This window comes from Phasianus colchicus, chromosome 38 (genome assembly GCF_987193195.1).
Source record: "Phasianus colchicus chromosome 38, bPhaCol1.hap1.1, whole genome shotgun sequence".
Taxonomy (NCBI): domain Eukaryota; kingdom Metazoa; phylum Chordata; class Aves; order Galliformes; family Phasianidae; genus Phasianus; species Phasianus colchicus.
The window spans coordinates 196,472-255,188 of record NC_143473.1 but is presented as its reverse complement, the minus strand read 5'-3'; the positions used below and the strand labels follow the sequence as shown (position 1 = coordinate 255,188).

Here is a 58,717-nt window from a genome sequence, read left to right as displayed (position 1 = left end):
CTGTAAAATCTCCTTTTCTGACTGAGAAAGTCAGATTCTCATTAAAAAATGAATTAACAAAATTTGCAAAGCTACATTTGTCAAGGTTAATAAAAAGTTTAACAAGATTTAAAAGATAATAATATATATATTTTTGTTTTTATTCTACACAGAGAGTGATTTCTAAATAAAACAAACAAACAACAACAAATCACAGAAACACACAGTAAGAACCTCTCTTCTTTCCTTCCTCCCTCTACCTCCTTCATGCAAAACTACTTTTCAGGAAAAGCTGGAAATATTTGTGTAAACTAAACAAGACAGCTAGCTTACTGATCTCATTAACTCTTTATTATAATTATTGCCAGAAAGGTTCTTTCTGTGGGTAATGTAGTTTTTCTTTAAGCCAAACTGAGAATAAGACCACGACAGCTCACCTGTTTGTAAAACAGGTACCACTGCCTCATCAGTTCAGTAAACTGCCTTTTTTACAGGCCGCTTCCATTTTTATAGTAAGTTCTTTAAGCTGCTTTATGTTTTCATCTCATATTAGAAGAATAACTTTGGGGATGTTGTGAGTCACAATAACTTCTCTCAAATACAGTACTCCATAGGACAGTAATGTATGTAGTAAGAATGAAGGAAGGTAAGAAAATATGCCTGCAATTCCTTTCTAAATACTTGTTTTGAACACATGTTCAGTGGAGTTTTCAAAAGTACTCAGTTCGAGGTTTGTAACTCGCTTTCCAAAGAGTACAATTATGATTAGTGTCATGTATTTTTCAGAAGTTACTAGAGCAGATTTATAGAACAGATAGTATGTATTTTAATGGGCCAACTAATTACACCACAAAAATAGGTAAGCTTGCAGCACAGGATCTTTCTTCAGGAAAAGCATCAGCAATTAAAGCTGAATTTAGGTCTTTGAAAGGTCTTTGAAAGTGATTTTGTTTTTACCAATATTCTTCAGCTACATTACTACACATATAAATACTTTAAATATATCCAGTAGAATTTTATTTGCGTTAAGAAAAAAAAAAGAAAGAAAAAAATGAAGTGAGAATTGAAGTTGTTTTAAATTTGGAGACAAAGTTAGGGAAACTTAATATTCAAATTCAGTTTTAAAATCTATATTTATAATATAATGAAATCAACAAAAAACAAATGCAAAACTGAATTATAAATTCAAAACTGAATTTCATTAACATTCAGCTAAAGAATATTAATTAAGTAAAGCTGACAAAAATAGCTTTGGTTTTCTGTAGAATAGATTTGCAATACCATTCTATGAATAAAACAAATAAATCATAAAACCTTATTTTGAGGCTTTGATCATCTTTTACAACAACAAAAAAATAAATAAAAAGAAATTGTCATAATTTCAAAATTATCTTTGAAATAAGAAATTTCAAAACTGAAAAGTAATGTTATTAAGTGAAGAAAAATCCTCTTCAACCAAAATTAATTTATCCAGGTGGATTAGTCTCTGTACAGATTAACAGTTTATTCATGCACAATCGTAAAAATTGTTTTGATGTATGCTTTATCTACGGTGATGTACACCTGGTGCAATGCAGGGAATAGCAGCATGACATTTATTATCCAGTTCAACAAAGAAGGACTGCTTTTTTCATTACTTATCCATTTATGTTTCTTGAATGCTACATTTTGCCAGTGACACTGTAGCAAGGGTAGACACAAGATGGCGATAATTTATGAGTCTAATCTAGGATTCTACCTTTATTTTGATACAGTAATAGTGAAAACACTACAAAGATTCTGTTCCATGGCTTTACAGCTCTATAAATGACTCTTGTTATTTCAAACAGAGCTTGCATGTAAAAACACATGTACATAAAAGTGCATTATTATGAAATATGGAAATGACCATAGACAGAAAATGTCTGTGGAAAACACAATTATATCTTCTTTGAGAATTCCAAGGTGAGTTAAACACAGAACTGACTAGGCCAGATAGAAAGAAGAAAAGTAATTTAGTAAGTTAAGAAAAGCTTCTGAGACACTTCTGCTCTCATTGTATCAGCTCAAAAGCATTTAAATCCAAAATGCAAAGAATGATCACTGCATTTACATCAATTTTCTATTTCAATTTCCATCAACAAATAATTATTCTATTTTCTTTTTAAAAATGGTTTATTAGTAACAAGTCTCCTGCACAGTCTTGTGTGGAAAATATGATTGGATATCTTTGTATCTTTCTGCATGTTAGTCTTCTCAACTCTTTGGAGCTTACTGGGCCAATTTCAATTGCATTTGATGAAAAAGGAGATATAAATATTCCATGTTTTCGTAAAGTTTCAAAAAAGAAAAATTCATTATTAGGAAAAAATATGCATCTTACTACATTCTACTAACAGGTTTCTGATATGACTAAATACAGCTCCTTTCTATGCTAAAATATTTCCAAGCATTTTGAAATAGAAACTTGGGTCACATTGTTCTCTATTGATTCCCTGGGGGCTTTCTTTAGGTCCCACATCTGTTTTTGTCTACTTAAAACATACCGTAACCACGTGTACATAATTAGATCTATTTCACCTATTTCATCCACTACATTCAAAAAAATAACGATGAAAGCTGTACTTGTAGCCTTTCACCCTAAAACATTTTAAATCGAAACCATGATTCACCACTGTAACACTTTTTACTTTTAGAACATAATATGCTAACTCTTTATAATGTGTGTTACCTATGCTACACTTCAAAGGACCTTGATCTCATTTGCAGGAGATCAAGTTTTTATTACTTCAATAGTAGTCTCAATAACTTTAAGAGATAAATCTGACTTCTGTTCAAAAATGGCTCTTATATATCTCAGTTCTTCACACTGATGCACGGAAAAAAAAAATCAGTTCGAAGACAGAATTTGAAGAACTGTACAAAATGATATCCTGATATCAGGATTACATGTTCAAACAGTGTTTCAACCTTGTGTATTGATGTTTGTGGTTTTCTTAAGACGCAAAACAAAGAAAAGCAACAATACAAACATGACCACTCTTTCTAGTAAAAACTTAAATTTAACTGAATGCAAGTTGAAAAAAAGCACTTTTTTTTTTCCTCTTCTAGGAGTATCACAGTCAATTATCTTTGTTAATATAGTTGCAGTAATGAAGCATTAAGTTAACATCCAATCTCCCTCCTTGTACATTTCAAGTCCAAGAACGAATTGCCTTTGTTATCCTTCTGCAAAATTGTTGTTCATACCATTTTATGCACAGAAAAGTTATCAATTTATTTGTACATTTGCTAGGGAAATTAACTACTTCCAGTCAGTTAATCCTTGGCTAAATTTACAAAACAACTATTTGAAGTAGGACATCTGAGAATGCACGTGTGTATAAGCTGTTAATTTGTTCCACCACAAACCTCTCTCTACCCCTAAACTTCATACTCATTAAGTGGACATAGGGATGGATATTTTAGTTTTACTCTAGAGGGTATCACAGTTTCCTAAAGATGGCAGCTCAGAAAAGGTAGCAAAGAACTCATGTTTCTCCAGATTCTGAAATTGAACATAATATTCCATAAATGTTCAAAATATCTCACAAGCAAGTATCCCACTCCTTTCTGGTGTACATACGAAATGTGAAAGATAAGAAACTTTCAATTATTCGCAAAGATAGCAGATACTTTTACAGAACTGAATAATGAATAGATTTCAACCTTTGTGCTGAATCATGCAGATTTTGTCAAGATGACACCAAATTAGGAAAAATGTCAGATTTTTAAAACATAAAATATACACCAAGTATATTAAAATAACATTAGATTGTGAAGTCAACACTGAAAGGTTAGAAATAATGTTTCCTGCAGAGTCTTTATGAATTCCTAGATAACATTATGGCACTGATTTACTTCCATAAACACACACTGTTTATTCCCTAGAAAGTCATACTATAGCGAAATGATAATTATTTGTCTTAGTATCCTAAACAACTGAGGCTGCAGTACCTTGAGATGCTTTTTGTTTGTTTCTTTGCTTTCCATTTTGAAACACATTCAATAATAAAAATGAATGAGATTGATTTGAAAGCATTTGTTGATGAGAAACTATCCTTGTCTTTTGTAATTTTTTTTAGGATTAAAGAACCAGTATTCACACTAGCACTGAGTTTGTGAAAATACAACCTTTCAGCCTTTGCAGACCTTGAATAAAGTTACTTCTTTGCTGCCATGATAAAACAATAGCATAATTAGTAACATTTTTATTAACATATTTGGGAGTAGTCATTAATGTGCTCTTTAACTAAGCAAATTTTAACTCAGACAATTCAGGTCAGAGGGCAGACCCAGAGATAACTTCGAGCTTCAAAATGAGTAAGACTGATAACATTAAAATAGTTCCTTTATTTGCATGACAATCTGAAACATGCATATTACCCAACCCTGCATGCTGCCAAATGGTAACATATAGGATATGCCATACAGTACAACTACTGAATTCTCTTTGCAACTGCTTCACATCTCCCATTTGATGCTCAACAAATAAGCCGCAAATACATATTTATTGGCATTTAATTTCCTATATCCTATATCTTTGGTACTGTTAGACAGTTTTGACTCAATCTTTCAGTGCCCCAGTTAAACATATGAAATAGGGACTAAGAATCTATTATAGGATTTTATAGGGTTGCAAAAATAAAATTAATTTAAAAAAAAACTTTTTAAGCACTTACTCATGTATTCACATCGGTCAATTAGAAATCTATGCTTTTATAGTCAGTGAAGCAAAGTGGGAGACACTAACTAAACTAAAACACTTTACTTCTTATGCAGCAAAACATCACTTTTTTTCCAGATTGCAATGTAACTGGGAATTAAAAAAGGGAGAATAAAATCACCTTAGTTCTGAGAGTTACCAAATGACTCATCCACATTAAATTAAATAAGAATAAAGAAAGTCTGAAATGGTTACAAGAGAATAAAAACTGTTTGTCTCCCAAGGAGTTGTGCGATTTTATTCGTTAATACACCAAAAATGCTAGATCTCAAATGAAAGAGATGGGAAGAAAACTAGCAATTGCTGAAATCATCACATCAGAAGCTCTCCTCTCACTGCTGCTGGGCTACAGAGCTCAACAGTATCAGGAACTCTAGCCTTGTGAAGGGTAAGCACAGTAAGAGCCATGGTTTCCTTTCCTCTCTGGAACTGATATACTTAGCTATTTTCACTCACTTGCATACTTTTTAAATAACCATTAAAATTTTTTCAGAACAGCATGTATTCTTTGTACACCAGTCTGGTCTCAAAGTCTAGTGTCTTCCAGCTGACTCCACTACTCTATTGGTTTACTCTCATGAAACCCAAGAATTTGATTATGTTACTAGCAAGCACACTAGTGAGAGTTAAATGGAAACTGAGCACTGCCATTCCACATCTCTTCAATTTAGTTTATCTAATTCTCTGATTCTGAGATTATGCAATGGTCAGTAGGGACATAGGAAGTAAAAAAGTGCACACATTTGATATTTTATTTAGGTATATATTAATGTAAAGGATTTTATTTGTCCTTGATAGAAAATCTTCAATTTATAACTATGAATCAAAATTGCAATCCTTGCTCTTTTCATATTCTTTCCTTTCTGATGGGAAAATACTGACGGTAAGCTTTTTAGGATCAACTATCCTCAGTTACGACTGGTTTTCATTTGTATGTGAAATTTCCAAGGACTACTTTTCAGATTATTGCAATTCTGTCTAGACTATCTGAGTGCAAGGAATAATCCTTAAATGAAAAATGTGCCATACGTGAAACAGTTTGTTTCAGAAATATAGCTGTAAGTCAAACTGAAGAAAAAAAGTAATGGAGAATAAATTATGGCTATTGTGTATTAAATGCTTGAAGTTGGAAGTTAATATTGCATACTAATAAAACAATAGATCATAAATAAAATATAAATATAAATATATAAATAAAATAAAATAATAAGGTATTTTCCTTATAAGAGTTTTTTTAAGAGTACAATTAACATTGAGATTACAGTAAGTTGCAAAGTAGTTATTCATAATCATAGGAAATCTAATAAGTACTGGTATCTGACTTAGGGCAATCCTGTATAAATATGCAGGCTGGAGGATAAGAAGTTGAAGAGCAGCCCCACAGAAAGCAGTCTGTGCATTCTGGTTGATGGTGAGCTGAATCTGAGTCAGCAGTGTGCTATGGCAGCCAAAAGGGCCAACTGTACTCTAGGGTGCATCAGATGAAGGTAAGGATTGTGCCACTCACCTCTGTGCTGGTGCAGCCACAAACTGAGCTCTGTGTGTTCTGGATGAGAAAATGTAAGAATTACATAAAACCATTAGGGATCATCCTAAGTAGGGCTGTGAGGATGATGAACTGTCCAGAGGGCAAGGCACATGAGGAGTTTCACGTATGTGTCCAACAAGTGAGTTTAACACTGTTGTTGACACCCCCCACACACTCCTCCCCCATGGTGCCTCAGTACAACGGGTATGAGGTCCTGGGTGAGGAAGGCCTGTCTGAGGGTGGGAACAGCCTGCTTAGTCTAGACGTGCTAACTAAACCAATCGAGGAAAAGCCTTCCACCAACACAAAGACTACTTAATTGAAGAAGAAGATATGAATATCAGTTGTAAGTGATTCCTTCCCACAGAGAACTGAAGGTCCGATATGCCGAGCAGACCCTCCTTTTAGAGAAATCTGCTTTTCTTCCTACATGGTACTGGGTTTGTGGGCACCGTATGGGGCTCAACTTTCTCGAAGAGGAAGAAGAATGCTCTGGGAAAAGCTAACTGTGCTCACTGGGACGGCTTTAAACTAGGTGTGAAGGGGGACAAGGAGGATAGTGAGCCTTCCCCCTGGTGGAAGGCATAAAAATATTAGTGGGACAGGGTGCTGGCAGGGGCCATAATGGACCTCCTGCCTTGAGAGGTATTGGCAACACTGCAGAACATACAAAATTCTATGATAATAAGGCAGTAACTGCTGGAGCAACAGGAGAAGGGAATGGGGAAATTCAGGAGAAATACCTAAAAGGAATGAAGGAGTTATTCTTTAAAGAAGTGACAAGAGCAGCTGCTAAGGTAATTAATGACTTTTTTGCCACAGCCTTTTCTGATGAGCGCTCAGCACACAGCCCTCAAAATACTGGTTCACAGTAAGGGGATTAGAGAAGAAACATCCTTCCCACTGTAAACAAAGATCAGGTTCAGGATCACCTGAGGAATCTGAACATCCACAAGACTATGAGTCCTGATGAGATGCATCCCAGAGTCCTGACGGAATTGGCTGATGTAGTTGCCAAGCATCAAACATATTAGAAAAGCCATGACAGTCAACTGAATGCCCTGATGACTGGGAAAAAGACAACATCAAACCAATTTTTAAGAAAGTAAAAAGGACAACACCAGAAACTAGCAACCTGTCAGTATCTCTCGTGTGCCAGAGAAGGTTGTGGAACAGATCCTTCCAGAAGATATGCTAGGGCACATGGAAGACAGAGAGGTGACACGGGAGAACCAGCATGGCTTCACCAAGGGCAAATCCCGCTTGACCAACCTACTGGCCTTCTATGATAGTGTCCCTGTGTCAATGGATAAGGGAAGAGTCATTAATGTCTGTGTGGACTTCAGTAAGACTTTTGACATGGTACCCCACAACTTCCTTCCCTCCAAATTGGAAAGATATGGATTTGATGGGTGGACAATTTGACGGACGAAGAACTGGCTGCAGGATCGAGTCCAAAGAGTGATGGCCAATGCCTCAATGTCTGGATGGATATAAGTGATGAATGGTGTCCCTCAGAGGCTGGTGCTAGTTTTCTACTAGAGAAAGCCAGTCTGGTTTCTTTTGAGGAGACAATATTCAACAAAGAGCTGAAAATACTTCTGCAGCTTTTTCCGTTTATGTTCACTTGGGTAATTTATTTGCACAGAAGAATAGCAAGAAGTATGAATCACTCTCTTTAAGGGACAAACCAGTAATTTTAAACTCCTGTATGGTAACTACACTGAAGAATTATTTCAGCAGCAATATCACCAATATTGCATACTAATTTACAGTTCCTTACTTATGAATACATGAACTGAAATTATTCTCACAGCTAATCCAGTTCTTATGAAAAAAAGCCAAATCAGTGTAAATTTCTTTTCAGAAAGCCAAAGGTGACCCCTCCAAAAAGAAGCTGATGAAAAATGATGAGAAATCTGCTTCAGGTAGAAGCATGGGGAATAAACAAACTGCACCAAGTGATAAAGCCTGAAAAACTTCATCAAGCAAAATAGAAGCAATCCAGGAAATTTGGAAAAACAACCACAACAACAACAAACAAAAATAAAACAAAACAAACTTAAGAACTCGAGAAAACAGAGGGTAAAGATGAGAAGAGTGATAATGGTCCTAATCAAGAAACAACTAAAAAAGAAAACCTGAAGAAAAGAAAAGCATAAGTGGTAAAAGATTGAGTTGTAGTTTTAGATTAAACAAAAGGAAATCAAGGCCACACTAGGACAGTTAGAAGGGAAAGGTTTAATAAACCACAGATGTAGAGGAACAAAGAGTGTATTATTCAAGATAAAGTGTAGTTTAGAGAATACATGAGTAGAGAGGATATCTTGTCTTTTGGAAAGATGAAGGAAAAGAGATTGCAAGAACACATGGTTCTGCTGGAGAGAATACAGTGAGCTCTTGAACTCTGAAAGAATACAGAAATTGCTGAAAGGGAGTGTCATGAGAGAGAATGTGTACAAATAATGTATGAGCAAGAAGAATGCTTGCAAAGAGAAAGGGAACAATTAGAAATAGAAAGGTAAAATCTAGAGGGAAAGGATGGAATGAGAGCATTTTGAAAGAGAGCAAGTTCTTATTGAACAGGAACATCAAAAAGAAGCAGAGTGAATTGCTTATGAAAGGAAGGCACTTCATGGACAACAACTTCATTATGAACAGGGAAAGAGGAATGCTTTGAAACATCCACAAAATACATATCAAAGAAGAGATTATCTTTACTGGAATGAACGTAGCTCATTCTGATTCTAGTTCCAGAACATCTAACAGTCTTTAGAAATCTCTCACTTCGCTTCAATGATATAACAGTAAATGATTAAATCATTTTCTTTGTAAGGAAAAGATGTATTTAAATCACTCTATCAAAATCTTGTCATTCTTCTCTATTGCTCTTTTCTTTTTCTGGTTATTAAATGATATTTACATCTTAATCTATTTTGCTAAGATACAGAAGTCCTCCTATTTCAGATGCTAAGATCTATTCAGGGGCATTTGACCTAAAAGACTTTCTGAATTTTGGAGTACTTTGTTTCATATAAACATGAATAGAACTAGAGGGAAATCACAGAGGAATAGTATCTCTTCCAAAGGAACAAAAACCTCCTGAAATAATAAAGCTTCAAAAGAAACAGAAGCATGAAATCAGATTATTTACTTTAAAACAAACAAACAAATAAACCTACCTTCCATTATCTTATGTTCATTATATTGTTTTCTTTCTTTTTCTTAAGCTACTTAAGACCAGGTGTTTAGAACTGTCTTCATTTTCCTAGGAAGGAGAACAGCTTTCACATTCAAGTGGAAGGACATATAAGCATGTTTGAAGACAGTCACAGATTGTAATTCTGCCTCTGAGGATCAATCAGTAGTACTTTTTTGATGCGTATGAAAGGAATATTTGAAATAAATATATTCAAGGCACTCTTTCTGATATGAATTTTCCATCTGCTTGTGGGTTTTAATATAACTTTTTGCATTCAGAGCTCTTTTAATCTCTGAGTTCTAGAAAGGATCCACATGCATTTCATTGATGTTTCCCATTGCTATACTACGTTTAGATCCTTTTGCTCATATCCTGAACCCTACAGTAGAAGATTCCTAACCCATGATCTTCTATTGAGAAGTTCTTAAGGAAGTTATTTTTGGAGCATGGACTTTTCCTAGTACAACTAGGAGTAATGAAAGGCAAATTGACTAGAGGTTTCCTACGTCAAAACCATCATTGGTAACTTCATCAACCTTATGAACTCTTGACTTCAGTGACTCTAAAATAGTTTGGAATAGTTATATTTGTTCTCTTCCCTTGTGACATGTTCAGAGAGTACTGCAGCTACAGCTAGAAAGTTAGGCATTTATTAATATTAAATAGCAACAGTAGTAATTTTCCTTCTTTTTTGCTAAGCTTTACCTGCTAATTCCTGACTTGTTTAATTATATATATTTTTTTCCTTCTCTAAATATCACTACTCAGCACCATAAAAAATAAGTAAATAAAATAAAATAAAATAAAATAAAATAAAATAAAATAAAATAAAATAAAATAAAATAAAATAAAATAAAGAAGAAAAGCAATAGTCAGAAATTGATTTTATATAGATTTTTAGAAACCTTTCCAGAAACATTTCCAAATCTTTCCCAGTCATCAGGGCATTCAGTTGACTGTCATGGCTTTTCTAATATGTTTGATGCTTGGCAACTACATCAGCCAATTCCGTCAGGACTCTGGGATGCATCTCATCAGGACTCATAGTCTTGTGGATGTTCAGATTCCTCAGGTGATCCTGAACCTGATCTTTGTTTACAGTGGGAAGGATGTTTCTTCTCCAATCCCCTCACTGTGAACCAGTATTTTGAGGGCTGTGTGCTGTGCTGTGCACTCATCAGAACAGGCTGAGGTAAAAATTTTTTGAGTACCTCAGCCTTCTCCTTATCTGCTGTTACCATCTTGCCTGTGTCACTCTTTCGGGGGGGTACACCCTCTTGGACTCACCTTTTCTGGTTGAGATACCCGTAGAAGATTCATTTCAAATACATATTTTTATTTTTATTTTATTTTTATTTTTTGTGATTTATTTATTAAATTTATTGCTCCATGGCATTTATTCAGATTTAGCAAGGCCATCCAATGATTTCATGTAAAGCCAAACATTCTGAGAATTGTGCTTTCTTTTCAAATGAAGAAAAACCACTTAGATGTACATGTAAAATTTGAGAGAACTAATCAGCAATACCACTTGTAGGTGAGGAAACAGTCTGATTAAAGCAGGGGAGCACACTGAAGAGATGTGAGACTAGGCACTTTAAAAATTTAGAATACAAATTTTTGCCAAATATTTAGTTAATAAAAAACCTCAGCACTGGGCGTGGAGTCTGGACATCCTCACTTCTAAACTTGTCTTAGCCACAGAACCTCTCTCTTTTGCCACTTCAAGCTTTACATTTTCTTGCTTTGCATTTCAAATGTTAAAATAATCAATATTTAAAATATAGTTTATATGATGGATCTGATCCCTAAAAATTGATTTCAAATAATCAATAAAAACCAAATAGAACTTTGTCTCAGGCTTTGGAAATACATACAATGATAACATGGCTATCTAGATGCACAGAAACAGAACTGAGGGAAAAAAAGATATTACAAAACAACATTCTCTTTTTTAAAATGTTTTAACTAAAACTAAAATGTTTTAAGTAAACTATTCACTTAATTTGCAGAATTTTTAGACTGGCTTATTTAAAGCACTGCAGGTTTTGTGGGGAATATATTCTGTCATAACACTGTAGCTCATAGTTTCCTAAATTTGCAAATTAAGTGAAAACCTGATGGCATAGAGATTACTTACAGATTGTGATCGTGGTCAAAACGGATTTAGCTTGGGGAAAAGTAATTTGTTTCCAAACAAATAACATGAGATGGAGAGAAACAAACACAGAGGGCATAGAGCCTATGTTACTGCCTGCTTTTCAGGCCTACGCCACCCCTCCATTTCTGACCCTTCTAACTGTCTCAGAGCTGATCGTCTCTGCTGACCTTTCCTCCTCACACCTTTCCCTGCTCCAGCACAGGCTCTCCAGAACAGCACAATGAACTCTGCTGGATGCACCTCCTCCCCGAGCTACTTGCAGGGTTGTTTCTCACTCTTTTCCTCTTAATGCCAGGCAGCATTTTGGATTTCCAAGCTTTCTTCATCCCAAGGCACTTGCCCATGGTTGAGGGGCCTGACTGCCCCCTGTGGTGGGGTCAATGGAGCCAGCTGAAACAGCTGTGTCTGGCACAAAGCAGCTACACCTCACTTCTCACAGCACTGTGGCAATCTGTGCTTGCTGCTTCCTCAGCACCTGAATTTGGTACACTCACTCAAAAGTATACTTGCTTTTCTAGGGCGTACATTATTCCCTCACCTAAAATCTAAGAAATGACTGTACTATGTTGTTATGTTGTTGCTAGCTTCTCCCCCACTCCAGCTCTCTCTCTCTCTTTTTTAAAAAAAACAAAAACTAATAGATGGAAAACAATTCCTAAAAGATTCAAGTTTATTTATTTGCAACAGAATTTTCCTAAACTTAATTTTACACTGTATTACAAATCTTAGAATATTTAACATTTAGTCAATTGGTAACTAGTTATTTACAAGTCATTTGTTAATTTATGCAGCATGAGGTATCTGATTTATCTGCTTCTGGTATGTCTTTCTTCTTATTATTAATTTCGGCAGTCAGGATTTTTTAAAAAAGGAAGTGGTGATATTTTGAGTCTAGCTTTGCTTTGTATCAGGCTGCTAGTTGTATCAATGAGTTGAGATGATAGCCTTTATGGACTGAATAAAGGAAAATTTAGATACCAACAGAGTGCATCTCTGCTATTAATGGTTTCATGTTTTCTTACTGGTGTAGAAGCAGGCAACGGAAATTTTAATACACAAAGTTAAAGGCCCAATGTTTGTTTTACATCACCTACTTGCTAGTTAAAAGGATCTATAACAGCACAGAGGAGTGTGGTTTTCTTGCTATTCAAAGACCCAAATTCCCCAGGAAAGGATTGGTAAAAAATGGTGAATCTTGTGTATATTTTTCCATATATATAAAATGAATATTTCCCTTTTCCAGTAAGAACAGCTATTCTTATTATAACTAGCTTAATATTATAACTAGCTTAGTAATATGATCTTCACTATTAATACATAGCTATTCTTCAGTGAAGTTTATCCATTCTGTTAGAATTAGTGTAAGAAAAACTAAAATAGAGCTTGAGAGTACTTTGAAACCATGTTTACAAATGTTCAGAATACCTGCAGGAAACATCTTTACAGCGGTTTGATAAAACTTTGCAAATACATGTAATGCAATGGTACAAGCACTGGAGCCAGGAATGGTGGTTGGAAGTTTTCATTTTGTTGCTCGCATACTGTTTGAATTTAGACCTAACAACTCAATGTCTATGAAACTCATTCTGTCTGTAAAAAGGAGATAATATCCATTATACCCTCAGAAGTCTGTTCTCAGTACAAATTTTTGTACTGATCCTTTAAAAATAAAAACAATAGATGCACTGTTTTTACATCTCTCTTAAAATATAAAATATAAATAATTACTATTTATTTATTTATTAAAAGAGAGACTCACTGTCCAAATGAGAGCATTATGATAATCTAGTAAGAAGTTTAGTAGACACAGAACAGACTCCTATGAAACAGTTCAGTTAATGAGTTCTCAGTCAGGGTCATAGTGAAACATTTAGAAGGTTATTCACTCTTAATTTCAAAACTTATAGTAATGGAAGACAGAATTGACAAACACCCTACGGAAGATCATCCAATAGTTAATAATGTTTACTCTTTAAAATAGGCTTTATTTTCACCTAGGCTATATCTGTTTTGATCCTCTAGGAATTGGATCTCATTGTGCCTTTTGCTTTGTATTAAGGAATAGTTCAATGTTATGCATGTCATCTCCTTTGCAAGTTCCTGGCAAATTATGATGAAACGGATACACTTGCAGAACATCAAAGTAATCACGTAATTAAGCCAAACTGGTGGTTTGTCTGGAACAGCTTGCAAAATGACAATGTGATCTAATTTGCAATATCTGTATAGGTTTGGTTTTAAACGTGCTGGCATATTTTTTAATTAGATCTTCTTCCTCTGTCACTGGTGTAAAAAATCAGACTTAAATAACAGTGTGGGTTTCTATTCTGTTTTTGTTTCCAATTATCAGTCTCATTACTTATTATCTAGCTGGGATTGTATATTGTACAATAACAGAAAACTTCCTCACAGTCTTTGTACTTCATATAAAATCAGCTGTAACTTAATTCACAATGACATAAACAATGTGATAACACCATAGCTTATGCTTCCATTTAAAATTTATCATTTCTGTTTTTGTAAAATAACATCAGTTCGTATAATTTGTGTACAATTCAGTCTGATTGCTTAGAATAACTTGTTACAAATGTTAAATAGCTGTCATGCTAATACATCATAAGACATGATGAATATGTAGTTTTTAGGAAGAGTGCCACAAGAGCTCAATCCATCTTTGAAGAGACACATTTTTTATAAGGAACCTATTTCATACTCATACATAAAGCACAGTTGTTTAGCTTTGTTTATCTTTGCAGAAGCTTGCTTATGAATAGAAATAACACATTTTATAGAAGAGAGAAAGAAAGGTAGAAAGAAAGTAGCAGTAGCACATCCTTCTTTTCATAAATTCTCTTAGAAAGTTAACTGAGTTTCACTGAAGGGAATGAATCAATGGTCCTTTATAAAGAAAAAATCAATTAGAAAGTCATTACATAAACGTTAGCATTCAAAAAATAAAATTATATATTAAAGCCAATTAGACTGTATGTCAGAACTACGGTGAATTGCACTTGCACTGATGTATGCAAAATCATTAGCAACCTCCATGTCCAAGAAATGTAGAGAGTGACAAAGAACATGTTTATAGACAACTGAATTTTCTTTTGCAAGCTATCTCAAGCAGCAGATGACTTCTCTGGGCTTTTTAAGAGGTTTACTTTGTCTATCTCAAGTGTTACTGTTGTTACTGAAATTAGAACACTTGAGGCAACACATAAGACAACAGCCACTCCTGTGGCATCCAGGAGGGCTATAGGAAGAACAGGAATCCCAGTAGAGTCTTTCTCCCAATAGCTTGCTGTAGTCCTGGTGTGATTTGTGTTTAATGCCACACTGGAGAGGCAGATGGTGTTAAACATTGAGAAGGAGCACTACTGAGCATCTCACAGAAGAGCTGAAGTCCCCTCCTGTGGATGCAATGGGACAGTCAATCTTATTTATTTCCTTAATGACAGCAAATAGGCTAGCTAACTTTTCGTGTTTGGGTCTGCATCACAGAAGATTAATGTATCTCTCCCTGATGGGTTTGTTCTGAGCAATCAGAAGCAGAAGAAATCTCTCCCTGTAAGTCAGATGCTGTAGCTTGCAAAATTAAACATTCCGATACAGGTTGTCACATCATACAACCACTGCAAGGGATGGGGCATTTCAACTGTATCACAGTTTCAGGATTTTTGTAATTGGTATTTCACATCTTAACATCAAGTAGTGCACTGGGAGTTAAAGAGTTAATGCTCCAGTTCTGTGGATTGTTGATATTTCTAGGTATAGCTGTCTCAGAAGACAACTATATAGCCCAGAGAACTTTACGTTTTTATTTTCTGTTTGGATGGGAAAACAAAACTGTTTGCAAATCATGAGACATCTCCTTTTTCCTTTCCGCTCATCTCTACAGCGTGTGTGCTCCCTAGCCATCTCACCTTCAGCGTTAGAGTAAGGCCTTTGTTTTTTGGACACTCTCATTTTATTTGATTTCTTAGCTTCCATTTCGATTATATTATATTATATTGTGTTATCTTGCATTTCAATATCTCATTTAGTAAATCAACTTTTCTCCTCAGATCATTGTTGTTTCATTTTTAGGCCCATCTCTCTACCCTTTACCCTCTCTACCCCTTTTCCCCTTCCCCCTTTCCCAAGGTGTCGGTCTGTGGGTCCCCCTGACCCATTAGTCATGGAACCAGGCTGAACTGGCCTGTAAACCATTGACATACTGCATCTACCATTAGAGGTTCAATCCTAAACACAGTAGATAGAGAGAAAAGGAGACACAGAAGTCTGAATTCATTACATATGTTTCTGAACACATATTCAACATAATACACATTTTAGTTAGATATAACTGAAATGCAAATGGCATGCATTTCATTTCAGAAATGAGATGCATTTCTGAGCTGAGGTAAAAACTATGTTTAGTTAGAAAAGCTGAATTAGGGTACTTAGTGCCAGAGATGCTTAAGTAACAAAGACATCCCTATAGCTCTGTAGATGTGAAGGAGGTATGAGATGAGACAACAACTGCTGGACAGACAAAATGCCTGAGTGTGCCTCAGCTGGTGAAAGATACCTAAATTCAGAAACATAATTTGTCCTAGGTTCCTAAAACACTTCAGTATGAGATGTATACTGTCCTAACACTATCCATTTATCTTCTAGCAATATGTACTTAGATTAGACAAGTTTGTATAAAAGTCTAATCAAATGTTCTGATAATGGTTATTTTTATATTTGAATTCAGGTATAATGGACCATAGGGTCATAAAGAGTAGATGGTGCATATACAAATTCATATCCACTTCATAATTTATAACAATTAGTAATTTTGATGACAGAATACTAGTTCTTGGGAACAAACATACCAAAAACTACACCCATTTGGTCTAGAATAGCAAACAATCACCAAAGTCAAATAACACAACTCAAAACACTTAGTACTCCACTAATAATTTCAAAATCTAGCACAAAGGACTTTATTTTAAAGACTTAATCTGGATATATGAACAATAAACAGAAAAATAGAAGAAAAAAAAAAAAACATGAAAAAAAAATGAAAGCAAATAATAAAGAAAGATTGTTAAAGAAAAAATGGTTATGACTGCTACTGGAGTACTGTGTTCAGGGAATCCAGAACAACCACATATTATATTCTTATTGTCCCTCATTTAATCGTTGCTAGCAAAACCTATGCTTTAAATAAAATGCTTTTATACTAACTTTTCATACATTAAATTTGATTTCTAAATCAAAATATACCCAAGTCAGGTTTCAGTGTAAGATATTTATAAAGTAGCCAGTATTAAATAAATTGTTTGAATATTTATTTTACAACTTGAAAGTCTATTTTGCAACTGTAGCTCATTTTCTTTGGCTCTACTTCAAAAAAAAAAAAAAAATAAAATCCTTTTGTGTCTCACATGTCTTAAATCATCTTAAGACATCTTAAGTCACTGCATGTGTTTAGGAGCTGGTTGATCACATCTGAGAAGTGCTTGTAAAAGGAAGCAACGTTGTAGTATCTTTTATTCCAACAAGTTAATCAGTAAATCCGCTCTGCTTTCATTGCGCATCATCTGTAAACTGAAAAGCTGAAGGCTGACTTGCATATTTGCTAATGCACTAATGCAGTAAATGATAAGAATATGTAAGTGGTTGATTCTAATCACAGCCTTGTGAAGCTATATTGCAGAAAGCAGAATTAAATCCATAGGGCTACCCTGGACATCTGTTGTGTGGAGCTCTGACTTTGCAATTCCTATTGACAGCTACATCAAACATCCGAGTGCTTGAAATATTTGAGTGAGTGACCAGAACTCTTTAGGCTCAAATGAGATGCTGCATTACTGCATTAATAATCAGAGGAATGTTCATCAGTTCAGACATCTACAAGTTAGACACTATATTTCTATCTAAACTCTGAATTTTAAATAGACATGTTTTCTTAGAATGTAAGAATATTTTACCATTGTGTGCATTGACACAGCTAATCATAGCAGCTAATCATAAATGAGCAGATTTGTAGAAAGATTCAAGCATTAAGCGTTATCTGGAGTATTATGTTCAGGTCTGGGGCCCCCAATACAAGAAGGAAAGGGAGTTGTTAAGGTCCAGAGGAGAGCCACAGAGATGATAGAGGGATGGAGCACCTCCCCTACAAAGACAGGCTAAGGGACATGGACTTGTTCAGCCTGGTTAAAAGAAGGCTACGGGGTGACCTCTTGGCAGCATGTGACATGGAGTATGGAGAGATCAACTTTTCACAGTCTCAGCAAAGATATATTATGCTTCAAATTATGATAGATTCAAAGAAAAACAGAGATTATGCATGGAAAAGGGATGACAATCTGTTAAGCTTATTACTAAAATGCTATCAATACTGAAGGCTTTTGTGGGGTTAAGAATGTAAACTGGGAAATAATATGTAAGAGCCATTTAAAGTTCAATAAATATGCAGTAGAACCACATGACTCAGGAAGTTTTTGAGCCAAAACTAATTCAAAAGTAGAAGAACACGGTCTGGAAGCAACATACCTATTTTTATTTTTTTTATATATACACTTCTTACCAGATCCCAAAGAGATGGCCTTTTCTTACATTTATATATGTATAGAAAAAATAAAAATATGGCCTTTTCCCTCTCAAGCATCTGTTTTCTCACCAATACCTGGCATTTTCTCCCAGAAATACCAGCTTTCTCACGGATACATGACCTTCTCCCCCCCACATCAGACATTTTCTCCCAGAAATATGTCATTTGAGCACAGAGATCAAGTCTCCCCGAAAAAGCACTTTTCTGAGAAATACCTGACATTTTCTCTGCAAAATACTACTTGACACTCCTCCAGTGGACATTTTCTCCCGTGTTTACCATATTTTCTCCCCGAGACCACTTGGCACACCAAAAATACCGCAGTTGCTCTCCTCTACAAGACAGTCTTTCCCACCGTTTCCCACTTTTCTCCCTCATTTATCTCATTTGCTCCCTGAAGTTCCAGCTTTCTCCTCCTTCGATGACATTTTCTCCCAGAAATTCCCGTTTTTCACCCAGAGGATGGCATCTTCTTCCAAAAAGAACACCTTAGCTCCCAGAAATACCAGCTTTCTCCAATCCAATGAGATTAGCTCCCAGAAATACTGCTTTTTGCCCAAACACATGATCTATTCCACCACAACTATCATGTTTTAATCCTCAAGAATACATTCTCTACCAGACCTATGCCATTTCCCCCCACAAATACCACCCTTCTCCCAAATACGTGGCATTTCCTCCCACAAGTACTACTCGGCCATCCAAAAGAGGACATTTCCTCCCCAAAGAAGGAGACTTGCTCCCTGAAAAAACAGCCTTCTCCCCAAACAGATGAAGTTTTCTACCAGAAAAACAGCTTTTCTTAGATATGCTTCACGCTTCATCCACAAAATACTATATGACAATGCCAAAGGTGACTTTTTCCAACAAAAATACGATCTTTTCTCCCACAAATATCACCATTCTCCCAAACAGATGACATTTTCTACCACAAGTACTACTTCACACTCCACAGGATGAGACTTACCATCATACTTTTCTAGACTTCATATCACAGTTTCCTCCCAAATTAGATTTCCTTCCAGACATACCAGCATTCCCCGAAACAGAGGACATTTTCCCCCGGAAATACCATCATACCATCTTTTCTCCCAGAAATACCAGCTTTCTTACAAATACTTCACATTTCCTCCCATTTACACTACTTCACACTCCTAACAATCCTACGGCCGTTTCATCTCCCAAATGTGTTTCTGCCAGAAATACCAGTTGTCTCTTAAATATATGAAGCTTTCTTCTTATACAATCCTCAAGACGACATTTTCTCCAAACAGAGGACATTTTCTCTCAGAAATACCAGGACTCGTATGAATATTTCAATTTCCTCCCGAATATACAACATTACACTCCTCAAGAGGACAGTTTCTTCCAGAAATGTGGCATTTTATCACACCTAGACCATTTTTATCCCCAATAGAACTCATTTTCCCCCACAAATACCACTACTCCAAGAAATAGCTCCCATTCTCTACCAAAAATGCTGCTTTACTCTCCTCAAGATCACACTTACCCCATCAAGATGGCAGTGTCACAGAAATACCAGCTTCTGCCCCCCAAAATAGGACATTTTCTCCCCAAAACCAAAAAGAATATACCACTTCTCTTAGAAACACCTCCCATTTCATCCCAGGAATACTACTTGACACTCCTCAAGATCACACTTACTCCCATCACAATGGCCTTTTCTCCCACATACACCAGGTTTCTCCAAAATACACCACATTTACTCCTACATAGACCAGGTTTCTCCCAAAGATGGCATACATTCACCCAGAAATTCCTGCGTATGCTTCAAAATACGGACTTTTTCCCAAAAAAAAAACAGCTTTCTGACAAACACATGTCATTTTCCAACCAAGTCTGCTACTATCTCCCAGAAACAGCCGGTTTCCGAGAAATACCTGACGTTTGCTCTCCCAAATACTACTTGACACTCCTCCAGAGGACATTGTCTCCCCTATTTACCACGTTTTCTCCCCAAGAGACCACTTGGCACACCAAAAAGACCGCCGTTGCTCTCCAGTACAAGATATTCTTTCCCACCGATTCCCACTTTTCTCCCTCAACGATGTCATTTCCTCCCAGAAATGCCACTTTTCCCTTGGAAATTTCACCTTCTCTTCCAAAAAGAGGAGATTTGCTCCCAGAAATACCCCTTCTCTTACAACTGCCACACGCTTTCTCCCCAAAAAGCCTCCATGACAATGCCAAATGGGACACTTGCAGCCAAGAAGAGGACACCCTCTCTCAGAAAGACCACTTTTCTCCCCAAGAGAGGAGATTTTCTCCCAATTGGATGACATTTGCTGTAAGAAAGACCTGTTTTCTTCCCTCAAGAGGACACTGTCTTTCCCACTGAGGACATTTTCTCCCAGAAGTACCGCTACTCTTAGAAACACCTCCATTTCCTCCCAAATCTACTCCATGACACGCCTCAGGATGACACTTACTCCCCGATTTGGGGCATTTTCTCCCAGAAATACCACTTCTCTCCCAAAGGGATGGCCTTTTCCCTCTCTAGCATCTGTTTCCTCACCAATACCTGGCATTTTCTCCAAGAAACACCAGCTTTCTCACACATACGTGACCTTCTCCCCCCCACATCAGATGTTCTCTCCCAGAAATATGGCATTTGATCACAGATATACTCTTTCCAGGGAATACCAGGTTTCATAAAAATACCTCATAATTTCTCCATGAAGTTGGTTAGCAAGATGACACTTTCACCCTAAATAGGAGATTTTCGCTCAGAAATGCATGCTTCCCCCTCACTGAACGGCATCTTCTCCCCAAATTAGGACATTATCTCCCCGAAATACCACATTTCTCCAATCCAATGACATTATCTCTACGGAGAGTTTGCAGTTGCTGCCCGTTAAATCGCGTTTCTCCCTGAATACCACTTTCAGACTTCAACAGCGATCTCGTCTTTCTCTCTCGGATGCCGAGAAAGACAGACATCAGCCGGATGCTTTTCTTGGACGAGCGGCTTCTTCTGCGCACATCGCAAAGGAGCGGTTCTGACTTCTTGTGTCCATGCATTCTGCACTACGCTTTTCTCCATCATTCTTATGTCTGTCCCTTGATTCCTAGCAACATTTCGTTTTTCTCGGTTTTTCCGATGCTACACTTCAGCATTCTGTGACGAACAGAGTAGAAGGGAAAAGCCCCTCTAATAAGGCAGCTAGAAGTTCCAGGAGAGACACACGTGCTGCTTTCAGGGAGGACGTTACAGAAAGTTGAGAGATGTGGATTCTTTCCTACGGAGAAAAAAACCCCGGTTTTCAGGAAATGCAGTATTCTGAAATCGCACGTTCTCTGCATAGCAATTTCGATATTTCGCTCTCCTGGGTCGAAAGCAGCACTGTCGCTGAACCACTACGGAGAGTTTGCAGTTGCTGGCCAAGAAATCGCGGTTCTCCCCGAATGCCGCTTTCTGTCTTCAGCAGCGGTCTCGTCTCTCTCGCATGCCGAGAAAGGGCGACTTCAGCCGGATGCTTTTCATCAAGAAGCGGTTTCTTCTGCGCACATCGCAAAGGAGCGGTTCTGACTTCTCCTTGTGTCCATGCATTCTGCACTACGCTTCTCCCTCATTCTTATGCCTTTCCTTTTATTCCCAGCGACACTTTGTTTCTGTGTATTTATCCGATGCTACACTTCAGCATGGATTGATGGCAGCTTTCAACTCCTCCTTTGGAGTGTCTGAATGTGAAGCCTCCAACGGGGGAATTTCCACTCCCCTCTCTCTCCCCGGCAGCCCGCAGTTTCCCTTCGGGGACCCAGCAGGCAACATCTGCCTCTAGCGGCCCTTCCAGCGTTCCCTTTTGTGCGCTTAGCGCCGGGCTGACGGCTCACCTGGGGTCGTGCAAACCCCTCCCGAGGCTTTTCTTCAGGCTGTCCCGGCAGCTGCAGGTGCCTTTAGCGCACACCAGCTCCGGCACTGGGCTGTGCGGAGGAAATAATTTTGCTCATGTGTGCAGCTGGGTTACCAGCACAAAGGAAAGAGATGCGGCTGTGATCACGGCAAAGTTCAGAGGAACATCCCCTGCAGAAAGATGTGTAGAGTTTAAACATTGCCAAGTGAAACTTGGAGCCCACTTCTGCCCCACAGAAAATGCAATAGAAAAGGAAGCAGTCTTCTCCGGACACAAACCCCCGGTTACCCCGAGGGCGGTTCCTTCTGGATGATCTTAAAGTCAGTAGATCTACATAAGTGAACAGCAGAGCTGGCCCTCGTAAAGTAGAGAGCTTAACCATGCTCAGGAGCGCACGCTTCCTGCCCCCTGCCAGCAGCGGTGGGAGGGCAGCGGGGAGCGGCACCGGGCGGGGCGGAACCGGCGCTGCTGTAGCCCAGGCGGGAGCCCGGTCCCGGCTCCAGCTCCTGCCCAGCACGGCAGGTTTGCTGGGCCAGACGGGCTGCAACGAGGGGAGCAGCGGTTCCCAGGCGTGTTGCAGCCCGGCTTGGGCTCCGAGAGGCACAGGAAGGGGTTGGAGCTGGGACAGTGAGGAAGTGAGCAGAGGAGCTCAGCGTGCTCTGCTGCCCGGTTGGCTCTCTGTAACACAGCCCAGCTGGGAGTGCGTTTCTCCCTCTGGGCCACGGCAGACACGAGATGATCCCGCTCCACAGCTCTGCATGCATGGATTGATGGCAGCTTTCAACTCCTCCTTTGGAGTGTCTGAATGTGAAGCCTCCAACGGGGGAATTTCCACTCACCTCTCTCTCCCCGGCAGCCCGCAGTTTCCCTTCGGGGACCCAGCAGGCAACATCTGCCTCTAGCGGCCCTTCCAGCGTTCCCTTCTGTGCGCTTAGCGCCGGGCTGACGGCTCACCTGGGGTCGTGCAAACCCCTCCCGAGGCTTTTCTTCAGGCTGTCCCGGCAGCTGCAGGTGCCTTTAGCGCACACCAGCTCCGGCACTGGGCTGTGTAATAGACGCTGAAAAGCCGACAGCCTGCGGGCTGACTGGAGCACACGTTGTGAACGCGGCCGAGCAGCACGTCAGTAAAGCGCAGCCCGGGCTGCCCGGTGCAAAGGGCGCACGCTGCTGAGAACGCCCCCTGGAAGTGAGCGCAGGGTGCGTGCTGAGCTGGATGGGGAGCAGCGCCCCCTGGTGGGGGACGAGGGAAATGCAGCCGCCGAGGCATTCTTGGTGCAACGAGGGACCGGGGCTTGTTCAGCTTGGAGAAGAGAAGGCTCCGGGAGACCTCCCAGGCCTTGAAGGAAACGTTTAAACTGGAGGGGGAACAGATGTTTACGAGGGTGGATAATGACAGGATAATGGGGAATGGTTTTAAATTGAGACAGGGGAGATTTAGTTTAGATATCAGGGGGACGTTTTGCATTCAGACGGTGGTGAGGCATTTTAAAAGGTAGCCCATAGAGGACGTGGATGCCCCATCCTTTGGGGCATTCGAGGCCAGGCTGGACGTGGCTCAGGGCAGCCTGGTCTGGTGGACGGTGTCCCTGCACATGGCAGGGGGTTGAAACTAGATGGTCATTGTGGTCCTTTTCAACCCAGGCTATGCTATGATTCTGTGATTACCTTTAGATCTTTGATGTAACGCATGACCTTAGAGAAGCTCACGGATTTCCAAACTAACCTTGCGTCTCTTACAGAAGATCTGTGTCAGCAAGGTGTCTTGACGTCAAGCTAAGAAGGAAGCTGTGTGCCCAGTGTCATTCAGGCAGTGTGGTTTCTCCCTGGGAAGGGACACAAAGGGGAGCTGTTGAACAGGCACTGTGTCAGAACCTCTGCTTTCCCCCCCATCCCCCACACTCTGCCCCTAGACTTCCTTTACTATAGAAGCTCCCCACAACTCCCCAGTTTCCCCATTCCACCTCTCCCTCCATCACCAGATCCTCTTTACACCCCACAGCAGTCCCACTCACTCACACCTTCCCCCCCTAGATTCCACACAACCCCCCTTTCCAGCCCAAAAAAGCCACACTGACCCCTTTCTCGCCCCACCCACACCCTCCTTTATCCCCTCTTACCCCCCCCTTGGAATCATGCAGAAGGATCTGCATGAGACATCCTAGAGAGGTTTGGGGGCTCCAGGGGGCTCTTCTGGACTCAATCAGAAGAGTCTGGAGATATCCCAGCGGGACCTTGGGGTGTCCAGGGAGTCCCCATGTTGGTCCTGTGGCACCATGGAAGGATCTGGAAGTTCCCACTATGGGCCCAAGAGCTCTGAGGAGTCCCTGGGCTGATTGGGAAATGGCCCAGCAGGGTCTGGTAGGGTCCAGGGAGTTCTCATGTGGGTCTGAGTGGTCCTGGAGTCATCCAGAAGGGTCTGGGGATGTCCCAGAGGAGTCCTGGGGTGTCCAGTGGGTGCTCATGTGAATCTGGGGGGTCTGGCCATCCGTCTCATCATCTGCTGTAACGTGACCACAGCACTTTCATCAGTGGTTTGGACTCACAGCGACAAGATGCACTTTGTCAACTGTGTCACCAAGGAATCATAAGAATTGGAATCGTTGGGACTGGTTAATATGGACTGCTGTTTGTACTCTAAAGAACCCATCCTTGTTCAGTGTATTAATTTTAGTTTAGCTACTTTTAGGATTGTTTTTGAACCGTGCTTCTTTTTCTCTTAATAGCGAAGGGGGAGATGTGGGATAAAGAAAGTCATTATCTTGCTAATGAGTAAAGAAGCTTAGCAGTAACTTGAGCCAGATGTAAACACACACGAGGCTCCTGCTTCCTACATGTAAGTTGCTGTTGCACGGGTATAAAAGGTTGTAAGCATCTTCAGTAAAGGTCCTTCATCGTTCCTTCTGCACCAGCAAGGGAGTCTGAGCCTCTCTCTCCGCACCAGCAAGGGAGCTCGGAGCCCTCTTGCCAACAAAGAGGAGAGGAGAGAAGGAGAGGAGAGAAAAGATTGAGCAGAACAAAGGAAAAAGGGAAGAGAGGAGCTTGTAAGGGGGAGAAGTGTGATGAACAAGAGGGGAGAAGAAAGAGGGCAGAACAGAAGAGAGGATACAGGTAAGAAGAGCAGATCTAAAAAGATCCTTTTTCGGAGCAGGACACCATCACTCTGATCAGAGTGCTGTCATCTGTTCCCAAGCCTTAGAAAGGAAAGCAGCCCCGTGCAGCTAACACAGAACCTGCTGGAGAATCACCCACAGACACAAAGGTCTCAGTGCCCAGTCTTGTGCAGGAGCATTTACCTGCTCTTAATTACAGCAATTTTGCATTAATGGAGCGATCCATTAGCAGCTAGTGTGGAGAAGAGGAGGCTCAGGGCAGACCTTATTGCTCTCTATAACTACCTGAAGTGAGGTTGTAGTGAGCTGGGGGTTAGCCTCTTCTCTCATGTAACTGGTGACAGAACTAGAGGGAATGGCTTCAAGCTGCACCAGGGGAGATTTACGCTGGACGTTAGGAAATACTACTTCTCTCAAAGAGTGGTCAGGCAGTGGAATGGGCTGCCCACGGAGGTGGTGGAGTCACCGACCCTGGAGGTATTCAAGGAACTTTTGGATTTCGTGTTGAGGGATATGGTTTAGTGAGAACTATTGGTAATAGGTGGACGGTTGGACTGGATGATCTTACAGGTCTTCTCTAACCTTGGTGTTTCTGTGATCTTCCCAGTCCCCAGTCCTGCCCTGTGCTGGTGCTCTGCAACAAACAGCAGTCCAACACACTGTGTCCCTGCAGAATCACAGAATCGCTCACGTTGGAAAAGACCTTCAAGAGCATCGCGTCCAACCACGACCTGACCAAAGTACCCCAACTCTAACAACCCTCCTCTAAATCATGTCCTGGAGCACCACATCCAAACTTCCTCTTCCCAGCCCCGCTCAGCTCCTCGCGGGCTGCAGACGCTGCTGAGGCTCTCGCACTCCACGGCCGTCATCTTCTTCTCGTGCTGCCGGACCGCTCTCTGCAGGGCTGCGCTGAGTTCCTGCCGCTGCAGCCAGAACTGCTGCTCCTGTGCTGACGGATGGAGGAGCTTCATGCCGGCACCCACAGCACGTGGTCCCCGGGCTGCCGGTGGCACGGCAGGATGCTCCCCTCCCTGCCTCCCATCGCCCCTCGGCTCTGGCATCCTCCTATAATCTGCCTAAGGATTCCAAGACCCTGCAGAGGGCTCCGGTCAGGCCGATTGACGGCTGATGCCAACGGCACGAGGTTCAACACCACCACACGCCGGGTCCCGCACGTTGGTCACAACGACCCCAGGCATCGCTGCGGGCTTGGGGCAGAGCGGCCGGAAGGCCGCGTGGAGGAAAAGGATCCGGAGCTGCGGGCCGACGCTCGGCTGAACGCGAGCCAGCAGCGCGCCTTGCGCAGGCGGCCGAGAAGCCGGCCGAGCAGCAGCAGCAGCAGCAGCAGCTGATCGCCCCGCGCTCAGCCCCGCCCCGCACAGCGCCGGCCTCGGGCCGGCACCGCTTGCCCCGGGCGGGAGCGCGGCCGTCGGCGCCCAGCGAGGAGCCCGAGAAGGCGATCCGCGTGGGGCTGAACTAACCGAACTGCCGCGACCGCCGCCTGCAGCGGGACGCCAAGGTGCCCCGGAGCCGCCCGTATCCAGCGGGTTCCCCACGCCATCGCCGGGCCCCGCCGCCCGCCCGGACGCCCCGCTCCCCCCCCTGCGCCCGGGCAGCCGCCAGCCCGCGCTTGCCGCTCTCCAGCAAGGCCCGCACGGAGCGGGGCAGGGCGTGGCGGCGCGGGCGCGGGCTCGCTGCGGTCCCCCACGTCCCCGCCCTCCTCCTCCCGCAACCGCAGCCGGGGCCCGGCCGCCCCGGAGCCCTGGAAGCGGAGCGGCGCCGCGGGCAGCTGAGCCGGGGCCGGGCGGGACGCGCGCGAGGATGACGCAATGACGGCGCGACGGCGCGACGGAAAGGACCCCGCGCGGAGCGCCCGCCCCATCCGGCGGACCGACCAATGGGAGAGCGAAGGAGGCGGGGCCGAGCGCTGGCTCTCCGCCAATGGCGGCCGCGGCCGCGGGGCTCCGTGCGGGGAACGTGGCGGTGCCTCCGCGCCGCCTTCCCCCGACCGCCCGCTCCACCGCCCCGGGTCCCCGCCGCCCCGGGTCCCCGCCGCCCCGGGTCCCCGCATCCGCCTGCCCCGTGCCTCGGGGACGCCGGGCGGTCGGGGGAAGGCGGCGCGGGGCACCGCCGCCGGCCCCATCCGTCCCCCGTCGGAACCGAGCCGTCCGCCGTCGTTGCGCCGCCGGGCTGCGAGAAGCGGCGGCTGACCGCGAGCGGCGGGACCCGCCGGCGTCCGGGAGCGGCTCCTGGCTGAGCCGGGCAGCCCCGAAAGAGAGGGAGAGATCGCGCGGATCGAGGCGCGTTCGAGTCCGGCACGGAGTCAGCGAGAGCCTTCGGCTGCTGCCCCGCAGCTGCAGTCCCCAGGTGCCGTTTTCCATCTGCCCGTCTGTCTGTCCCCGCGCGCAGCTCCCGGAGCTGCGTGAAGCCGACGTGGAGCCGCTTCGAGTTGGCCCCGAGGAGGGAAGCCGCGAGGGGGGATGATTGTCAGGGTGGGAGCTGGTTGGGAACGCGGTCATTCCTCTGTTTACTGCTCTGTGTGTTCAACGATTAAATGTTTAGCGTTCGTTTTTCAGCGCTTCTGTGTGCAGTCGTATCTGCAGCTCCAAAGACCCCCCCATCCCTGTGCCCACCGCTGGGTGAGGACAGGGCAGCTCAAATGGCCGTGTCGTAGGACTGCACCCACCAGCGCCTTTCCTTCCCCCGCATCCCCTCCCCTCCTCAGCACCGCGTGGGAAATGGCTGGGGTGGGATTCTGGCAGAGCTGGGGCGGCTCAGCCTGCAGAAGAGGAGGCTCGGGGGATCCCGGGCACGGCCATCAGTCCCCGCAGGGAGGTGCGGAGAGGACGGAGCCAGGCTGTGCCCGGCGGTGCCCAGCAGCAGTGCCGGAGGCTCACGCTGCAGCACAGCAGGTTTCCCTGCGTGCCAGCGCTGAGCCCCCAGCTCTGGTCAGTGCCGTTGGACATTTTTGCCAATGATCACGATGCAGGAGATGAGCGCATCCTCGCGAAATGCACCAGGCACCGAAAATGCACCCCATCCTAAGGCACGAGGTGCTGCTGGCACTCCTGAGGTTTGTAAGGGGCAGCGGGGGCTGTGGTCGGGGTGTCTCGAAGGGACTTTGAGGTGCTGTGGGTTCAGAATTGTATTTTTTCCTCGTTTCACACAGACGGTGGCAGTTCGGCTCAGTACCTCAAGGTGGCAGCAGGACCCCCAACAACAACGGAAACGTCGGCTCCCCAAAGCCCCGTGTATGGCTGTGAGAATGATGGAGGGCATAAGAAACGTAGAACATGCACGGGGCTTATGACGTACCGTGACACGGGGATGACATACTCATGTGTCCTTTCCATATCCTTTCAGCAGTTGGGTTAAAGCCTCCTGAGATCATACGAATGGTAAATCCCGCTTGACAAACGTGATGTCATTCTCTGACAAGGTGACCCGCTTAGTGGATGAAGGTGAGGCTGTTGATTTGGTCTACCTGGACTTCAGTAAATCCTTTGACACTGTCCCCCACAACATCCTCGTGGAGAAGCTAGGTGCCCATGGTTTGGATGGGCGTACGCTCTGCTGGGTGAAACACTGTCTGGATGGCCGGGCCCAAAGAGTTGTGGTCAATGGAGCTGAACTCAGCTGGCGGCCAGTCACGAGTGGTGTCCCCCATGGCTCAGTGCTGGGACCACTTGTATTTAACGTCTTTATCAATAATCTTGATGAGGGGATTGAGTTCATCCTCAGTAAGTTTGCAGATGACACCAAGCTGGGAGGGAGTGTTGATCTGCTGGAGGGGAGAAAGGCACTGCAGAGGGACCTGGACAGATTGGTCAGTGGGCTGAGGCAAACTATGAGATTCAATAGGGCTGAGTGTCGGGTCCTGGGGGCTGGTCTCTTCTCACCAGTGACAGGACGAGGGGAATGGCCTCAAGTTGTGCCAGGTTGGGTATCAGGAAAAACGTCTATACAGAGAGGGGGTGGTTAAGCACTGCAACTTAGAGAGAGGGAAGTGGTGCAGGACCACAGCAAGGGCCTTGCACAAGTCCAGGGAGATGACATCAATTGCCCTCCTGTTGTCCATCAGTGCCGACACTGCATCACAGAAGGCACCAGGTGGATCAGGCACAATCTGCCCTTGGTGCAGCCATGCTGGCTGTCCTGGATCACTTCTTCATCTCTCAGCTGCCTTAACACATCATCTGGGAAGATCTGCTCCATGATCTCAAATACCTACGAGGTCGCTATGACTTGTGCACTGCGCAGGTGTAGTGTGGAAACTTCTTGCTCTGAAGAGAAGCCAGTGTAAATGTATTCTGGGAGAATTAAGCAGAATGTGGCACAGCCAGCAGAGTTAAGAAATAGCTCTTTTGTTCACTATTGCACGAGCAATCTGGAAAGCCTCAGCTGGCGGCAGCAGTGGTTGTCCAGGTGTGGGATGTGGTCCCCGCACCCTACGCCAGGGGGACGGCTGCCATCTGCTGGAGGATGGGAGCAGGGATGGTCACAGTGCCCAGCGGGGCTTGGGGCGACTCGATCTCTTCTGCGTGGCCAGGGGGATGTAGGCTGGGCTGGGGGGCCACAGGGGCTGCGCTGGGGACAGCGGAGCTGGGGTGCTCTCTGGTCTGAGGGGAAGGATGTGCTGGGGCTCCACAGCACCTAGGCTGGATGTCTTAACACATGTGGAGGCCGCTGGGGCCGAGCCCACCTGTTCTCTGCTTTGTCTGGGGCCGGCTCGTTGTCCAGATGCCATGAACCCTTGCGGGCAGCACACTGGGCTTTGGCAGATTCCATGAGGTGCCTGCAGAGAGAGGAACTGCTGAGGGCACGGGAGAGCCTCCCACTCTCCTTCCTCCCAGCACCACACAGAGTGGTGCTGGAATAAAGAGCGTGGTGGGATGGAGGTGGTGGAGCAGCTCACTGGTGTTTCTGCCTCTGCTGCTGGATACAAATGCAGTACAGAATCCTTACAAGGAGCACAGCAACAAACAAAGCAAACAAAGCAGAGTGCCTTTGGAGGAGAACATGGAGACATCTTCCACAGGGACGCTGTGCGCTTCTGCATGTTCTTCATGAGCTGCGTGTTCTTCAGCACCCGCAACCTGAAGGAACAATGGTGGTCACTGCTGCGCCTTGTGCCTGACTGGCAATCTCATCAGAGCTCTGACACTGCCATGAAATGTTGTGTTTCATTTCTGTGGCCTCCTGGAACAACGCTTCCCTGGGATGCAGGGACTGTGGGAGGAAGATTGCTGCTGCTTCTCGCCGTCTGCTGAGTGTGGTTCAGGCGGCTTTGTTCCCAAAGGACAAAGTTCCTAAGTCCTTGGGAAGCCGGTGGGAGGGGAGCAACCTCTAACCGCCAGCCACAGAACTCTGTGCATGGCCTTTACCTTGAAGTGGAGCACCAGCCACTTGAACGTCCTCTGTGTCCTCATGGGAGAAGAGCAGCATGCAGCTGCTGTCCTCCTGACACACTCAGGCTCATCCACAGGCTCTCAGTTGATCTCTTTAGAAAGAAGGAAGCAGAGTGGGACTGTAAATATCTGCTCTCATCAGGAAGATGTTATCTTCAGGAGGCACTACTTCTCAGAAGACATCGGTGTTTTCCACATGTGTAGAATGTTGGTTTCCGAGCCCTCTGGTAAACAGACAGAAATATACCCACCAGGAGCTGCATTCTCCATCGTGACTGTCTGTAGAATGTGAGAAAACCTCTGAAAATATCTTTGTCTTACCAACTTCCCTCTCTGTCCCACAGGACCTGAACAGGATGAGCCAGCTACTGAACATAGCACTCTGTTTGGTGAAGTCCACCCAGACAGACTACCCACCCCTGGGATACCAGCGGGAGTCCGGCACGGGAAGCAGCTCTGCTCTGGACGCACTTCTGCAAGCAAAGAACCATGAGAGCTTTCCATCATACACCACAGTCTGTGTCACTGCGTGATGGCACAGTGCCATCTGAGGAACAGATGGTACCAGGGATGGTGCAGGGACAGGGCACGCACGTGCAGCTCTGTGCTCTCACTCCTGCAGGTGTGGCTGGCTGACATTAGGGCTGTGAGGTGAAAGCTCGCAAAGGAAGTAAAAAGCCATGACATACCCATGCCATCTGCTAGAGCTTCCGTCCGGGGAGCCGGCTGGGATTCTGCATCCCAGTCATCTCCACTCGCATCTGTAAACAAACAGGACAGAGCAGCTCGTGTCAGACACATCCATATCCATCTCCAGATGGGAACAACGAGGGATCGCTCCACGGCACCCTCCTCTCCCTTCCACACAGCAGCGTCTCACCCATAGGTGCTGGTCCTGCAGTGGCACTGTGCTGATACACAGCAATCTGTGTGTGGAACTGTCTGGGGACGGGGAGGGGAAGAGAACTGAAAGGAGACGGAGAGGGGAGGAAAAGAGAACGGTAGGGGGAGCCTGAAAGGTTCTGTCCTGGCAGTGATTTACCTCTGCGTTCCACCTCAGGAACAAAAGCTGTGTCTGACCAGAACACTGGCTTAAAAGAACCGGTGTAGTCATCTAGAATCACAAACAGATAAGAGAAGCTCCCGTTAAATGCTGTGATCTCTTTTTCCATCAGAGACCAGAGTTGGGTCAGGTAATGAGGTGGGAGAAAGATCGAGGTTGTCAGTTCCACAGCTACAGAGTGGGCAGGAAGACGCAGGGGCAGGTTGCAAAATACTCACCAGGCCATGTGCAGCACCATCATGGACTGCACGGACCAACATTTGGCCACTCAGGCCTTACTTACTTACTTACTTACCATTGCAGATCAGTGGTGGGCACAAAGGAAGGTGACAGTAAAGCACAAGAGGAAACCATGCAGCCAGAAGTTTGCTCTCATGAAGTTGAGAGTCCTGCTCCACTTTTTGCCAGGCCTGCATTCTTCAAGATCACAAACTCCACCAAGGCATGTCAGCACAGCCCAGGCTGCCTCCAGTCTTAGCCTCTCTAACACTCTCCTCTGCATTGGTGAGCACCAGGTCTGGTAAGGCTTCACCTCGGGTTGGTCCATCTATTTCCTGGACCAGGAGGTTATCCTTGACAGACTCCAGGAATCTCCTGGATTGTCTGCCACCCGCTGTGCCGCTCTCCCAGCAGGTATCTGGGTGGCTGAAATCCCCCATCAGGACAAGAGCCTGTAAGCACAACACCTCCTGCAGCTGAAGCAAGAAAGTCTCGTCAACAGCCTCCTCCTGATCAGGTGGGCTGTAGCAGACCCCAACCACTCGGTGCCCTTTACCGGACCGATCCTTGATTTGACCCACAAGCTCTCGACCTGATCGTGGCTGTTCCTCAGACACAGCTCTTGGCATTCAGTCTGCTTCCTAGCGCAGAGGGCAATTCCCCTCCCAGCTAACACTGCGTGGGATGTTTTGACACTGGATCTGATGTCAGCCAGCCTCTTGGGCTGGGGTTTGTGGCTTCGGGACTGGGGTTGTGGCTGGTCCGAGCCTTTCCAGCTGTGGCTTTAGGCCTTGGGGACGATGCCAGCCTCTCTACCTTTCAAGCTGTGGCTTTAAGCCCTAGGCTGGTGCTGGCCTCTCGGGCTGTGGCTTTAGGCCCTGGGCTGGTGTAAGCCTCTCAGGCTGTGGCTTTAGGCCCTAGAGCTTGAGCCAGCCTATAGCGACGTGCATTTTAAAATGGCTCATGGAAGTAAATGAAAGCAAGAGAATACGGGGCTGTGCTGGGTATTTCTAGAATTGGAATAGAGACAGGAGAGCGTGCTCAGCCTTGTGTGGTTGGTTGTACCCATCAGTACCAACCACAGCTGAAATTGTCTTTACATCTTTGTTAGGCACTCTTCTGTCTGCCACTTTAAGTCTCTGTTTTTTGGAATGCAGGGATCGTCGTTGCCAGCTGAACAGCACCACCTGCGATGACCCATCAGACTGAAGATCCACACCTGACACCGGCACGTGGCTGGATCTACGAGTGCTTTGCTGTCTGTCCCTCTTTCCCCATTTTCTGCCTTTTCTCTTTGCCATCTCTTATTTGACTCTTTGTTTACCTCTACCGCTTATTCATTGCAATTAGCCCATTGGCCAGTGTTACCTCCAATTGGTTGTTGCTGGCTGTTAAGAAAGCTCTCAATAAATGGATGTGTATTATTCCTCTGAGTTTGGATGACTCCATTGCAGTAGTGACCCTTTGCTGACCAGGGGAGGCGCGACTCAGGAGGTGGACAGAGATTCACCCCCTCAAGACACACTGAGTGGGACGAGACGTAGCTAGGAGGAGAAATGGCATGAGCAGTGTCCCTCTGCGCACAGATGTCTGCTGCTGCGTCTGCACAGATCTCTTGTGCTCAGTGGAGTTTGTCCATGAAGGCTGCAGCAAAGAAAAAGTGTCTCTGCTAGGGAGTCCTGGAGAGGCATAGAGATGCAAAACAGGAGAAATGAAAACTAAAAGCAGAAGCCCAAGGCCAAATGCTGCCAAGCAGCATAACCCCAAGAACAAAAGGCTGCACCCCTTTAGCAAATGCCTGAACCCAAGGCCCGAAGATTTAACTCCTTTAACAGAAAATTGCACCCCAACACCAAATGGTGCACCCCTTTCACAAAATCCTAACTGCAGGACTGGTGGCTTTAGACCCCTGCCAACAATTTATGGGGAGAGCAGCTTCAGGGAAGGGAAGACTGCAGTGCACAAGGGATGTGAAGTGCCAAGGGTGAAAAAAAAGCTCTTAGGTTCTCTGCTCTCTGACCTGGAAGTCTCGGATGGGGAGCGGAATAACGCCCCCCACAATTCAGGAGGAAACAGAGTCCTACTGTTCCACCTGGACTGCCACAAGTCCGTGGGGCCAGATGAGATTCATCCAAGAGTGCTGGGAGAGCTGGTGGAGGTGAAAAGCCAAGCTGCTTTCCATCATCTGTCAGCCTTCCTGGTCAACTGGAGATGCACTTTGGCCACAACAACCCCAGGCACCGCCATGGGTGTGGGGCAGAGCAGCTGGAAGTCAGTGTAGAGGAAACGGACCTGGGGTTATTGGTTGACACTCTGCTGAACACGAGCCAGCAGTGTGCCCAGGTGGACAAGAAGACCAACGGCATCCTGGCCTGTATCAGAAACGGTGCTGCCAGCAGTGCAGGGAAGTGATTGTCCCTCTGCACTCAGCTCTGGTGAGGCTGCAGCTCGAGTGCTGTGCTCAGTTCTGGGCCCCTCACTGCAAGAAGGGTCTCAGGGAGACTTCACTGCCCTCCGTAACTCCTGAGGGAGGCTGTGGTGAGCTGGGGGTTGGTCTCTTCTCTCCTGTAACAGTGATAGGATGAGAGGGAATGGCCTCAAGTTGCACCATGGGAGATTCAGGCTGGATGTTAGGAAATATTACTGCTCCAACAGAGTGGTTGGGCACTGCAATGGGCTGCTCTGGCAGTGGTGGAGTCACCGACCCTGGAGGTGTTCAAGGAACATTGAGACGTTGTGTTGAGGGACATGGATTAGTGAGAGCTATTGGTGATTTCAACCTCAGTGACTGTGTGATTCTGTGATTCTGGATGGGGGATTGAGAGGGGACGTTGGGGGGGGATGAGGATCAGAATGGCGGAATAGGAGGGGTGGGACGGGGGAAGGGAAGGAGGAAAGGGACCCTGGGGGTCAGAATGGGGATGAGGGGGGAACTGAGGGGGGCAGTGAGGTGGGGGGTGGAGGAGGACTGCAGGGATCAGAATGGGGAACTGTAGGGAGGAGGGGGCTCCAATAGTCAGATGGGAGGGGGACCACAGAGGAGGGTGTGACCCTGGGGTCACAAAGAGGGACTGGGGAGGTTGTGTCTGAACCACTGGGGGGGGACACAGCACCTCCTGCCACCAAGCAGAGGTTCTGAGCGACACAGAAGCCCCACGGGGCCAAAGCAGAGCTGCATGCGGCCCCCGGCTCCCTTAAGCCCAGTCCGCTCCTCGGTGCCCCCCCCCAAACACCCACCTGTAGAAGCTGAGGCGGCGCATACTCCCCATCTGGAGTACTGCCTCCAGGTCTAGGGCCCTCAGTACAAGGAAGGCAGAGAGCTGTTGGAGAGGGTCCAGAGGAGACCCTCAAAGATCATCAGAGGGCTGGAGCACCTCCCCTACAAAGACAGGCTGAGGGAGCTGGGTTTGTTCAGTTTGGAGAAAAGAAGGCTGCGGGATGAGCTCATCGCAGCCTTTCAGGACCTAAAGGGAGCCTAGAAACAGGAGGGGAGACAGCTCTTTGAAAGGGTAGATAACAGCAGCACAAGGGGAAATGGTTTGAAGTTGAGGCAGGGAAGATTGAGGTTGGATGTCAGGGGGAAGTTGTTTGCTGTGAGAGTGGTGAGGTGCTGGAACAGCTGCCCAGAGAGGCTGTGGATGCCCTGTCCATCCCTGCAGCTGTTCAAGGCCAGGCTGGATGGGGCCCTGGGCAGCCTGAGCTGGTATTAAATGTGGAGGTGGAGGCCCTGCCTGTGGTGGGAAGGTGACAGAGATGATCCTTGAGATCCATTTCAACCTGGGTCATTCTGTGTGATTCTGTCCTGGTTCTATCAGTGCTCCATGCCATCCTGCAGGCTGTTGTGCAGAGCGCAGTGCTGTGGAGCTGTGCTTCCAAGCTCTGTGCTCTCCAGCACTCTCATGTGAGTTCCACCTCTCCCAGGAATCTCCTGTTCCAAGGAACCTCCACTGCTCCCTTGCTCTGTGTGCGCATATGTGTGCAGAACCACACACCGACATGCAAAGACTTCCCCGTGCATTCACACACCTGCAAGCACATCCTTACACAGCCCTGTGTGCACACTCCATCCATGTGCGTGCAAATGTGAGCAGAACCACACAGCCACGTGCAAAGACCTTGATGCACACACCCACGTTCATGTACACACATGTGCAAACCCACCCCATTGCACACCCACATGCATGAAGACACGAGCGCAGCTCCAGCCTTGCACAGACACGTGCTGTGCACACTCTGATGTTCAACACCATCTCTGCACACCCCGTATGCACACATACCTGCACTCACAGCTCTATGACCAAATGCCGATTGCATGGCACAGCCAACATGCAGACGGTGGGAAATGTCAGAAGGAAAGATGTCCTGTTATGCTAATTCAATCTCCTCTCTTTAATGAGGGCACTGGGGCACAGCTGTAGCCTCATCTTGAGATGTGGGTTGCTACAGGATTCCTCGTTTGGACGCAGCGGGGTTAACCAGGAGCCACAGTCTGAGGGACACTCCTCATGTGCTCTGGAGATGGAAGTTATGCCAGGAGCAAAGAAAAGACTTTCACAGACAGCACAGGGGAGGAGTTCCTGGGCCAAGCAGTGACATGCAGAGCAGTGTCCACTGCCCTGGGATCTGCGTGTGTCCCGTTCCGCAGCAATGCAGAAGGGCTCAGGGTGCTGCACTGTGGCACAGCTCACTGAGGACACTGGGTTCAGCAACACCAGGTGGGCTATTGGGGTCCTGGACTTGTGATGGAAGTCCTGCCAGGGACTGTGGGGGTCTGCGAGATCCAAGGGATGACCCAAGGGGGTTAGGGAGGTCCGAAGGAGGAAATAGGGGGGATCTAGGGGAGCCCAGAGCAGGGATAAGGGGTGCTGCTGGGGACTATGGGGCTCTGTGAGGTCCCAGGCTGGCTGTGGGGGAGGTGCACCAGGTCTGAGGAGCTCCTGGAGGAGTTATGGGCTCTGTGGTGGGGTGTGGGGGATATACGCCCATGGGATGGATATGACAACAGAGCCTGCAGGAGCACAGTGCTGTCCAGGAGAAGGCAGGATGTGCGCTGCAGGTGGGACACTGGGATAGGGGGACACAGAAGGAAGGTGGGGATGTGAGGAGTGGTTTGAGGTAAAAAGGGGGTTGTGGGGCAGTGTTGGAGTGGATTTACTTCTTCCTGAGAGGGGACTGGGGGTCCCTGTGGCCCAAAGGTGGGGCCATGAGCCATTACCCCACACGAGCCATAACCCAAAATGACTACATAACCCTGTACGTGCGTGACCCCATGGCTGCACCTGACCCACGGCCCTGTGTGAACCATAGCCCCACACCACCCTGTGACTCCCTGACCCTGCCTGCCCCCATCACGCTGCGACCCGCTGCCATGTGGCCCCAGAACTCTGGGATCCCTGCCCCCACCTCACCCCCACCATCTAACTCCATGTGACCCGTAACTCCATGACACCCCATCTAACCCTACCATCCCATCTGGCCCCATCACTGTGAGCCGGAACCCCATCTGTCCCAATGTCACCCCACAACTCTGTGACCCTGCAGGACCCCCACGTGACCCACTACCCCGTGTCCTCACCCCATGTGGCCATAGAACCAGCTGTGTGTGGGGAAAAGGCATCTCCGCCTCGGGGTGGCGCTGCCCCAGAGCTGCCCCAAAGAAGACATGGGCTGGGCTGCAGCCCTACGTCTCGGTTTGGAGAGCTGGGAACTGGCCGAAGGGGCCAGAAGAAGGACGTGAATGCTTCTGTAGGGAAATGCCTGTTGCAAGGTTTGGTGGGCAGGAAGCTTCTGTTTCTCTAAGTGGACGGGAACAGAACAAACCGATCCCACTGCGACTGGGGAAGGGACTGGAGCCAGGCTGATGGCAAGGAGGGATGCTTGAACCAGGAATGGAGCTGGGATGGACTGAAGCAGATCAACTCCTGAATGGGGACATGGGAGAAGAAGTCCAAGTCAGCTGCAGAATGAACACAGAATTCCTTACAAAAAGGCGTCCCAGATTGGGTCAGTTGGAGCAGTAGGGACAGTGGTAAAGAAATTTGGAACAGTTGCTGCAACGACCCCGAGAAATGGACAAAGAACTCTGACAGCAGCGCAGCACGGGGAGGAAGGATTGCATGGTGGTGCAGAAGAAGGATGGAGAACATCAGCGGTGGAATTCCCCTTTTCTGTAGCGGTCACCCGCTGCTACGGGACTCTGCAAGAAGAAGCTGCAGCCTGCCGTGGTCAGCATGGCTGTGTGTGGCAGCTGTGTGCTGCTGGAAATCATCTGACCTCTTACGGTTTCAAGAGTGGCAGAGAAAGTATTCTAACGTCTGCAGGGATAGCACAAGGTAGGATCAGAGTGACAGAGTGCTGTTGCTCAGCAGACAGATGCTGAGCAGAGCACAGCAGGGCCAGGACATTCTGACCAGGGTCAGGTGAAGACTGCACACGAGATAAGGCACAGGTGCAGGACGGAGCCTGAGACACAGCAAATGCAACAGCTGTAAGAAATCCTGCCTGCCTGTCTGCATAGAAAAGCACACAATAACCCAAAAGGAACAGGTTGGCCGTAGACCTCATCTGGAAAAACAGCAGAGCAGATGCGTGGCATAGACTGTGAGCCTGCAGTCCCCAGCCAAGAGGGAACAGGCAAGCAGGGACTGCCACGGGAGGAGAGCTGCAGGAGCAGAAGGAACTCACGCAGCAGCTGCGCCTTTTGTCCCTCACCACGAGGAGGGAGAGTGCAGTAATGCCATAGCAATAATGGACGAGCTTTGCTGCTGCACCGAGAGCTGTGCCTGACGGAACGGCAGTGATGAGAGCGTTTCTCGCACACCCCGCAGGCACCGGGGGGATCTGCTGGGATGTGGGGAAGCCCTGCAAACTTGTGGGACGGCTAAAGAACACCTATGGGAGGACCCCAAAGGGGCACTTTGGGGCAGCTACGGGGCAGAGCCACACCAAGGAGCTGCCTTTACCCAACACACAGCTGGTGGTGGAACTGCTGCTGGCCACGGGCTGTGGGCAGCGATGGGGCTGTTCTGGGGTGCTCTAGGATGGCTCTGGGGCTGCTACGGGGCAGCTATGGGACACACCCACAGCTCAGTGGGGCTGACGTAGCCCCACACGGAGCTGGCGGTGAATCTGCTCCAATCATGAAACCTCTCCCAGAGCCCCCCACTGCCCTTTTGAACCCCATCTTGCCCAGCAAGACGTGGGCAAGGTGAGGGTCAGGGGACGTTACAGGCAGCTGATCCACAGCGGCCCCAGAGCCACCCTATAGTACCCCCTGAACAACCCAAGAACAGACCCATCACTGTCCACAGCCTCATCTGCGGTTATGGTGCTCACAGGGTTATAGGTCATGTGGAGCCTTGGGGTCACGCCAAGTGATAAGGGGTTATGGGGGGTTATGGATCAGGGCTCCACCTTTGGGCCACAGGGAACCCCAACCCCCTCTCAGGAAGAAATCAAGAAATGCACTCCAACACCGCCCTTCATCCCCCATTCTCACCCCAAACCCCTCCCCACGTGCCCCCAGCCCCCCTACGTCCCCATGCCACCCCACGCCCCCACAGCCACAAGTCCCACCTTTACCTCACGCGTTACCTTCTCCTGCGCAGCATTCCGCTCTTGCAGCCTGTGGCCCATATCCCCACATCCCCTCATGTCCTCCCATGTTCCTGTGCCTCCATATCCTCAATGCCCCCCACATCACTTTCACCTACATCTGTGCCCTACACCTGCTTCAGCTCCGCAGCAGTCACCCCAGCCCCAGCACCGTATGGTTGTATGGGACCTGAAAGGAAAAGGGGGTGAGGAGCGACCCCAGGTGGGCTACTGGGGTCCTGGACTTGTGACGGAGGTCCTGCCAGGGACTGTGGGGGTCTGTGAGATCCAAGGGATGACCCGAGGGGGTTAGGGAGGTCAGAAGGAGGAAATAGGGGGGATCTAGGGGAGCCCAGAGCAGGGATAAGGGGTGCTGCTGGGGACTATGGGGCTCTGTGAGGTCCCAGGCTGGCTGTGGGGGAGGTGCACCAGGTCTGAGGAGCTCCTGGAGCAGTTATGGGGCTCTGTGGCGGGGTGTGGGGGATATACGCCCATGGGATGGATATGACAACAGAGCCTGCAGGTGCAGGGGGAGAGGAGGGGCCTGGTATTGGTGTCAGGGGTGCTGTCAGGGAGTGTGGTTTTCTGTGAGTTCGGTAAAGAGCCCTGGAGGTGTTAAGGGAGGTCTGAGGGAGGAAATAAGGGGGTTCAGTGGTAGTTCAGTGGGCGATATGGGGTGCTGCTGGGGACTATGGAGGTTTGTGAGGTTTTTGGCCAGCAATGAGGGAGGAGTACCAGGTCTGAGGAGGTCAGTAAGGGGCTCTGGGCTCTCTGGGGGGTTGTGGGGTGCCTACGGGGTCTTGCTGGGGAAATACTGAGGGAGCTATTGGGGCTCTGAGGAAATTGCGGGTGGTCTGTTATGGGAAGGTAAAGGATTAGCTTGGGGGAAGCAAGGAGCAGCCTGGGGGATGGAAGGGACACCTACGAGAATGCAAGAGGAATCCGGGCTGAGGCAAGGGGACAGGTAGGGGAAGAACAGGGGAACGTCCCAGTAACTGAGTTCTTCTGTTAAATCCACGTCTTCTGCTTCCTGACGTAGCTGCAAAGCTGCCAGAGGAGCTGCAGTCCTGCTGCCCATCTCCTGCCTGTGTCAGAAAAAGCTGCATGTTAGTGGGGTGCAACTGCCATTAAAATGCTGACTCCATAATTGCAGTCACAAAACCATCACCTTCACTATCTGTTACAGGCAGACAACCATGGCTTTGTACAGGAACCACTTGTACAGACCAAGGGAACACCTTCACTGCCTTAGGACGTGAGTTACAGAGGAAGAGCCCCAGAGCCATCCTAAGGCTATCAAGCCACTGACTTTGGAAGCAAAACACACCCTCTACTTCAAGAATTAGCTAGACAAATCAGTGCACCTTGCTGCTGGAGAGGGCTGTGCTGCATCTTCTGCTGCCATCCTTGAGCTGTCATCGCGCTGCCCATCCACAGTGCACTTTGAGGGGCAGCAACCTTGCAAGAAAGAACAGAGAGCAGAGAGTTCTGCCTTGCATTTCCTGCTGGAACACAGAGATGAGCCATACAGCCCTCGCTCTCTGAACGCACACCTCTTCTCTTACCAGCTTTCCATTCCTGCACAACACTGTTCAAACCCTTCCTCTATCTCTCCCTTCAAAACACAATGCACAGCCTCTCCCCAGCGACGAGCTCCAGGCTGTTTAATGCCTGTGCCATCATCGGGACCTGCAGAACAAACCTTGGGGTTAAAAGGTTTGATTAGACAAGCACTCTGTCTGGCAGAATTCACCATCTTAAACACTTCAAAGAAGCGACTTCTTGAAAGCCCTGAATCTGTGTGACACATCAGGAGATGCTGAACTAAATCCGCAGCCTTCTCAAAAATGGAAGGGCTCTTCAGAACCAGCTGGAGGGGGAACACAGAGGTCTGACATCTTTGAACAAAACCAGGGCCACAGACACTGAGACATACAAACACAGGGAAATCCTGCATGCACGCAGATCAAATGGCATTACAGATCAACACTGCTTTACCTCGTCCGCACCAACAGGCTCTGCAGTGCCCCAAACGTCTGTCAGTGGCAGTCTGTGAGGAACGGCCCTGCAGAACACGCAGAGTCACGCGGGGTCTCCTCCTCCTGCTCCTCCAGACGCCGCATTCCTTCCTCTGCCACACAGAGCTCAGCTGCTGCTGCTGCAGGCAGTGCTTCCCGTGTCTGCCCAGCCTAAAGCTATCAGACAGCGTTAGCGGATGCCTGGTGCTCACATACAAGCACAAGTGCTGGTGGAAAATCACCGCAAAGCACAGATGGAGTGGCTGGTACCCTGCAGTGAGCAAAGGCTGAGATGCACAATGTCCTCACCTGCTTGCTTCTTGGAAGTGGAGGATCAACAGCAGCTCCTCTTGTGATTAAGTCCTCCAAAAACCTTCTTCTTTCTTCCTGATCAGGAGACTGGATAGTGAAACCTTCTCCAAAGTCATTATTAAACAATTTCCGTACCTGAAGCCCAAGGAGAAAACATGTTTCAGATTTAAGGCCACAAAACAACCCTACTCTATTCCAATACAACTCCAATTCTGATTTAAGTTTCATGACTGGCATTTCAGCCACCCTGTTATGGATAGGTTAAAGCCAAGGGGAAGGGGGAGGGGGGCAGGGGAGCCTTCTAGCCCAACATCCCCTTATAGCCCACCCTATCACCTTATGGCCCCACACAGCCCAAGATCAGCTCTATAGCCCCTCCATAGCCTCTCACAGTCCCCTATATCCCCACCACAGCTCCCTCTGTCCCATATCCCCCTATACCCCCAACATAGCTCACATACAAGCAGAAGTGCTGATGGAAAATCACCGCAAAGCACAGACTGAATGGCTGGTACCTTGCAGTGAGCAAAGGCTGAGATGCACCTCACTGCTTGCTTGTTGGAAGTGGACGTTCAGCAGCAACTCTACTCATAATTAAGTCCTCCAAAAACCTTCTTGATCAGGAGACTGGATAGCGAAACCTTCTTCAAAGTCATTATTAAACAATATCTGTACCTGAAGCCCAAGGAGAAAACACGTTTCAGATTTAAGACCACAAAACAATCCTACTCTATTCCAATACAACTCCAATTCTGATTTAAGTTTCATGACTGGCATTTCAGCCACCCTGTTATGGATAGGTTAAAGCCAAGGGGAAGGGAGGGAGAGGGGGGGCAGGGGAGCCTTCTAGCCCAACATCCCCTTATAGCCCACCCTATAGCCCTCCATCACCCTAGGGTCCCACACAGTCACTTCTGGAACCACGTCTTCCATTCACCCCCTATAGGCCCACATCTCCCTATATTCCCCCATTGCCCCTCTCAGCCCCTCTACGTCCCCCCCACAACCCCTTATTGTATAACAACCCTCACTATAGACCCTCCCCAGACCACTATTATCCTACAGACCCTCCCACAGCCCACCACAACCCCCTATAGTTCCATTAACCCTTTAAAGGGAGGGGGGAGCCTTCTAGCCCCACAACCCTTATAGCCCACCCTATAGCCCCCTATCACCCTATGACCCCACACAGCCCCTTATAGAACCATATCCCCCATGCACCCCCTAGAGCGACATATCACCCTATAGTCCTCCTAAAGCCCATCCACTGCCCCTTATAGTCCCATATCCCACTAGAACTCTCCTACAGCCTTCCCACTACCCCTTATAGGCTCCCCACAGAACTGTATAACTTCCCCAATAGCTCCATATAGCCCCCCAACATCGGAACTATATCCCCCCTCCAGAGTCCCCCAGTCTTCTATATCCCCCCATATCCCCTTATAATCCATCTATAGTCCCCCCATTTTCCTATAGCCCCATATCTCCCTATAGCCACAATAAAGCCCCCTATACTCCCATATCCCCCTATAACACTTTTATAGCCCATCCAGAGCCCCTTATGATCTCCCCGCAGAACTGTGTAGCTCCCCAAATAGCCCTCTACAGTCCCATGTCCCCCCAGCTCCCTATAGCCTCATAGCACCCTATATCCCCCTAGAGCCCCAAAACCCTCCCTAAAGCCCCCCAGTGCCTTATAGCCCCATATCCCCTTATATCCCCCGCATAGTCCCCTCTTCTCCCGTATATCCCCTATACCTCTTCTATAGTCCCCACAGCTTTCTATAGCCCCAAATTTCCCCTGTAGCCACAATAAAGCACCCTATAGCCCCACATACCCCTATATCCACCCCCGAAGGCCCCCCAGAGCCCTATAGCCCCATACCCTCCTATAACCCACGCAGCCCTATATCCCTCTCCAGCCCCCCTAAAGCCCCCTAGAGCACCCAATAGCCCCCCCAACCCCATATTCCCCAACATTCCCCTCACAGCTACCTACACCCCACATCCCCCGATATCTCCCCACATCCCCCTACACCCCACATTACCCTATACCCCCCTCCCATACCCATATTACCCCACAGCCCCTCTGCAGCCCCCACAGCCCCTAAACTCCCACATCCCCCCGTATCTCCCCCACCGCCCCCGTACCCACAGCCCACCTCAGCCCCGGGGGGCACCGGGAGCAGCGCTGGAGGGCTCGGAGGCATTAGGGTCGTGCTGCCGGATGCGGGCAGCAGCGCTAAGGCGGTTGGGGCCCCGAGTCCTTCAGCCGTCCCAAATCCCCGCATCCCACGGCAGAGGGAAGGGCGGGGCGGCTGGGGCCGCGCGCGGTTCCTCTCCTCTCCCCGGCCCGGAGCCGTTCTCCCGCACACCTCCGGCGCCGCTTTCCTCAGCACCGCTCCCGTCGTGCCGCGGTTCCGTCTCGGTGCTGCCCGGACAGCTCCGGCGCGCTGCGGCTGCGGATGCGGCTGCGGATGCGGCTGCGGGGCCGTCGGTGTCTGAGAGGAAAGGCGGTCGGCTCCGAGCCGGAAGCAACGGCCGCTCCCGCGCTCTGTGCCTCAGCCAATCGGAGCTGGCGGCGCTGCCGCCGACCAATCAGACAGAGATCAGAGGCGGGCCGGAACTGCCGCTGACCAATGAGAGGCCGGGCGCGGGGCGGATCGGCTGTTGGTGGGGGCTCGGGGTGGTCTCTATTGCCATCGGGGGTGGGATTGGGATCGGAATTGGGATTGGGGACGAGGGATTGCGACTGGGATGAGGGATTGAGATGGACAGGTGGGTGATGGGCTTGGGAGGAGGGACTGGAAATGAGATTTGGAATTGGGATGTGGGATATAGGATGTGGGATTGGCACGTGGGGTAGGATGTTGAATGTGGGATTGGAATGTGAGATTTGGGATTGGGATGTGGGGATATGGATATGGGATGGATATGGGATGGGATATTGGGAAATGGGATATGGATGGGATGGGCTCTGGATATGGGATGGACTTGGAATGGATATGGGATCACAGAACCATAGAATTGCTCAGGTTGGAAAGAGCTTCAAGATCATAAAATCCAACCACAGCCCAACTGTGAAATCTGTTCAGCCGTGCTTTGGTCTCTGTGACGTCTATAAAGGTTGAGGTAAAATGCCCAAAGTAAAAGGAGGGCTACAATCAGTGATTTCCGGGAACTCTGTAGAACTGAAGAACTTCTGAAACAAACTGACATTTCTGTTCAGCAGAGGGAAATTAGTCATTTCAAGATAAAACCTGCTGTCCAGAAAGTCTGCAGATGTATGGTGGAACATCCTCTCTAGGCACTAAGAGCAAGGTTTTTTTTCCCTTTCCCTTTCCCTTTCCCTTTCCCTTTCCCTTTCCCTTTCCCTTTCCCTTTCCCTTTCCCTTTCCCTTTCCCTTTCCCTTTCCCTTTCCCTTTCCCTTTCCCTTTCCCTTTCCCTTTCCCTTTCCCTTTCCCTTTCCCTTTCCCTTTCCCTTTCCCTTTCCCTTTCCCTTTCCCCTTCCCCTTCCCCTTCCCCTTCCCCTTCCCCTTCCCCTTTCCCCTTCCCCTTCCCCTTCCCCTTCCCTTTCCCTTTCCCTTTCCCTTTCCCTTTCCCTTTCCCTTTCCCTTTCCCTTTCCCTTTCCCTTTCCCTTTCCCTTTCCCTTTCCCTTTCCCTTTCCCTTTCCCTTTCCCTTTCCCTTTCCCTTTTCTTTCTCATGTTGTGCAGACTTTCTCATTGAGTGTCTGAAATGTAAGGGAGATACTCCAATGTAGTTCACCTTACCTTTTTTGTAAATAGTCAATATGGAAAATCCCAAACTGCCGTTCTGAATGGCACCACCCCAAAATACATGATATGGGTTTTTTGTTTGTTTGTTTCTTTGTTGTTTGTTTGTTTGTGGAGATATTTCGTGTTGATGACTTTTATTGGTGGATAGGAGCCTTAGAGAACTCCAGGGTAAGGACTCGAGAACTTTGATCTCATTTGCAAATTCCCTTGCATCCCTCTGGGCATGCTTTTAAGATGTTGGTCTTCCTCCAGAGAGATTTTTATTATTTTTTCCCCTCACTCCGCTTCACTCTGTTCCCTCCCTGTCCCTCTTCCCTCCCCTTCCCCGTTTCCTTAACTTCCCTTGCCCGACCTTACCTTCACTTGCGTTTTATTTTTTACCTTTTTTTTGACTACTGACTGGGTCAACAGGAAGGACGTAGACACCAAGGAAAGCATAAGCTTATTTTATTGCCTATTTCAAAGCAATACGAAAAGAAAGCAGTGCCCTGTAGTGAAAAGATAAGCTTAGCAGGAAAGGAAATAAGCAGTGCAGTGGGTCTAATCGTTACCGCGTCATAATATAACGACATGTAGCGCAGTGATAGTAATTAAGAAAGATGCATCACCAGTTGCCCTGCTCCTTTATCATCATCCAGATTCACAGTTGCTGGGGAGCCCCGGTTGCAGGAAGGATCTGGAGAACCCGTCCCAGCAGTTGGGAACTCATACGGCGATGTGTCCACCCCGGAGGTGAGGTCTGCAGAGCCACTGCAAGCACGTCCAGCCTTGATGCCCTTGAATAATCTGGGGTAGGCAGCAGTCAGGTGAAACGTCCGGTTTCCTCTTTCTCGTTCTGGTTTTCTCCCTGAAAACCCTGTCCGGGGTTCAAGGAGGAGCAGAAAGAGCTGTGCCATCTGTTTTGGTGTAGCACGGGCCTCTTTGGCAAGACTGAGCGCCCAGACCCCCGGCAACAGGCTTAGTCGGGTTACAGACATTGCAGCCGAGTTCCCTTGTGAGCAAGGCTCCCCACCTGACTGTGAGGTCACGCGGCGCAGTGCTCAGAACCCACGGAGCACTCGGCAGAGGTGTTTGGCCGAGTGCTGAGCAGGAACGTGCACGACGCGCGACTGCTGGCTTCCCGCCGCTTCCTCTTTCCCGTGGCGAGGCCAGCGCTCTACCGACGACAAGTGCTGGCCGGAGGGCCGGGTTCGGTGCCATGGCACGGCGCACGAAGCCCGAGGTGGAGCGATACGTTGCCTTTGTGCGGTCCGCCGCCTCTTCTCCTAGAGAGGTGAGTGCCGTGGGCCCGGCCGGGACCGCCAGTGGAGCTCCTGCGGCCTCCCCCGGGTCACGATGGGGGCTGCTCCCTGCCCGTCCTGCCCCCTTGCTCCTCCCGCGGGTGCCGGGCCTGAGGGGTGGCCGTGGCCTGGCCTGGTGCGTGGGAGGCCGGATGGCAGGGGGAGTGGAAGCTGAGGGAAGCGGCTGTGTGGGAGGGCACGGAGCTGACTTGCTGGGAAGATGGTTTGCCAGGGCTGTGCGCTCTTGAAACCGGTGAGCCCTCGGCAGATTTACGAGGAGCCCAGCACTGTGAGTCCGTACGGATCCCTCCGGTTTTGTGGAACTGAAGAACCCAAATAGGGGACAGGTGTTCCTAACTTCTGGTTTTCTTTCACGTGCTGCGTGGTTGATATTCCTGTCTGTGTGGTTGATGTTCCTGTCTGTGTGGCAGCGCTGTGGAAGGTCAGGAAAAAGAGAGGGAGAGCTGGGCCAGTAGAGTTTTGCTGCTATCCCTGGCAGCCAGATGATTCCCTGCGATCTGGAAACGGTGCACAGATCGTAGAGAGCCAACCAATGCAGTTAGTGGGAGCTATTTAATCCCCAAAGGTGCTGCCCTGCTGCTGTGAGTGGGTTTTATTGCAGAGGCAGCAGATTTGGCAGTGTGTTGCAGAGCGTGAATGCACGCGGGCTGCCGTTCTGCAGCAGGGTCTTAGTGCGAGGCAGCGTGCATCTTCATGTTGAGCTTTTCCAACAGCAACAAAGTTCTCCTGTGGCTTTGTTGAGCTGACTTGGGTGCTGTTTAGACTACGCAGTGTGGAGCGTACCGCTGCCAAATTCAGAGATGCTCTTTAACCGTTCTGAGATTCCTGTTGGGCTCAACAAAAACCATCGCCTCTCTTCTTGTTGTGCTCGAGGTCAAGTTCTGCGGTTTGGTTTCATCCTTGCAGTGATGCTTACAACTCATGTCTAGCACAGTCAGTGGTGGAAATAGTTACTGGTTTTCTTGTGTTGATTTTGGAAGGGAGAGCCTTTCAAGGCTGCCAACATGCCTGATGAAGTTTCTTTTTAACCCTGTTTACAAGGAGATGTCAAGCATGGTCATGCATCAAGCATGATATGCTCTGGCGTATGTCAGAGTGTCCTTGTTTTACTTCAGAATACAGACTGAAGCTTAGGAGACTTGCGTGAATAACTTCCCCCCTCCCCCCTCCCTATTTGGGGGTGGGAAGAGGGTTGGAGATGAAATTCAGGCGTATCTAGACTACAGAGACTTGTTTCACGTTACTTAGTTTACGTCTGACGTGAAGTTTTTGCTTGTGACTTACTAGTTCTCTAGCTCCTTCATGCAGGTAGAATCTGCTTTTTGGATGCAGTAGTCTATTTCTGATGTTTTCAGCCCCTTCACAACACACACTGCGTGAGTGAAAGGTGAAACGTAAGTCTCCAAAGGTATCTATGGAGGGGTAGAAGGAGGAAACAAAAGTGAAAGTACAAAAAGCAAAGCAGATGGCAGAGCTGGCAGGAGGGGAAGATGGCAGAAGCATGAGCAGGAGGAGCTGGGATAACATCTTCACTCAGTTTGTAGGATTTGTTTTCTCCTGCAACACTGTTACGTTGCAACAGCAGCAATAACAAAAAGCTCAACTGTAGCGGACCCATTCTCCTAATTTCTTTGGTCAGAAGTGTTTGTGAAATGTACCAAGTATAAAGATCGGTCGCTTGCTTTGCTAGTCGCCTCAGTTTTCCTTCGGTAGCCTCTGCCCGTGATTGGAAACAAGATTCCTTTCTTAATCCCGTCTCTTTCAGAAACAGAGGCTTGAATACAAGAAGTAATGGTAATTAACTGTTAGCAGTGTTATGCGTTGCTAAGAAGAGTGCTCTCCCTGTTCAGTTACTTTAAAAGTAGTGTACGTCTGAAATGTGCCTGTCATGTTTGTTTTCTTTTTCCATTCAGAAATCATTGAAAGGATTCATCTGTGCTAAGCTGTATTTTGAAATAAAAGAATATGAACTTGCTAAAAGGTAATACGTGTTGATGTATGTGGTTGATCTGTTCTCGAAAGTGTAATAGAAAAGCTAGTTGAAGTAGAGAAATCAAGATCACGATCATGCCATTTCTTAAGGTAGCAGTAAATGGAAGGATTGGGTGCCACCGAAATCCTTCTAAAAGAGCAACTGCATTAGTTATGTGGCACCAAAGAATTCATGGCTTTTATTTCATCATATGATGCGTCTCGTTCTGTGAGCTGCTGCTTTTTTAATGAACGTCAGTACTTGCTGGCAAATAAGTAGCACTGGTACGTGTAAAAATAATGTTTCTCACATTAGGGTCTAGGTCAAGTATCTAGAAAGAAATGTAGCCCTGCTCTCCATTTGACAGATTAAATTCCCTTTAGCTTTAGCTACACAGTGTGGGGGGACTTGTATTATTGAGAGTATTGATCTTTCTGGGTTTTCTTGCTCTGTAGATATATATCTACTTATCTCAGTGTCCAAGAGAGAGATCCCAGAGCACACAGGTTTCTTGGACAAATCAGGACGAGACAGAAAAAGCTGTTGGGTGTTACAAGGTAAGTGCTCCAGTGACCCCCAGTCACGTCCAGCTTTCTTCCTTTGTAAATGGACTTTTAAAATGCATCTGTGCTGTGCATTCCTTAAGCTCAGAGAGAAAATGTGTTGTTTGTGGACAAATTAAATTGTATGATGTACATTTTTTATTGCCACATCTGTCTATGACGTACTTAAGAAAGGATTCTTTTTTTGGTAGAATTGGCATCAGTTTTTAATTTATTTTTTTTTCCAGTTGATTTTTTCTTTTGTGTCCTGACTTGATCCTTGTGGTAGCTGCTGTGATAGTCTTACTGTTGCCCTTTGGACTAAGGGTCTGTGCCTGCAGTGGAATTGCCTCGCAGGGATGATGGTAATCTAGTTGCAACTGGAAGACTCGACCGAGGGTGTTTTTCAGTGGCACTGTTTGTTTGTTGCTGGTGGTGGTTTTGTTTCAGAGGTAGAGAGGTGCAGGGCAAATAAAGTGCTGATTAGGCAAGTGCATACATATGAACGTCTCGATCAAAATTCCTTTGTTCAGGCTTTGGGCAGGGGGAGGGTGTGCTGGAAAGTCCTGTTGCCAACAGAGGGAAGCGCTCTTGCCCTTGATGATGTACTTCTTCTTTTTTTCCATAAGTCACAATATTGAGTTAGACGAGAAGTCATAGTCCAGCTGCCTACATACAGCAGTAAGCAGCTGTAGAGGAAGAGGATCTGGTTTTGGCATTCTTCCTCAGTCTCTTCTGAATTCCATCAGTTATCTGAGTGCTATAATCTAGTGGTGGCCTTTTCAGAGTGAATTCAGAAAGTATTTACTGAGAGTTGTAGTTGGAATATTTGGGTCCGTAGAATGGCCATCATTTTCTTTCCTATTTTCTTTTCCCATTTTCGTTCTATCCGGATTGCAAGATCAAGGTCCCAGTAACCTTTTTTGTCTTGCTTGTGCATGGGGAAAACTAGCGTTCTCTGGAGCTGAACCCAATATACAGAAAGATCTGGTGCTGAAATTGCGGAGCTATTCTGTAATAAAGACATCAGTGATGGAAGAGCAAAATACTGGGTGGAGAAAGCTGCCAGGCTGCTCCTTGGGAATGCTGCTGCTCTCAGATTGAAGGTAAATTCCAGCTTCTCATCTCTGCTCTGTGCCTTGAAGAAACTTTCCGTATCTGACTGGGTGCTTCTGGCATGTCATCTAGTCATCTCTCAGCGTATTTCCTTGGCTAAATTAGTTTAGCATCAGGAATCTTAAATCTATTACATGTTAATTTCTTTGCTGTCTGATGTTTTGGTTTAGCTTGCATGAAAATTGCAGCTCTGGGCTTTCCCACGCGTTTGAAGGTTGACGCGTTCAAAAATATGGGGAAACTGTGTCAGCAATAATATCCAAGAAGTTGAGTTTAGATAGGCAGTACTTGATGTGTCTGTTGCGACTAAGCTGCTTTTTGTTTTTTTGAGTTTAAAAATGCAGAATGTAGGAAGTGCTGTCATTCTCAACGACTGTGTAAATGCTTTCAGTTATGCAGTGTCACTTTGGCACTTAGTTTTATGTAGCACAGCTGCAGGGACACGGAGGTTCTTAGAGGCTTCTGTTGGTTTTCTGTTGTCCTATTTGGAGCAGCTATTCTGTAACAAGGTGTGCTGTCTCTGTCTCAAACAGCCTGACAGTCTTAACTTAGCATCTACAAGAGGCACACTGAAGTTTTTTCCCCTGTTATCTCGTTTCTAAGATGTTGGAGTAATTCCAGCAAGTCTGTAGTCTGTGTAGTGGAGGTGAGCAAACTGTCAGGTAATGTGGATGTTGAAAAGACTGATGCAGGAAAAAAATTAATTGTGTTGCCTTCATGTTTAATAGGAGAAGTTACAAGAATATAAAGTTGAAGATGGCTGGAATGAGCTCTTTTATGTGACTCAAGCTGAACTCCGTGCAAGACCTGATGACGTCTAACTTAACATCAGACTTGTTGCACTGTACCGCTCATGCAATAAATTGCAAGATGCTGTGCTCCATGTTCAGGAGGCAGAGAAGAAAATACCTCTGGAGACAAGCTTGGAATGGTGCTCCTGTGTGGTAAAGACACTTGAGGTTTAAAAGCAAGAGCGTAGGGATCATTCCTTAGGTTTTCTTCAAATACCTATGGAATACCTTTATGTTCTCTTAATTGAAACACTGTCTTTAACAGAATGAAATTCAGGAAATTAAATGTAATAACTCCAGTGTGAGTGTGTCATCTCATCGATGGCCTGCTAAAAGCCGTGGAACAGATGGTTCTGATGGTTCTCAGCGAACACAAAATCTTCAGGAAGCTCCCTTAACAGGTAAGTTGTTATTCCAGAGAAAGCAACTGCAAAAAACTGTGTTTTGTGCCAAAGCCCAAATCCAGCTCCATGGGAAACATGTGGCCCCCCATTAACTGAATGTGCTGCAAGTTTCAAAGCCAGCCTTAATACTGCACAAGAGAATTTTGGATCTGGCTTTGCTACAATGGAAGGTCAGTGGGACTGGAATGGTGAGAAACGAACCCACTGCCTCCTAGCGTGTTGCCTGCCAGAATCCAAGCAAAGCTAATACAAAAGCATCTCTTCAACAATTTTCCTTTAAACTTGAACAAGTAGATGCTCCAAAGACCACTCAGAATTACTTGAAAACTGCTTTTTCTATAGCTGTTCTGTATGCCTAGTCCAAAATAAAGCAAGTGATGAAAACTCTTGTTCCAGTAAGAATCCTAACTTGCAAAGTCAACCTAAAGTCAGCCTACTATCCGTCGTTCAGGTGGATTATTATATACCCTGTAAATATATTAATATATATGATATTTATATTATATATCTGTCTGTTACATTTCAAAGACTGAGCAGTGTTCTGGTTGTCTCAGGAGCATGGAACTAAAAGATGACTTCTTGAACAGTGAAAGTTTCAGTAGCAGCTACCCTGGTAATAGGTTGAGATTAGTTAGTAAAAAGCACAGATTTCCCATGAGTAATTTGAAACAAGTCCTCTTTAGTTGCTGTTTATTACTGTCTTCTGGAATTTCAAACACTCGAAGTTATTCAGTAGTCCAAGTTGATTTTTGTGTTGCTTTTTTTTGCGGGGAAACCAAGCCTTACAGATTTGCAGTTCCCATGCCACTCTTAAATAATGGTGCTATTTGAAAAGTTCTAGCCTTACTTTAAGATGTTCTGGATATCATTAGGAAAATTTACAATGTAGGTGCCAAAAATTGTCTCCATATTAAGCTACCTCATCATCTGTTTTCCACAAATTTTTGTTCTTTGCGGTAGGTGTCACAGGCGGGACTGAATTGGAAAGTGAAAGTGCTACTGCTATGGAACCTCAACCAACTCCTGGTGAGAAAAATACAGGACAACTTCTGCAGGATCTTTCTGCATCTCCCCAGGGCACTGGCAGCAGTGCTGAAGGCACTCAGACAGAAGTTAAAATTCAAAACATGAAAGTAAGAATGAAGTCTTTACAAAAGTTTTTGTCACTAAATGCAGAGAATTATTCTCAAACCTCTACTACATGACTATTTTCACTTTGTAACAAATAAAACATGCAGGGGGAAACACCATCTGACTCCTTTCACTGTGCCTCAGGTCTTTTCTAACACTGGAAGTGAGGCACAGATCTTAGGTTTCTCAGGGAGAGTAAGGAGTTACAGCTGTATCCAAACCTGGAAACAGCTTTGGCTAGTAAAATTCCTCCTACCATGTAGGTAAGGATTAATAGATTTCAGGGAGAGATTTTAAAGAGAAACGGTTTGTTTTATGGAATGATACTACTTCAAGGGAATAGCAGTCACTTTAGTCACCCATAGTGTAACACCATAAATGAAAGCAAAACCCCATCTGCAGGACAAAATCGGGATTAAGTGAAAATCAAACAGCTTTGGGAGCCATTTCAACTTTTTCCCTTGATTTTTCCAGCTCCTGGAAAGAGAAGCAGCTCTAAGGGAGCGAGAAGCCTGCCTGGATAAACTAAAAGAGGTGTGGTAGTTTAAGGATGCTTATTGCCTTACGTGCCATTTCGCTTGGTGTTTGCTATCTGAAGCCATGATGAGCTTGACAGCCTTAATGCTTCTCTCTTTAAAGTACTTGAAACGTGGAAATGGAAATTCATTGGAAGTTATTTGAATACTGAAATGCCACTTAGCTTGTAGTTGTTTCTAGAATACTCCGGTTAATCATGTTTGAAATGTGATATTTCCACAGCAGAAGGATGCAGAAGTGCAAGCGCTAGAAACGTCACTGAGGGAGATCTCCAAATGTCGGGACGATCTCAGAGAAGCAAATGAATCCTTGAGAAAACAGGCAAGAGGAATTATTTCCTACCATCAGTAACTGTATCAGTCTGAGTAAACAGTGTTAATTGTCTGAATAGGATGTTTGCAAAATTGATGGTTTTCCAAGACAGGAATTGCATGAATGCATGAAATTACTTTCTGACCCTTTTTTGGGTGCATCTGCTCCCATGGTTACTCAGTAGCTTCAGTTGTTTTCAGGACTGCTGATGAAAGCAGTACTGTCTCTGTTCTTAATGTCAAGCTGAGGCAGCAGTTCACATTAACACAGAGTTAAAACTTTCCACTCACTCAACTGCTGAAGCTGACCTAAATGCTGACAGGGAAATGGATCTTTACCAGGGATTCTTCGCACTAACTGAAGAAACCAAATAGCAATCTAGAGTTCAGGGCATCAGACTCTGTTTCTCCTGGCAGGTATTTGCATTAACCAGTAGTTCTGGAAGTAAATGCTGACTTTTAAAGGTCTTTTGTTTCTACATGAACAGCCAGTTGGAGTTGCTTCCTGTGTTTCAGAATGCCAGGCAGTGCTGCCACAAGTCAAAGTCATTTGTGTTAGTGTGAGAGGGAGCTGAGCATAGATGGCCTTTACCACATTTCCAACTAGTCAGCTGTTGTGTAAAGTCATAAATAAAAACGAAACCCCATATGCAGGCAAAGTCAGGATGAAGTGAAAATGGAATAGGTTTTGGAGCTACTTCATCTTTTTTCCCTTGATTTTTCCAGCTCCAAGAACGAGAAGATGTTCTAAGGGAGCGAGAGGCCTGCCTGGATAAACTAAAAGAGGTGCGGTAATTTAAGGATGCTTATTGCCTTACGTGCCATTTCGCTTGGTGTTTGCTATCTGAAGCCACTATGTGTTTGCCAGCTTTTATGCTTCTCTCTTTAAAGTACTTGAGATGTGGAAATGGAAGTTTGTTGGATTGTTTTAATACTAAAATTGTAGTTGTTTCTAGAATACTCTGGTTAATCATGTTTGAAATGTGATATTTCCACAGCAGAAGGATGCAGGAGTGAAAACACTAGAAACGTCACTGAGGGAGATCTCCAAATGTCGGGACGACCTCAAAGAAGCAAATGAATCCTTGAGAAAACAGGCAAGAGGAATTATTTCCTACCATCAGTAACTTTCCAAGTTTGAGTTAGCGCCGCTACTTGTCTGAACAGGATGTTTTCAAAATTGATGATTTGGTTTGTCCGAGACAGGAATGGTGTGATTGCATAAAATTATTCTCACCCTCTCTGTTTCTGAATTCTTTAGGCATTTTTTGGAGTGTGTTCTTTTATGTTTCTTCTTTATGAAAAGAAGAGAAAGAATAGAACTGTTGTTTATTAAATCACTTTGCTGCTCAGGAGCTCTGTCAAAGGATTTCAGAGTGTTGTTTACAAAAAAAAAAAGTGTTTTCCATTCACTGATGTTTGAGTCTTTTTCAATTCTTTCAGTTAAATGATGAGATTGTTCAGAAGAAGTACTTGAATGAACAAATAAGGACAGGAGAAGCTCATTTCAGCTATCTGGAAGTAAGGTTTTTTCTTATCTGTGCATGCTTCCTTCGTAGGTAAGAAGTAAAATAGAATTCATGGTTCTTTTTTGTTGTAGTGGAAACATCAGTTTATAATGGCAGAGATGTATATGGATACCCGTGAAGTGGCACAACAGACGACACCTTTTGTGCAGGAAGAAGTGAGGGCAGCATCAAAAGGGGATAAGGTAAGAACTGGGAAGGTGAAAAATTCACTCAAAAGCCTTTTGGCATTGGAACATGCTCTGTATACCTGTTGAAATACAAAAATGTAGCTGCTACTTTTTTACATTCTAATAGGTATTAGGTTACAGAAAGAATAGAGTCTATTTGGGGGAAGCAGGCAGTAAATGGAAAGAGTAAAGCTTGCTGCTAAAATTGTCTTCTGAATTTTATGTTGTGTATGTATCTACTTTTTATTTGTTTGCTGTGTTTTCCTCTCACCTTCTCTCTCATCTGTCAAAATCAGATTCTGCTCATCCTCCTCCTTTGTGGTCATCCAAGCTGCGGTCTAGTTTGCTTACAAGAGAAGATCTCTACTAACTAAACAAGTTCACATGAGAACTCCCTGCTGGCCCTTGACACAACGACAAGTCCGTGCAGGTGATGGCGTGGTCACCTGTACCAAGTGGGAGCTGTCTGCAGACTCCTTTTTAACAAGGAGCTGCCCGTATTTCTCCCGCAGCCAGCGGGGACTTCTCAAGCCCTAGATACAAGGCCCAACAGAGCAGGCACGGCCTGTTCCAGATTACTGCTTCCTCAGAGATAATGTCTTCCACGGGCTGCCGGTAACTTCTGTCCTGAGCTTTGTCTCCTTTTCCGTTAAATGATGCATAATTTGTCAGAACTAACGCTGGCAGGCATGTCCGTCTGCTACTGTTTGGTTTAGAAGGTCGTCAAGTTGAAAGCTGAAATAGCTGATGATGTGAATGTGTTACAGCTACCACCGAACTCTGAAGTTTATGGGCTCCTGACTGTTCTTATGGATTGGATCTCAGATGAGCACCTTAGCAAACTCCAGAGACAAGAAAGAAAGGACGGTCAGAAACCTCAGTCTAGCGAAAGAACCTCTCTGGAGATAACAAGGCTTGGAAATCAATGTGGTATTCTGGAGTTCTGCTTTTACTGCTTTCCTTTGTTCTGTGAAGGGTTTGTAGCACTGGTATTGGCCTTGATAGTTGAGCTCACACGCCATATCTCTGCTTTGCATGCAAACCTGTGTAATTTAAAATCTGTCTAAGGAGGGAATTCTTTACCTCTACAGGCCGTGACCAGTGAGTGCTTGCACGTGCAATCTGACAGACTCCGGGAGTAATTTGAGGTTTTGGTTTGGTTTGCTGGGGTTTGGTTTTTGGAGGCTTGCTGTCACTTGTAGCCTGCTCACACGCTAAGCTGACATTCTGCATGTAAGTTTGCCTTTGTGTGTTTTTACAGCTGCTGCCTATGGCTGCGGAGCAGCTGCAGTGGATGCCGTTTGTGAATCCTAAACTACACATGCCCCTGATTAGGCTGATATACTGGTGTGTAAGACAGCTAGAGAATGATATTAAGGTAAATTCTCTGCAGATATTCGGGTATTTTTAATACACATAGAAAGTGGATATTTTCAGGGTGTATGTATGACAGAAACCTGGCTGTCTTTGCTAAACATCAATTTGTAACAGAGAAATGGAAAAGTACAGCAAAAAAAACCCACTTCTCATAAACTGAACTTTTTGAGATCATTTTATTGATTTTTGTACTGTGTATCAAAACATATTTTACATACATATTTTACATACATACAGGCGATTGCTGTTGCAATAGTGTCCAAGCATCTCAGGAAATACATTTTTATAAATGTGCTTAGCAGACTTGGGCGTTAGGAAAGGAAATACATTTTTGTTTACTTTCTGTGCGAGATTGACTGAAATTGATGACAAAATGCGGCAAAGCAGCATGGGAACTTTGGCTTTGTTCTCTGCTGAATGTCCCTCTGAACTCCCTGTTGTTTCTCTTGACAAGGAGAAGCTGTTTTAAATGATCACACTGGAAAGTTTGATTCTGAAATAATATTTCTGCACAGATTACGATGACAATTTGAATTACTGTGCCTTACCCGAATGGAGTTCTTAATGTTCACGTTTAGATCTGTGAATGCTCTTGCAGCTTGTGACTTCAGGCACCTGCACAGGACAGCATAGGTAGCACTGATTGAACCGGGGTTTCCTCTGCAACCAGAGGCAGCTCAAATAACATCAGCATATCATGGGCCCTCTCTCCTCGGTCTCTTTGTGCAGTTGGTGTTGATAAGGCCCTGTGCTAATGGCGTTCTGTTGATTTTGTAACACAAGCAGGTTCTGTTGTGATACACGATCGAACCATTTGCTATTTCACACGTAATCCCTAGGGGAACAGAGTAGATGGGAGCTTCATGTGTTTTCATGTTTACACTCAACGTGCACACTGTTTGATACAGGACACAACAGTGGCAGAAATGATGTCGGGACTTGCTGAAGATATTTGAAGATATATGTGAGCCCCCACGTCCTTTTAGCAGCTGGGCCGGCAGGGAGCTGTGCTGGTGTTTAGCTGTGAGGTTTGCAGGAAGAGGCTGTAGGAGTGGGAAAGGCTGCAGTCACCTGGCCAGGTGCATCCAGTGCAGCTGGAGCTGGTCCATGGGGCTGGTCACGACCAACTCAGCGTTGGAACGTGATCATGATGCCAGTGCCACCCCAGTTGTCGGAATGGAGCAAGGAGAAATCCGTCTGGGTGATGATACGGGAGAGCTGTGGTTGGTGGCCAAGAGGAGCTCGCTCCCTCCTGCATGGGTTTGTGACCCGGCGAACTTGAGGTGCAATCAATTTGTTCAAATCAAAAATTGGGCGCAAGTGCAGTCAGTTTGCAACTGAACATGAAGTGAACATGTATTCAGAGAAACCATTCACAGCATAATTCCACACCCAGATCACACATGCGAAAGTGATAGGTATACAGGAGACTGGAGAATTAAATGGGAAAAGGGGGGAAAAGCTTACTTTGGTGAACTGGTAACTTAACTTGGTTGCATTTTGGAATATGCATCCTTGGGGTTTGCACTTTTCCATTGCCAGCCCTAGGAATGCAGTACAGGATGGAACCAGCTGAGAGCGATCTGTGCTGCAAAGCCTCCCTTTGGGCTCCAGCACGAAGTCAGGTCTCTCTGGGCTCTGCAAGTACTGTCTGTACATTATGCCATTGCCTAGAAGTTCCATACCATAGGTGAAATGAGCAACAGCCAAGCAAGCATACTTGCTCCAGTTCTAGAATAAGCTACAGTGTATGGTGGTTGCCAGAGTAAGAACAAAGGAGTTGCTTAATGCACAAAGAGTAGCTTTTCAGAGTGACATCTCCACATGCATTTGCAAGAAAACAGGGCCTTCAGGGATGCGACGAGGAAGGCTAAAGCCCGCCTGGAACTGAACCTGGCAAAGGTGATAAAGGATAATAAGAAAGGCTTTTTTAAGTACGTTAACAGTAAAAGGAAGACT

General features: G+C 46.1%; 3 protein-coding genes, 1 long non-coding RNA gene and 2 pseudogenes across 7 annotated transcripts; 3 read left to right on the top strand and 3 right to left on the bottom strand.

Annotated features, from left to right (window-relative positions):
- Positions 1–23,430: 23,430 nt before the first annotated feature.
- LOC149913339 (uncharacterized) lies at positions 23,431–27,707 on the bottom strand (annotated as a pseudogene).
- Positions 27,708–28,267: 560 nt separating this feature from the next.
- Positions 28,268–33,304, top strand: LOC149913338 (uncharacterized). Its single transcript, XR_016461299.1, has 4 exons — positions 28,268–28,649; positions 30,941–32,163; positions 32,290–32,395; positions 33,036–33,304. It is a non-coding gene; the product is annotated as an uncharacterized LOC149913338 (long non-coding RNA).
- A 1,786-nt stretch (positions 33,305–35,090) lies between these two features.
- Positions 35,091–38,180, bottom strand: LOC149913337 (uncharacterized; annotated as a pseudogene).
- A 110-nt stretch (positions 38,181–38,290) lies between these two features.
- On the bottom strand, positions 38,291–44,294 carry LOC149913336 (ATPase family AAA domain-containing protein 2-like). The gene is made up of 6 exons (XM_090129982.1): positions 43,964–44,294; positions 41,799–41,936; positions 41,470–41,660; positions 41,037–41,160; positions 40,836–40,929; positions 38,291–40,556 (listed from the first exon to the last, which is right to left on the bottom strand). Exons 1-3 carry the CDS (start codon positions 44,090–44,092, stop codon positions 41,511–41,513), a joined length of 417 nt encoding a protein of 138 aa, XP_089986108.1. The 5' UTR covers positions 44,093–44,294; the 3' UTR covers positions 38,291–40,556; positions 40,836–40,929; positions 41,037–41,160; positions 41,470–41,510.
- Positions 44,295–44,463: 169 nt separating this feature from the next.
- On the top strand, positions 44,464–51,350 carry LOC149913335 (RANBP2-like and GRIP domain-containing protein 8). 4 transcript variants are annotated; one of them, XM_090129984.1, is made up of 7 exons: positions 44,465–44,579; positions 46,219–46,312; positions 48,795–48,862; positions 49,309–49,410; positions 49,644–49,760; positions 50,348–50,501; positions 51,240–51,350. In XM_090129984.1, exons 1-5 carry the CDS (start codon positions 44,572–44,574, stop codon positions 49,645–49,647), a joined length of 276 nt encoding a protein of 91 aa, XP_089986110.1. In that variant the 5' UTR covers positions 44,465–44,571; the 3' UTR covers positions 49,648–49,760; positions 50,348–50,501; positions 51,240–51,350. The 4 variants fall into 4 exon arrangements, 3 of the variants coding, with proteins under 3 accessions (XP_089986111.1, XP_089986110.1, XP_089986109.1); XM_090129985.1 differs by lacking the exon at positions 49,644–49,760 and having other exon boundaries at positions 44,464–44,933; positions 46,219–46,853; XM_090129983.1 differs by lacking the exon at positions 49,644–49,760 and having other exon boundaries at positions 44,468–44,579.
- On the top strand, positions 51,350–56,450 carry LOC149913334 (uncharacterized). The gene is made up of 10 exons (XM_090129981.1): positions 51,350–51,455; positions 51,568–51,703; positions 52,667–52,839; positions 53,312–53,371; positions 53,597–53,695; positions 54,412–54,471; positions 54,684–54,782; positions 55,129–55,206; positions 55,286–55,396; positions 56,149–56,450. The coding sequence occupies exons 3-10, from the start codon at positions 52,711–52,713 to the stop codon at positions 56,446–56,448; spliced, it is 936 nt and encodes a 311-aa protein (XP_089986107.1). The 5' UTR covers positions 51,350–51,455; positions 51,568–51,703; positions 52,667–52,710; the 3' UTR covers positions 56,449–56,450.
- Positions 56,451–58,717: the final 2,267 nt, after the last annotated feature.

Bases quoted from the DNA above. Each gene is read 5' to 3' on its own strand.
- LOC149913336 (XM_090129982.1), bottom strand. From the start codon at position 44,092: ATGCGGGGATTTGGGACGGCTGAAGGACTCGGGGCCCCAACCGCCTTA. The intron at 41,937-43,963 runs GTGGGCTGTGGG...CTTGGGCTTCAG, and splicing joins CGGTGCCCCCCGGGGCTGAG to GTACGGAAATTGTTTAATAA. The intron at 41,661-41,798 runs GTGAGGACATTG...TGATAGCTTTAG, and splicing joins CACTTCCAAGAAGCAAGCAG to GCTGGGCAGACACGGGAAGC.
- LOC149913335 (XM_090129983.1), top strand. The intron at 46,313-48,794 runs GTGAGGTCTGCA...TTTTCCATTCAG, and splicing joins GCGATGTGTCCACCCCGGAG to AAATCATTGAAAGGATTCAT. The intron at 48,863-49,308 runs GTAATACGTGTT...CTTGCTCTGTAG, and splicing joins GAATATGAACTTGCTAAAAG to ATATATATCTACTTATCTCA.
- LOC149913334 (XM_090129981.1), top strand. From the start codon at position 52,711: ATGGAACCTCAACCAACTCCTGGTGAGAAAAATACAGGACAACTTCTG. The intron at 54,472-54,683 runs GTGCGGTAATTT...ATATTTCCACAG, and splicing joins GCCTGGATAAACTAAAAGAG to CAGAAGGATGCAGGAGTGAA. The intron at 55,397-56,148 runs GTAAGAACTGGG...AATGTGTTACAG, and splicing joins CAGCATCAAAAGGGGATAAG to CTACCACCGAACTCTGAAGT.